Source organism: Amblyraja radiata, chromosome 22 (assembly GCF_010909765.2).
Source record: "Amblyraja radiata isolate CabotCenter1 chromosome 22, sAmbRad1.1.pri, whole genome shotgun sequence".
NCBI classification, from domain to species: Eukaryota; Metazoa; Chordata; class Chondrichthyes; order Rajiformes; family Rajidae; genus Amblyraja; species Amblyraja radiata.
Window position 1 is genome coordinate 39,184,042 of NC_045977.1, and position 72,089 is coordinate 39,256,130.

The following is a 72,089-nucleotide window of genomic DNA, read 5'->3' on the forward strand; positions in this document are numbered from 1 at the left end:
TATTGTGAGGTCAGAGCACAAACACGAATTGCTGTAGGAACTCAGCAGGCCAGGCAACATCAGTAGAGGGTAGGTGACCCTCTAGGTCACAGGTCACGTTTTGGGTCGGGACCTTTCTCAATGATTGGGGATGATCACCCATGATCACATTGAATGACGGTGCTAGCTCGAAGGGCCGAATAGCCTACTCCTGCACCTATTGTCAAGTCCCAACCCGAAACTTCGTCTTCAACAAAACTCCTTTGAGTTACTGAAGCGTACATTCAAACTCCGGGGGAAAAAGACACAAAGTGGCAGAGTAGATCAGTGGAGCCAGGCAGCATCTCTGGATAGGTGACTTTTCGGGTCATGTTCCCAAAACGTTCCCAAAACATCACCTTTCCATGTACTTTGGAGAAGCTGCCTGACCCGCTGGGTTACTCATATCAACTAAAAATTGCAAGTTAATTTCAATAAAAGATAATCAGATAAACAATTGAAAGGAAAACGATGGGATTACCCCCCCCCCCCCCAAGCTACACGTGAGAATAAAGAAGCATCGAACCATTGAACTAACGATGGGAATGGTTCGTGATGGGCTGAAGGGCCTCTCGAGGCAAATTGCTGCCAGGTACCGTTCCTACCAGCAGGTGGCAACACTGGCGTGAGGCTGCGGCTCGGCAGCTCCTTGGTTCGAGGGTTGCCGTCAACACTCGGGGGGGGGGGGGGGGGAAGGCGGCCGCTCGGCTCTTTCCGGGAACAGGTGGAGCGGACGGCAGAGGGCGAGTGTCGGCGCTCGGCTCGGCTCTTTCCGTGAGCGTGAGCGCCCCCCCCGCCGGGAACAGGTGGAGCGGGGAGGAGGAGGTGGAGGTGGACGAAGGCCCGCTCGGCTCTTTCCGTGAGCGCTCGGGGGCGGGATGATCACTCGGCCACCTGGACAGCGAGGAGATAGAGAGGTGAATGAAGCGAGGGCGATGGCACGTCTCCACACATATCCTGGAGGAGAAGGAGCAAGAGGCAAATAATGAGGTGAGTGAATGGCTTTGTGAAGAAGGCACAGTGTGGCTGTGTGTGTAGGGGGGGGAGAGAGCGCTTGTGTGTTTGAATGAATGGGGTATAATAATAATAATAATAATAATAATAAATGCACTGCAGTCAGCCTATAGTTTATTTATTTTAGTTGGAGGAGATTCCCCCAATGCAACAAATAGAGATGCAAAAATAATTTTAAAAGCGACAAACGTGAGGGAAGAAAAAATAAAACTAGGTCGGGTCAGAGTGAAGTCTGGTCAATAAATAATGCCCCAGATATAGAACAGTTGTGGTTCTCCTGGCAGCAGCGCCGCAGCACGTGTAAAGTAACACGGTGCTCTGTAAACTACATAACAAACCAGAAAAAAGGGCGAGTTGACAGTGAGATGAATCACACACACACACACACCATGAAGGGGGAATAACAAAGGGGAGAGAGGGGTGTGTGTGAGGCCCGGGAGAGGCCCGGCTTGGGCCCGTTGCTATGGGAGACGGTGCGCGCTCCCGACCCGCGGGCACGCGCGCCACCACTCTCTGCAGACAGACAGACAGACACACACACGCACACCAAATCGAAGGTAGACAAAAGCAAAGATCCTACAGCGGAGCTCTGCTATAAGATCTTTGGACAAAAGTGCTGGAGAAACTCCGCGGGTGCAGCAGCATCTATGGAGCGAAGGAAATAGGCAACGTTTCGGGACGAAACGTTGCCTATTTCCTTCGCTCCATAGATGCTGCCGCACCCGCTGAGTTTCTCCAGCACTTTTGTCCACCTTCGATTTTTCCAGCATCTGCAGTTCCTTCTTAAACACAAGATGCTGGAGTCATTCAGTGGAGCAGACAGGTACAAAATGCTGGAGCAATTCAGCGGGACGGGCAGCATATCTGGATGCATCCCGCTCCATCTCTCCAGAGATGCTGCCTGGCCCACTGAGTTACTCCAGCACTCAGTGTGTTTTGCTTTTTGCGTTAAAATAAGCTTGAGCAGAGAGTGGAGGAAGTCTGTAGGAAGGAACTGCAGATGCTGGTTTACACCGAAGACAGACACAAAGTGCTGAAGTAACTCAGCCCTCCTCAGCAGGACAGGCAGCATCTCTGCAGACAGACATAAAATGCTGGCGTAACTCAACGGGACAGGCAGCATCTCTGCAGATAGACACAAAGTGCTGGAGTAACTCAGTGGGTCAGGCAGCATCTCTGGAGAGAAGGAATAATAATAATAATAAATTTTATTTATGGGCGCCTTTCAAGAGTCTCAAGGACACCTTACAAAAATTGAGCATGTAGAGCAAAAACATGTAAGGGGAATGATATAAATAGTAGAGACATGACTAGTACACAAAGTAAAGACAGAATTCAATACAAAACACAGTATGAGGCAATTAATGCACAGATGAAAAGGGACGGGAACGTGGGGCTAAGGATAGGTAGAGGTGAAGAGATGGGTCTTGAGGCGGGACTGGAAGATGGTGAGGGACACGGAATTGCGGATCAATTGGGGGAGGGAGTTCCAGAGCCTGGGAGCTGCCCTGGAGAAGGCTCTGTCCCCAAAACTGTGGAGGTTGGACTTGTGGATGGAGAGGAGACCGGCTGATGTGGATCTGAGGGACCGTGAGGGTTGGTAGGGGGAGAGGAGGTCAATGAGATATGGGGGGGCCAGATGGTGGAGGGCTTTGTAGGTGAGGATCAGGATTTTGTAGGTGATCCGGTGGGAGATGGGAAGCCAGTGAAGTTGTTTGAGGACTGGAGTGATGTAATGCCAGGATTTGGTATGGGTGATGAGTCGGGCGGCTGCGTTCTGGACCAGTTGGAGTCGGTTGATGTAGGTGGAGCTGATGCCAAGGAGAAGTGAGTTGCAATAGTCCAGTCGGGAGGAGATGAAGGCATGGATGAGTCTTTCAGCAGCGGGCGGTGTGAGAGAGGGTCTGAGTTTGGCGATGTTGCGGAGATGAAAGAAGGAGGTTTTAATGACATGGCGGATGTGAGGCTCAAGGGAGAGGGTGGAATCAAAGATCACGCCAAGGTTGCGGGCTTGGGGAGATGGGGAGACAGTGGTGCCGTCGATGGTGAGAGTGGGGTTATTGATTTTGCTGAGTGTGGCTTTGGAGCCTATGAGGAGGAATTCTGTCTTATCGCTGTTGAGTTTGAGGAAATTATGTTGCATCCAGGTTTTTATAGCTGACAAACAGGAGTTGATATGGGAGAGGGGGGGGGGGGGGGTTGTGGGGGGATTTGGTGCCAAGGTAAATCTGGGTGTCATCAGCGTAACAGTGGAAGTCCAGATTGAAGTGGCGGAGTATCTGACCAAGGGGGAGGATGTAGATGATGAAGAGGAGGGGGCCGAGTACGGAGCCTTGGGGAACGCCTTGAGTGACTGCGGCTGTAGCAGAGGTGTGGTTGTGGAGAGAGATGAAGTGGGATCTGTTGGAAAGGTAGGAACTGAGCCAGCTGAGTGCAGAGCCTTCAATGCCAAGGTCTTTGAGTCTGGTGAGCAGGATGTTATGGTTCACTGTATCGAAGGCTGCGCTCAGGTCGAGGAGGATGAGGATGTTGAGGGAACCAGTGTCAGCAGAGGTGAGGAGGTCGTTGAGGACTTTGAGGAGAGCAGTTTCTGTGCTATGGAGGGGGCGAAAGCCAGATTGGAGGGGTTCAAGTAGGTTATACGCAAGGAGGTGGGAATGAAGTTGCGACGCAACGATATGCTCCAGTTTACTCCAGCATTTTGTGCCTTTTATATAAACCAGCTTCTTCCCTACAGCCATCAGGCTATTAATGAATGAATACGTTTATTGGCCAAGTATTCACATACAAGGAATTTGCCTTGGTGCTCTGCCCGAAAGTGACAACGACATACAGTGACAGTTAGGTTAAACATTCCAATCACCAAATAAGCTCTGAACAACAGACTTGGTTTTGTCTTTTTACACTTAGTGTCTGTTTGTTTTATGCGTATGTATATATGTATGAATATATAAGTGTGTATATGTATGCATATACCGTGCCCCCCATAATGTTTGGGCCAAAGACACATCATTTATTTATTTGCCTCTGTACGCCATAATTTGAGATTTATAAACAGAAAAAAAAATCACATGTGGTTAAAGTGCACATTGTCAGATTTTATTAAAGGCCATTTTTATGCATTTTGGTTTCACCATGTATAAATTACAGTGTTTATACATAGTCCCCCCCATTTCAGGGCACCATAATGTTTGGGACACATGGCTTCACAGGCATTTGTAATTGCTACGGTGTGTTTAATTGCCTTCTTAATGCAAAAATAAGAAAGCTCTCGGCACCTAGTCTTTCCACCAATCTTTCCACCACATTTGGGAACTTTTATTACTGTTTATCAACATGAGGACCAAAGTTGTGCCAATGAAAGTCAAAGAAGCCATTATGAGACTGAGAAACAAGAATAAAACTGTTAGAGACATCAGCCAAACCTTAGGCTTACCAAAATTAACTATTTAGAACATCATTAGGAAAGGAAGAGCACTGGTGAGCTTATTAATCGCAAAGGGACAGACAGGCCAAGGAAGACCTCCACAGCTGATGACAGAAGTATTCTCTCCATAATAAAGAAAAATCCCCAAACACCTGTCTGACAGATTAGAAACACTCTTCGGGTGTAGATTTGTCAATGACCACTATCCGCAGAAGACTTCATGAACAGAAATACAGAGGCTACACTGCAAGATGTAAACCACTGGTTAGCAGCAAAAATAAGATGGCCGGGTTACAGTTTGCCAAGAAGTACTTAAGAGCAACAACAGTTCTGGGAAAAGGTCTTGTGGACAGATGAGACTTGCACTTTACACATTTCACTTGCACTTATGTGCAATGTGACAAATAAACCGTATTGTATTGTATTGTATTGTATTGATTAACTTAAATCAGAGTGATGGCAAGAGCAAAGTATGGTGGAGAGAAGGAACTGCCCAAGATCCAAAGCATACCACCTCATCTGTGAAACACGGTGGTGGGGGTGTTATGGCCTGGCATGTATGGCTGTTGAAGGTACTGGCACACTTATCTTCATTGATGATACAACTGCTGATGGCAGTAGCATAATGAATTCTGAAGTGTATAGACACGTCCTATCTGCTAAAGTTCAAACAAATGCCTCAAAACTCATTGGTCGGCGGGTTCATTCTACAGCAAGACAATGATTCCAAACATACTGCTAAAACAACAAAGGAGTTTTTCAAAGCTAAAAATGGTCAATTCTTCAGTGGCCAAGTCAATCACCCGATCTGAACCCAATTGAGCATGCTTTTTATATGCTGGAGAGAAAACGGAAGGAGACTAGCCCCCAAGCACGGGTTATTGATAGGGGACGATCAGCTATGATCACAATGAATGGCGGTGCTGGCTCGAAGGGCCTCCTCCTGCACCTATTTTCTATGTTTCTAAAACAAGCATAAGCTAAAGATGGCTGCAATCCAGGCCTGGTCGAGCATCACCAGAGAAGACAACCAGCAACTGGTGATGTCCATGAATCGCTGACTTCAAGCAGTCATTGCATGCAAAGGATATGCAACAAAATACTAAACATGACTACTTTAATTTACATGACATTGCTGTGTCCCAAACAATGTGGTGCCCTGAAATGGGGGGACTATGTATAAACACAGCTGTAATTTCTACATGGTGAAACCAAAATGTATAAAAATGGCCTTTATTAAAACCTGCAATGTGCACTTTAACCACATGTGTTTTTTTTTCTATTACAAATTTCAAATTGTGGAGTGCAGAGGCAAATAAATAAATGATGGGTCTTTGTCCCAAACATTATGGAAGGCACTGTACATATAATGAAATCCTTACTTTCAGCAACACAACATATATGTAAACATAGTACTCTGTAAACAATATAATAAATGAAAAATAATCAGTATATATTGTGTGTGCGCGCCCGTGTATACACACACACACACACTGAGGTTTTTAATTTTGTACCCATATATGCAAGGGAAGGGGGAAGCAAATTTGACTTCAAGGCGCATTCTCTACAATGCTAATTTTAAATTACATCAGGGCAAAAATTATCCAGAAAAATGTGACAATGAAGATGGTACAACAGGAGAATTTAGAGCTGAAAAAAGTACAAGAAAGAACCCTCCCGAGAGTGAGCCACTACCTAACGGAAGCCTCTACACTTTCAAAATTAAGTGACCTAAATTTCTATTCTTGTGAATACTGCTCCAATTTTATTTCAAGTTGTGGCTTAGTTTTCTGATGGTTTGCACAAATACAGTGTTTTAATTTCTTTATCAACTACATTTTTGTTTGGAAGATGGCAGCTTTTGCTTGGGTTAGGATTGTTAATCACACAGTTTAGTTTAGTCCGAGTCCGTGCCGACCAGCAATCCCTGCACATTAACACTATCCTACACACACAAGGGACAATTTACACATACACCAAGCCAATTAACCTACATACCTGTATGTCTTTGGAGTGGAGTTGTTTTATTGTATCAAAGATGGGCTGATGTTTACTGAAACCTTAAGAGTCAAGAGGGTTTTATTGTCATGTGTCCCAGATAGGACAATTAAATTCTTACTTGCTGCAGCACAACAGAATATTGTAAGCATAATACAGAACGGGAGATAAAAGTTCAGTGTGTCTATATATCATGTTATCATCTTGGTCATAAATTATTTGCAAAAGATTTTGAAGTGCTTTTGTTAACAACATAGTTACATTGGCAGTGACTGGTAGACAAAAATGCTGGAGAAACTCAGCGGGTGAGGCAGCATCTATGGAGCGAAGGAAATAGGCGACGTTTCGGGTCGAGACCCTTCTTCAGACTGACTGGGATTTAGGCAGTGACTGGGATCAGTGCTGGATTGGCCATGCAATCTGAAATTTGCTGTAATGTTGAAATGGGTAGGAAGAAACTGCAGATGCTGGTTTACACTGAAGATAGACACAAAATGCTGGAGTAACTCAGCAGGAGAGGCAGCATCTCTAGAGAAAAGGAATGGGTGACGTTTTAGGTCGAGATCTTTCTTCAGATTGAGAGTCAGAGGAGATGGAGACTTAGAGATATGGAAGGGTTAGGTGCAAAAAAAGGACAGATCAAAGCCTACGATGATAAGGAAATGTATAATGGTTCATTGTTAGCTGAGGAGAAGGTGACGCGTATGTCTAATCAGGAGGACAGTAGAACTAATCGGAGAACTAGGAATGGGCCGGGACAGAGTGAGAGGGAAAGCAAGGGTTACTTGAAGTTAGATAAATCAATATACCACTGTAATGTCTGTAGGTATTACGGGAAATTGCCTAAGGTAGTATTATTATTAGTAATGAATTGATTTTTAAATATGGTAGAAGTGTTGGGGAAAAGGGGTGAGATTTAATAAGTTATTCTTCTTCTCACTCCTTTTCGAGCTTGTACAGACACACGGTTGGACATTGGAACTTTGATTTTGTTCTTCTCATTGCTTTGTAAATATTGATTGTAATGTCCAATTGTTTGATAATTTCGATTTTGTTAATATTAATGTCGTTAATGTCTTTACTTGTTCGGAATAAATAAATAAATAAATAAATAAATAATATTGGTGCCAACTACAGCAGATGTGCATGTCACATCTGGAGTGCAAGTGTTGCTTTTGCACCTCTGAACAACCTCCTGTGGAAAGCTGGGAATAACTGCTCCAAACTCTTGGCCATCTGTCTAACAGGCTGTGCTATGTTAAATGGCTCTACTCTGGTGCACTTCCTTGGAGGGCTGCGGCCAGCGTGCATGCAGATAAACTGAGACGGAGCATCCATTTCAAGAAGAGAGAGCAGGCTGATGGGAGGCTGTAAGATCATTGTGTAGCAGGTAAATTCATGGCCACCTCTGTGATTTCTTGGGTTTTGAGTTCAGCTGCCCCAGGGCACATAAGGAGAAATATTACCTTCAGCTTGCCATGTTAGACTGTGAACCTAAGGTGGAACCCCAACTATCTGCTGTCTAGCTCATGGTTAAGGGCAATCTATGCCTGAAAGACAATAATAATGCTTTTATTTAATATGAAAGGAACACTGCAATTGCCTCTGTACATGTCTGTGTGGCAGTATTTAAGTGTGGCAGTATGTGTGTGGACATGATCGGATGTGGGACAATTATTTATTCCTTCTCCCCTAAAGCACTATTTAAGATGAACACTCTCTAACTGTATTGGTTTAATCTTTAGAGATATAGTGCAGAAGCAGGCCCTTCAGCCCACCAAGTCTGGCCAACCAGCGATCACCCCATACACTAGCACTATCCTACACACACAGACAATTTACAATTTTACCAAAGCCAATTAAACTACAAGCCTGTAGGTCTTTGGCATGTGGGAGGCAACCGGAGCACCTTGAGAAAACCCGTGTGGTCACATAGGGGAGGGAGAAAGTACAAACTCCGTACAGACAGCACCTGTGGTCAGGATTGAACCTGGGTCTCACGCGCTGTGAGACAACTCAACTGCTGCACCACTGTGCTCTAATCACATTTTGGACAGCTCACTTACTGTATTTTTTTAAGTTAATCATCCTTGCATATTATTTGACCACTGGCTCTTAGTTCCTAACATTCAGGCCACGTTGAAGGACATGTCTTTGAGCATCTTGTCAATAAGCACATTATTAGACCCCCCCCCCTTGGCCTATGCCTTTTATAGATTGTAAACTGTTTTTAACTGATTGTAAAAGAGGAGCCAAAAGTTGTAGATGAGCTTCAAATTTAATCTCTACATTTTGGGGAAATGAAGGTGTAGGAAAATATGTAAAGTATTTAGGCGCGGTTTAAATAAAGCGATTAGGAACAGATTTTAAAAAAAAACTAATTTGCTACCGGTAAGGTTGCTGTGCCAGCTTATCAATTAATTCTTTTTTTCCAAGTTTCAGATCACATTTATCTGACAACATGTTTAATGAATTGACAACAAATATGTCCCAGCCATCAAAGGGCAAACTGAAAAGGCAGCGGCGATCCTTCACACAGGTTCTATCCCGGAAGCTAAGTTATCGTGAACGAAGGTCGACAGCCGACATCCCGGTTGACATTTTAGATGATCCTTCTGAGCTCTCAATCCAGCTTTCTGCGCCGGGCATACTTAAGATATTTGGCAACGATATCTGCAATGGCGCGAACTACAAAAGTGTCCTTGCCACACCACGCTCTAGTGCCCAGGAGTTGGTCAAAGAAGCCCTGGAGCGGTACTCTGTGAGTAAGACGTCTGCCAGAGAGTACCTGCTCTGTGATGTCATTGGGAGGTTTGAGGGGCTGGACAAACGCTGGCGAACGGAGTGCCTCCGACCACTGGGGGACAATGAGAAACCACTTCTCCTTCAGGATCTTTGGAAGCCTAAGGAGGGGTTTGCCAGAAGATTTGAGCTCCGCAGGCAGTCTGAGGTGGAGGAAATGGCTTCCAAGGAGAAAGACACAACAACTGCAGGTACAGCATAGAACAGATAACAGTACAGTACAGCACCGGAATTGACCCTTCAGCCCACAATGTTTGCGGCAAATAATAATGCCAAGTTAAACTAATCTCATCTTCCTGTTCATGATCTGGTGTGTCGCCATGAAGAGGAAGTTGAGTTTATTGTCCGAGGTACAGTGAAAAACTTTTTGTTGCATGCTGTCCAGTCAGCAGAAAGACTGTACATGGTTACAATCAAGCCGTCCACAGTGTATTGGTACAGGATAAAGGGAATAATGTTTCGTGCAAGGTAAAGTCTGATTAAAGATGGTCTTCAATTAGATAAATGGCAGCTCAGGACTACTCTCTAATTGATAATAGGACGCTAACAGCTGGGAATAAACTGTCCCTGAATCTGGAGGTGTGCGTTAACACACTTCTGTACCTCTTGCCTGATTGGAGAGGGGAGAATAGGGAGTGACTGGGATGAGACTGGTCCTTGATTATGCTGGTGTCCTTGCCGAGGCAGCGTGAAGTGTAGATGAAGTCAATGGAAGGGAGGTTGGTTTGGGGAAGTTGGTCTTAGGGATGTGTAGGGATTAACTGCTTGTGCTGGTTTACACTGAGGATAGAGACAAAATGCTGGAGTAACTCAGTGGGACACGCAGCATTTCTGGAGAGAAGGAATGGGTGACATATCAGACTGAGACCCTACTTCCGACTGAGAGTCAGGGGAGAGGGAAACTAGAGATATGAAAATTTCTCTCCCCATTTCCTTCACTCCTGAGATACTGTCTATCTTTGGTCTAGGGGTGGTTTGCATGATAAGTGGGGAAGGGAATTCCTCCCCTTGCCTGCAGTTACTGTCGTTGCTCTGGTGTGTTGCTATAGAACAGGGGTTCCCAATTGTTTTTTGTCCCTTTTACCCCTGGCAATTTTAATAGCACATAACAAAGTTATTTCACTTATTTATGAACAACTAATGCCAGAACCAAACACAGTCAATCAATGAGAAAAAAAAATGTACAAAAATCCAGAATCAGCACTTTTACCCCCTGGATAGGTGGTAAATTTACCCCAGGTTGGGAACCCTTGCGATAGTAGAAGATGTCTTTTAATGCTGTGAATGGACAGCTGGGTGAAATTAAAACAGAAAACATTGGCACCCAATCTGCTTCCCTAATAATGGAAGCATTGCTGAGTAAAATCAAACCTTCCCTGCGCCATTACAGAGGAATTACAAAGTAAAACTGCAATCTCAGTTGAATTGGGCGAACAATACCATGATCTCTTCACGTGCCAAAAAAAGAGCCAGGATTTCTACGCAAACCTATCCCTTTAGTGTTTCAGCTGCCCTTTCTTTGCCCACGAGTCTCCCTGTGCTGCTCCACTGCTCTCTGACTCCATCTCTATTTTCCCAATATCCGAAGGGTTGTGCTTCAGAAATCCTACATCTTTTGTTCTATGCGGACAAATATATCCCTCGGGGAAATAAAGGAATGCAAGTGGATGAAAATCCCACACAGTTGGTTTATAAATATAATTTCTGCTGCTGCTTCTGAACCAACAGTCCTGCAACAAGTATAGCTCATCAACATTACAATAACCATAGGATAATATTGTAAAGCTCAATGAGCCATGAATTGAAAGCAATGTTAAAAATTATGTGCTTAAAAAATAATGCATGAGTAACTTTAATATGTTATTGGTCCCTTGGTGTCTTGTACATGTATGGAATATCTGTTTTCATTGGAAAATCTGCATAAACAGAAGGGAGTTCTGGGTTGTGAATTCCAGGCACTTATTAAATGAACCGAGACAGTCCCTGAGACTTCGAAAGGATATAAAACCTTCCACATGAAACCAGCAAACCGCTGGTAAACGATGAGACCAATTTCAAACTGTTCCCGGTATCATGTCGTGCTAAAGGTTTTGTTCAGACCTTTGTGAATATTTTACTGGAAGAACTGTGCCATTTCCTGAAGCGTGGAACAAGCTTTGGTTAGTAAAGGTTACTTGTCATTTTGTTTCTTAAATGTACAGAATTACGCATGGAGAAAGAAAATAGATCTTGGGGACATCTGTGACAACGATGTTTTTTCAGCTGCAATTTACTGTTTAGTTCCATTTTTGTATGTGTTTTAGTTGCTGAAATACTGCCAGTTTTGGTAAAGTTGGTATGTGAGATATTTGCCGCTCATGATTTTAACTTATCATATTTCCGTCAGTATCGTATTTATTAACCTTAACAAATTGTCATTTACACCAATCGTGACCAAAGCTAAGTATTCGTATATTATCTGTAGATACAGAGCAGTGCTTGCCGAGCGGAGGAAGGATATGTGTTGGTGTTTATGCAAAAAGGAACATGTAGGTCTCTGTGTAATGGATTATTGGCCAGGAGATATTCTGATGGGGCACATTCTGTAAACTTGATATTCTCCACGATGGTGGTCTGACGCCACATTACAGGAAGGATGTCGAGGCTTTGGACAAGGTACTGAGTAGGTCCATTGTGATGTTGCCTAGATTGAAGAGAATTAGCTATCAGAAGAGGTTAGACAAACTTAGATTGTTTTCTCTGGAACGTCAGAGGCGGTGGGATGAAGTTTATAAGATTACGAGAGACATAAGGTAGAAAGTCTTTTTCATAGGGTGTGAAATGTAGAGTATCAGATGACATGGCTTCCAGGTGAGAGGAGGAAAGTTTAAAGGAGTTTTTTACTCATTAAGTGGTAGATACCTGCAACATGCTGCTGGGTAAGTGGTGGAAGCAGATATAGTTGCAATGTTCAAGAGGAATTTCAACAGACATGAGCAGGCAGGGAATTGAGGGATATGGAACATGTCCAGGAAGATTGCAGTTTATTTGGTATAATTGTCGGCTGAAGGGCCAGTTCTTGCGCTGTTCTGTGTTCTTTAGAATTGTGGGTTGCATTTAATGAACCGATGCATTTAAAAATAAAGACTTGTCATTTAATTAAGATAAAGTGCTTTACAAGTATATCATGTAGTCAGCAGTTTTGCAAATTTTACAATTTGCAATTGGCTATATAACCAGTCTATAACCAGTAGTTGAATCATTTTGTGCTAGTGTTCTCAGCAAAATTTATTCCAGTAATGATGCAAGTCAGAGTAAACCAGGTTAGTAATTATTCGTGAGTTTGAAATCTTGACCGGTACCAATTTGGAGTGTGTATTACTGATCAGGAGCCACACAGCCAGAACTAACACTTTTCCAGTGTATGGATATTGAAAATCAGATGATGGAAATCTGAAATTAAAAACATAAATGCCAGAAACATTCAACACTGGGTAGCAAATGTGGAAGGAGAAACAGATTAAAGTTTTGAGTCATAGACCTTCATCAGAACTGTGAAAGTGAACAAACAAGTTACAGAAAGAGTGGGGGAGGGATGGATGAGAAGAATAAAGGGAATATCTCTGCGGTTAGTTGTCTAGGTGATTCTGCTGTTTACAGAGCTGTCTTGAGGATAGATTAATGAGATCGGTCAGAGGGGGGGGGGGAGAGAGAGAAAGAACACTCCAGTAAAGGGGTGAAATGATAGAAAAGGCTGTAGCCTAAGACCTGTCGGACCTGTCGGAGAATGTTAGAAATGCCCAGCAGATTTATGAATGTCTGTGGAGGGAGACAAACTGTGTTAATATTGCAGCTAGAAAACCTCAAAGCAGAAGGGGTCAGTTCCAATATTAACAGAAGAAGCAGGTTATTTGAAATTTTGATTTGATTTTGAGTCCTCGAGGCTGTAACTTGCCCAGCCAGACAAGATGAGTTGCTGTCCTTCAAGCACATTGGGGCTTGTGGAAGCAACTACAGAGAGATGGCTAGCAGTAGGAGTGAGATGGAAAATTAAATGGAAAGGCTCAGGATCTTGCATTCTGAACAGACTGTATCAGTACACTGTGGGTGGCCTGATTGTAATCATGTACAGTCTTTTTGCTGACTGGATAGCACGCAACAAAAACGTTTTTCACTGTACCTCGGGGCACGTGACAATAAACTAAACTAACTAATCTGCATTGTCCAAAGTAATGAAGTCATTTGTCCTGCAAGCTGCATTTGAAGTCTCTCTTGTACATGTTGGTGCCACCAGATTCAGAGGAGGCTTATCATTTGGCAGTCGGTGTAAATGAAGGGCACAGTCAGTTAAGTTCCACTTTAGACATTGTTTAAAGGGCCACTCATTTTACAAAAAGGCATTATTAGACATGAAAGATCCAACACCCATTGGAAACTATTCACACACTGCACGCATAATCTGCGCTTCGAGTTTTTTAGTACTGAGAAATTGATTTACAGTGTGAGTTGCCTCAACTCCCTCTGCCTAGTAGGAAGGAAACCTTCTCCTCCTAGTGACAAGTCATAGCACCGGAGATCCCCCTCTCCATCCTGTTCATTGGCCTTCCTCCATTCCTGACAGTTTCTACTCTTTATGAAGCACAAGTAACAATTGAAATGACTTTTGCAGAGGACATTTTGGGGCAATGGTTTCTGGGAGATACAGGAAACAGGACGAGGACTGTAAGTATGTGTGGGCATGTACACGCGTTTGTGTTTGTAGATCGAAGTGTTCCTCCAGCAGCAGTGTGTTTTGTCCGGACTCCAGCACAAGCAGTCTCTTGTGTCTCCACAAACTGGTTATTGTTCCACAAGGTGTTTAATCGATCAGCATAGAAGTGCTTCACTTTGCATTGTTAACTTGCTGAGTTCATTCCAGACCCAAAACCTCACCTATCCATGTCCTCCATAGGTGCTGCTTCACCTGTTGACTTACTCCAGTACTTGGTCCTTTTTTTGTAAACTGGCACCTGCAATTTCTGTGTCTTTATTAAACCTCTTACTGCATTGATTGATTGAATAATACAGCATGGAAGCTGCATGCCCCCACCAAGTCTACTGGTTCTATGTTATCCCACTTTCACATCCACTCCCTACACATTAGCAGCAATTTACAAAGGCCAGTTAGCCTACAAACCTGCACGTCTTTAGGATGTGGGAGGAAACCAGAGCACCCGGAGGAATTCCTTGCAGTCACAGGGAGGAGTTGTAAACTCCTCCCAGACAGACAGCACCCGAGGTTAGGATCGAACACGGGTCTCCTGCGCTCTACCTGCTGCACCACTGTGTGCCACCTTGTTAATAGTTTTCCTGCGCTCTACCTGCTGCACCACTGTGTGCCACCTTGTTGATAGTTTTTGATTTCCTCATCATCAGACTTTCCTTCAAGTGAAGTTTGTAATCTCACTCAACAAGTATTTATCCCTGCTCCCTCCTCTGCTGCAGCATAAGTGATGCAGATGCTGGCAGTGCACCCTGAAGATGATGCAATGCAGTGAGAGGCAGTAATACTCTTTTCTACTGCTCCCTGCACCAGAGATTGAGTGCTCTTTAATCAATTACAGCAGAACTCCACTTCTTTCATTCCACCGGTGGCAGGCCAGGCACAAACAGTTTGGCATTCTCATCCAACCTCTCCCTCTTCTTAAAGAGAATTGCGCCCTTTACAATCAGTCGCAGAGTTGCCCTGAAGCTAATCCACCAGCAGGAAGAAAACCTAAACCTCAATGTTTACAAAATGCCTTTTTTCTTCCTCATCCTGTGTCAACATTTTCTTGTCGTTGTATATTTAACCCTCATTGTTATTCCAAATCATTGTCCTGATCGATCACACGCCCCCCTGTAAAGTAACCAATGAGCAAAACAAATCTACAGCCCATGCCAATGTGACACTCGACCAGTGATGCATTTAGATTAAAGAAAGAAGAGCTGACAAAAAATAAATAAAAAAATACTATCAATTTTGGAAATCTGGAATAAAAACAGAAAATGCTTTAAGATAGAACAGCCCAGCACAGGATCAGGCCCTTCAGTCCACAATGTCTGTACCGAACATGATGCCAAGACCAACACATTTCATCTGCCTGCATGTGATCCATATTCTTCCATTCCCTGATTATCTATGTATTTAACAAGCCAAGTTGCATCCATAGAAAAAAAAATTAGACAATGTTTCAGGTCAGACTTTCAATAATATTATTCTGATGAAAGCTCTTTATTGTCAAACATGAAGACTGTTTCTGTCTCCACACATACGACCTGCTAAATGTATATTTCCAACATTTTTGACTGATTATCCTAATTTACAGTTGCACAGTCAATAAACGTGTTCAACTATGCACCAGATGTATCCAAAAGTGTAAATTACTCTAAAGACGTACAGGTTTGTAGGTTAATTGGTTTGGGAGAAATGTAAACAAAGTCCCTAGTGTAGGATAGTGTTAATGTGCGAGGATCACCGGTTGGTGTGGACTCGGTGGGCCAAAGGCCCTGTGTCCATACTGTATCTCTAAACTAAACATTGAGCAGCAGCAAGATTTATGATGTGTTTCTTCACAAATTCTAGTTGCACAGCTTTTGATTGCTTTTTGTATCAGCTCCAACTTTTCTTAAAAGTTAAACACAATGCTCTGTTCTTTTTCTCTATTTTGTCTGTAGCGTGCAAAACGGGGACCTGACAGAGGTGGGAGTTGACGAGGGAAAGAGTGCAGCAGTGTTACTGAAGCTGCTTTGTTCTGTGCCGAGCCAAATGGTGGACTTTCCCCAGAATATTTGATTGTTTCTTTGCTCGTTTCCAGGCAAATATGCCTGGAATTATGGCATTAAAAACAGTAACATACAAAACAGCTCCCTGATGCCTGAACTATAGATTCCTCAATTCTAGAAAGAATGAAGGAATAATATTTTACGAGATTCTTTGATTGTTCAACACAATTACTGAGTGGGTATCTGGACTCGCACATCAGAATATCATGTTTATTACTTGAACTCAAGTGAGAAGTTAAGTTGGTAAAATTGCTTCATGCCCTATCACTTTTCATGATATTGAATGTTAAGTGTGTAGCTTGAATGTTTCACCATTCATCTGAACTCGTCTCCATGCGCTACTTGACACCTTTGTTCTGAATCAATATGCCAATTAACCTCCTGTTATATTGCAATGCCCAAAATAATAATGACCATATAAATGTAACTCAATATTGAAAGAAAAAGGTCGGGTAATTAATAATTATGCACGTAGACCGACAAATCTCATTGCATACAAATATTTCATTATTATTTATTTTCTTTAAAAATAGTCATACAGCGTGGAAACAGTCCTTTGGTCCAACTTGTCCACACCGATCAGCATGTCCCATCCAACTAGTCCCACCGGCCTGCATTTGGCCCAGATCCCTCTAAACCTCTACATCTCTACATGGGAGTTCTTTATCAAAGTGATATTTCTTATTTGTTCTTATTTATTTTATTTAAGCCCCTACCGACAACCCCCAGCACAAACACTGTAGGCCATGCATTCTTCTCCTGGAACTAAACCTGATTGAGATGAGAATTCATCACATTGGCACTGAGCAAGAACAGACAAGGTTGTTTTTTTTCCCTCCTTCTCTGTGGGAAACATTTTCACTTCGTTTCCCCAATGAAAATGTTGAGATTGAAATTCACTTTGATAAAGAACTCCCATGTCGTAACAATGTCATTGTGCCATTTAGTGGACACAATCACATCGCAAATGTTATTAAATAATTTTAATGGACATCAGGTATTGTCGGCATTATAATTGTGGTGCAAATCCCATTCAGAAATTGTCTAATAATGTGAACAACTGTCAATATCATTAAATTCAGCCATGCCTGCATCTGTTAGATTGTAAATAGCTGTACACGTCATAGTGATGGATGAGGATCAGGTCAAAAATAAATGTAGGTTCTCATGGAATGCACATTTTAAAATTAAATCGACCCTGCTAAAAATATGCAGTCTTGTGTGAATACATATTTTGTCCTTATTGGGTTATGGTAAAAAAGGAGTTTGCTTGAAAACTTGGCCTTGAGGCTATTTCTCTAATATATTTTGAGCAATAGTCAGTGAAGCTGTTAGCAGCTATGTATTATTCTTTTACACGATCATTTCACCTGAAGGATAAGCCATGGTCTAGATATGTAGTAAGAAACTGCAGATGCTGGTATACACCGAAGATAGACACAAAGTGCTGGAGTAACACAGCAGGTCAAAAGGAATAGGTGACGTTTCAGGTCAAGACCCTTCTTCAGACTGGAGTCCGAAGAAGCGTCTCGACCTGAAACGTCACCTATTCCTTTTCTCCAGAGATGCTGCCTGACCTGCTGAGGTACTCCAGCTTTTTGTGCCTATATACTAAGTCCTTGTTACCTGCGAGGAGTTCACTGTGATAACAAGAATCACAGATACCTCTGAGTTATCTGCCACAATGCTATGGCTGATAAATTAGTGAAGCTGACTATGAACAATTTCTCTGCAACTTTCAGCTTGTCAAAACAAGTGCAGTGTCCACCAACACCTCCAGCAATACACCGCTGACTTCATGAGTATGTGAATCCATGGATAGCAAGTCGGCAGATAATGATAATAATATTATTAATAATAATAATAATTGGTGTAATTAAAAGAAACACTAGGACAGAATCTGCAGAAATGGAATGTGTACAATTGAAAAAAGATTGTGTTTTAAAGAATATATATACTTTGCAGATATTAACGCTCAAGCACGGAAACTTCAGCGACACCGTGCAAAAGGCAAAGACTTAACCATGTCTGACTACAGGCACAAATTACCACCTCTCCGGCAAAGTGTGAGTGAGACGAGCATCGCTGCCATTGGGAACCAAGAGGAGGAGCAGCAGAGACTTTACTTCACATTGCCCGGGCAGTCTGGAAAGAAGAAGAATAGTCAATGCAAAAGCGGGAAACTGTACAGCAGAAGCAGCAAAGAGAAGCAAGAAACCAGCCTTCATGACGGTTACTCTAACGCAGGCTACCAGGCCCCTCATCTTCTGCTTCTGCAGGGGTATAACCAACAAAGTGTAAGAGCAAAAAAACTTCCGTGCAATGTCATTTAAAGAATATTTTTACATTTGCACTCGAAAAATAGCTTTATTAGTTTGAGCGAATAAAAGTACAGAGGATGGAGATCTAAGACAAAAACTGAGACTGTTGGAATTGCTCAGCAGGTCAGGCAGCATAAGTGGGGGGATGGTCAGGGCCAATGTAGACATGGGGAACTGCAACTGCTGGTTTACAAAAAAAAAAGAGACAAAGTGCTGCAGTAATTCAGTGGAACTCAGTGGCATCTCTGGAGAACAGCTGTTTCTCCCTTTCCCATTCCCTCTTTGTCCCTTTCCACTGCATTCCTTCTGCTCGCTTCACGTTTCATGTCTCTCCTCTCCTTGTCTCACTAGCTTTTGTCTTTTAATCTCTGGCCTTTGTTCAACCACCTGCCAATCAAACCCTCCACTTCACCCCCCCCCCCCCCCCACCACACCTCTATACCCCCCCGCCCCTCACCTCTTACCAGGCTTTGCCCCACCCCCACATCTCTTCCAGCTCCCCCCCTCCCCCCACCCAACTACAATCATTCTGAAGAGGAGTCCCAACTCGAAACATTGTCTATTCATGTTCTTCAGAGATGCTGCCTGACCCGCAAAGTAACTCCTGCATTTTGTGTCTTTTTTTTTAGTAGAGTCAATGTTTTGGGCCAAGGACCTTTATCAGAATAGAAAAAGTGACAAGGGTGTTTTAAATTGCATAAAAGACCTGCTAACCCCAATACTCATAAATAACATAATAAATAAACAAAATCAATAAAATAATAACCCCGATGTTAGTGCGGATAAGTTTGAAGTTCATAGTTTCAACCGAGACAGTTCATAGTTTAGTTAGTGTTTAAGAAGAAACTGCAGATGCTGGAAAATCGAATGTAGACAAAAGTGCTGGAGAAACTTAGCGGGTGCAGCAGCATCTATGGAGCGAAGGAAATAGGCAACGTTTCGGGACGAAACGTTGCCTATTTCCTTCGCTCCATAGATGCTGCTGCACCCGCTGAGTTTCTCCAGCACTTTTGTCTACCTTATAGTTTAGATAGTGTTGTGTTGTGTTCAAGAGCCTGATGGTTGTTGGGAGGAAGCTGTTCTTGAACCTGCAGGTCACGGTTTTCAGACTCCTGTACCCTGTACCTTGTCACTGCACTAGAGTGCTCTGGTTTCAGGAGTGAATAAAACATAGAACATAGAGTGAATAGAATTTAGAAGATTGAGGGGGGGGATCTTATAGAAACTTACAAAGTTCTTAAGGGGTTGGACAGGCTAGATGCAGGAAGATTGTTCCCGATGTTGGGGAAGTCCAGAACAAGGGGTCACAGTTTAAGGATAAGGGCAAAATCTTTTAGGACCGAGATGAGAAAAACATTTTTCACACAGAGAGTGGTGAATCTGTGGAATTCTCTGCCACAGAAGGTAGTTGAGGCCAGTTCATTGGCTATATTTAAGAGGGAGTTAGATGTGGCCCTTGTGGCTAAAGGGATCAGGGGGTATGGAGAGAAGGCAGGTTCAGGATACTGAGTTGGATGATCAGCCATGATCATATTGAATGGCGGTGCAGGCTCGAAGGGCCGAATGGCCTACTCCTGCACCTATTTTCTATGTTTCTATTCTTGACTCAAAGCTAGAGTCACCATCTGAATCACAGAAAACACTAAAACTGTTAAGCGACAAGATGTTTAACTTTAGTGCAATCATGATAAATCAGCAAGAATAAATTGTTAAAAGTCTGCACACTTTATTCAACATTTGGATCCATCAACTATTCCTTTTAAAATTTCATAAAGCTGGCTTAAATGGAAAATTAGGTATTGAATTACAGTTATAGGCAGGATGGACTTAAGTCATGTATTTTAGATCATTAGATCAGCTGATGTCCTTGTGACAATGATTGGATAGTTAGTTGGAAGAGTTTTCTATGCCTCGGGTCATTAAACATATTTTGCAGCAATTCAATTGGCAGTCTTGTTCTTAACAGTAGCACTCGTCTTTTAAACTGAACAGTTAAACATGTAGATAGACACAAAAAGCTGGAGAAACTCAGCGAGTTAGGCAGCATCTCTGGAGAAAAGGAATAGGTAACGTTTCGGGTCAAGACCCTTCTTCAGACTGAGAATCATGGGAAAGGGAAACGAGAGATATCGACGGTGATAAAGAGAGATATGGAACAAAGGAATGAAAGATATGCAAAAAAGTAACGATGATCAAGGGAACGGTCCGTCTCTCATCTCCCTCTCCCCTGAGTCGCAGTCTGAAGAGGGGTCTCGACCTGAAACGTCACCTATTCCTTCTCTCCAGAGATGCTGCCTGGCTCGCTGAGTTACTCCGGTATTTCGGTTTAAACCAGTATCTGCAGTTCCTCCCTACACATCTAACCTGTAGATGCTGTTTTTACAGGATTGTTTGGTGTATCCTCTGGAGCGTGAGAAGCAAATAGTAGGACAAGAAACTGCGTTGACAAAGCCCAACATTTGCTTATCGTCGCCCGACATCCTTTCTCTGCACTGCAAAATCAAAAGGTTTAAACAATCAAAAAAGCAAAGTTGCCACCTTGAAGAAAAGACCATCGTGGAGTCATTTCCAAATGCCTTCACGATCGTAAACTGTGTACCAGTGGATGGACCAGCGGAACTGAGGCATGGCGATCTGATTGGTTTTGGACAACATTATATTTTTCTCTTCAAAGATCCTTTAGCTGCTAAACAGCTGCCAGCTCAAACCTTTTCAATGCTGAGACATTTGCAGTGTTTTGCTGGCCACAGAAGTAGCCGGAGAATTCCTGTTTGCAAAACATGTGGCTCCATTGTTAAAAACTGCTCGGCAAACGTGCAAAGAAATGCCATCTCGGCTGCAAACATAGACACCACTGTTCAAAAAAGGAAGCTGCATCTGGAATATGAAAGGGCCTTTGAAGATGTGCTGATTGATAAAATCTTGACTCTTATCGAACCTGGTGGAGATGACCATAAGCTAACTCCAGCCTGCCTGCTCTGTCTGTGTATTCAGCATTCAGCTGCTACCTTCCAGTCAGGTGATTTCATGAGGCTCCTTCTGAAGATTGTGCATAGAATGCAAGGAATAGCATGGGTCAGTACTGAGTTCACCATTGTCTGAGTTGCAATATCTTTTTGCTTTTATAAAATGCCTTGCTAAATTAAATATTTCAATAGCAACATGCCTCTATGAGGTCACGATTTGGAATCTAGCCCCCACAGAGATGTAAGGGCAAGTGGCCTAAAGCTGGTCACAGAGACATTTAAGAAGCCTCTTAAGAAAGAGAAGAGTGGGGATCAATTTCAAGCACTTGGGAATCTATTAGCCCTTCACACTTCAAATTGTTGACAATGTAATTATTATCTCCAAGCACATTTGCACAAAAGGAGATAACTTATTAAGGGTCCCAGACCAGAGATGTTAACCTGCTCAAGACACAAGGTGTCATGGCTGAAATGTCTGTTCTTGTGATGTAGCTTTCTATACTGCTGCTGTAGTGAAAAGCGAAATATTCCCTTTGTTTACAAAACTAGGTGGCTTCAACAATGCATCACTCCTTTGTTCATTAATATAATGTCATGCCTTTACTTGGACAGGTACATGGATAGTGAAGGTTTAGAGGGGCATAGGCCAAACACGGGCAAAATGGGACTAGCTTAGATTGGGGCATGTTTGTCGGCATGGTTGAGTTGGACTGAGCGGCCTGTTTCTGTGCTGTATCACTCTATAACCTTATTACAGTGGGCTTCAGCCATGTACCAGTGGTTCTGCTCGCTGTTCACAGATGTGTGACGTGGAAGCACTTCCCACTGCAGTTATAGGTGTAGCAATTATCCCAGGAAAGCAAAATAACTGAAAATGACAAATGACTAAGTGCTTAATGTTTGACATATTCAGATCAGCTTTTTCTTGTTTAATTGGTATACATTTTTACACAGGGGAAAACCAAAGAATTGGCTGAAAAGCATTCTCAACAGTAAGTTCCATAAAACACTGGTTCACACAATGATTCTTTATTTTAGCAGTCTTTGTGAGTCTTTATGCATTTTGTGAAGTTGCATTATTTTTATTTTTATTTTATTTTTATTTGTGAAAATATCATATAATGTAAATTCTTTACAACTCGGCATCTAAGTTTATAATATTAAATGGATGAAATCTGATACTTGAGCTGCTATCAATAGCCCATTATTATTCCAATGCTGTACTAATTCTTACCAATGCCAAGTAAACTCTCTCTCAAAAATGTCATATGTGATACCCAAAAATTACTTTAAGACAATAAATACATTATGTATTTTTTCAATTTAAGTTGTAGGAAAAACCTGTTGGTTAGGTCACTCCTTCATATGAGTTGGAGACAACTTTCAGATAAAATTCCACTTTTCATTTTCTGCAGCTAAACTTTTGGGTCATTAAGCAACCCAAAAAAATTAATTACTTTTCTTAAAATATTCAGATCTAATTTTCAGTGGAATAGGAATTTCATTACTTAAACCCAATGTCTATTTATCATTCAGATCGATTTATTAAAGGTACATTTTGACTACGATTGTAATGTCGCTTTGATATAGGACCTGCCCTACCCTGCGTGTGGAATGCCAAAATGATGCCTCACAGCTCCAGGTACCCAGGTTCAATCCTGACTTTGGGCGGTGTCTGTGTGCAGTCTGGGTTACTCCTGCACAAAATGCTGGAGTAACTCAGCGGGACAGGCAGCACCACTGGAGAGAAGGAATGGGTGATGTTTCGGGTCAAGACACTTCCTCAAACTGATCAGTCTGCAGTCTGTAGATTCTCCCAGTGACAATAATAATTATGTAAATTATTTACAACACAACATTTAGGTTTAAATGGATGAAATCTGACACTTTTCCTGTCATCATTAGATTAATATTATTCAAATGTTCTTCTGATTCTTACCAATGCAAAGTGAACTTTCCCTCAAAAATGTCTTGTGCAATGCTAAAAGATGACTATGGTTTATGACAAGAATTATATACTTTTTCACGTTAAGTTTAGCAAAAACATCCTTTGATCTGAATTGGAGTGAACGTTTAATACTATTTTACTTTTAATTAGTTATTTATAGTTTACTTTTAGAGATACAGCAAGGAAATAGGCGAATCTATGCCGACCAGCGATTATCCATGCACTAATTCTATCCTACACACTAGGGACAATTTAAAGAGGCCACTTAACTTACAAATCAGCACATCTTTGGGGATGGGAAGAAAATGAAGCACCAGGAGAAAACACAGTCATGGGGAGAACGTGCAAACTCCGTATGGACAGCACCCATAGTCGGGATCGTAACTGTGTCTCTGGCGCTGTAAGGCAGTAACCCTATTGCTGCGCCACTCTGCCAATTTTCTGAAGATAAAGTCATAGGTTACCACTATCCTTTTGTCTGCCTGCACCCGAAAGTCATGCTGATAGGCTAATTGACTTGTAAATTAGCCCTGGGTGCAGTTAACTGGCAAAATGAATCAAATGGGAGTTGATGGGTAGATGAGGGAGAGTAGGTTCTGGGGCCACAGGGATAATGAAAGAGAGAATGAGATGAATGAGACTGCGTTGTTGAGAGTGGTTTAGCCAGAGTCTTTAATCTTAGCTGCTTCATTAGTTCATAAAAATAGATTCCCAATGGAGTGCCTGCATGTGATAACCTCTCGCTTATTATTGATTGTTTGTTATTTAATTAGAAATTATAATTGCTGCCAAATCTAGCGTAATCATCATCTCAGCAAACCAGGATAGACCAATTTGGGCCCTGGCTACAAAATAGTATAGATTCCCACTGTAGATTCAACACCTCCGGGCGGCACAGTGGTCGAGTTGCTGCCTCACAGCGCCAGAGACCCAGGTTTGATCCTGACTACGGGTGGGATTGCTGGTGGCCACGGCCTGTTCCCATGCTGTATCTCTAAACTAAACTCAACTAAACTAAACTAAACTAAACCACCAAATCACAGTGCATCCTGGAAGTACCCTATCAAACAATCTGCTGGAGGATCTCAGTGGGTCGAGCAGCATCCCTGGATGGAAAGGATCAGTTGGCTCTTCAGGTGCAAGGTATCCACCCTAAACATCAACCATTCCTTACCAGCCACAGATGCTGTTCGATCCACTGACTGCTTTCATTAGATTGTTTGTCACTCCAGATTCCAACATTGTGTATCTCTGGAAATACATTATGTTGATTCATGCCTTTCCAATTCTCTTGAAGGCATGAGAATAATTGTCCATTATTGTGATGAATAGGCATTGCATATTTGATCTCCTTTATCACTTGTCACCTATCTATTAGCAATGTTACAAAATTTTGAGATTTTAAAAATCAAGTCTGTAATTTATCCCATCAGATAAAGCATAAAAATAAGTTTAATTTGACACCTAATTCACTTTCATATCTCAAGTATTTAAAAAGTTATGGCCATTTTCATACTGGGAAATGAGCATCTTGTTCCCTATTGATTTTCTATGGACATAACAAAAAAGCTGTGATCGTGAACAGTCAAAAGCCCATAACTTTCTTAAAAATTAAGAGAACTGAATGAAATTTTCAGTTATCATAGATTGAAGCATTCTGAAACAAATATAAAATAATCTTACTTGGATGACCTGAAATTAAAGCATATAATTAGTTAGTTACCTAATTGTAGCTAATTTCAGACTTCAATTACTAGATCTAAACATCTATCCATTTCTTAATAAATGATTAACATTTTTAAATAGCCTAAATGTCCAAATAATATTCACAAATAATTCACAATAAAACATGATTTTTAAATCTCATTTACATTAATTTATAGGCCAAATGGAAGGAATTTAGTGTTTAATTGCTGTAAATAAATGCCCATTTAAATCAGCTTTCCAGTGGGTCCCTGTGGAACGCGCTGGTTTAGAACGTTCACATTGCGGTAGATTTGTGCCCCAAATGCCGAGAAAAATACTGCGCGATATAATGGGCCCAAATTGAGCTACTCGCAATATTAAACTTTGTATAAAGGGATCTTTAGAAGCCCTTTTTAATGTAAAAATATACAACCTAACTTCTGCTATTTGCTTTATGAGACCCTGCGGTTGCTGGCGGTCGCGGGTTTAGAGATTGATTTTTAAACTACTATAACTATTATTCAAGGCCTTTAAACCTAATAATAGCTTTTGCGACGGGGTCTTTCAGCGATTTTTCGTTAATAATTAACTAGGCTGAACATTTTCGATTGGAACAGCTTAGAGAAAATCGCGTTTTAAACCCGCCCCCTCTAAACGGCGCCAAAATCGCGCACACCCTCAGCAGCAGATCTTCAACGACGCTTCAGGTAGGCTTTGCAACATACCTATATCTATGGTCTTTGTGTCTCTTATTTGTGAACCAGCATCTGCAGTTCCTTCTTTCTCCATTCTGCCACTTGCAGTATCTTGGTCTCATCTGCTTTGTCTTTCATATGTTGGGATCAAAATGACCTATTAATTATTTTTCCAGCATCTGCAGTTCTTTCTTCAATATTAATTATTGTTGCACTGTTGTTTCTACAACCTGCTCCCACCAAACTCCAGACAGGATACATTTTCGCAACCTCTGGTCAGAATTACAGACCTGGTTCCAGACCTGCAACATATTTTCTTCTGGATGTCCAATTCCATTGAGCTGCTTTACTTCATCCAGCAGAAGGTTCCAGGATATATACAGGGATTTGAGGATCTGAAAGCACAAGGTACTTTTTCTGCAAATAGCAATGAGAAGTTAAGCTAATAGCAGTGATATGCAGAGATGTATGAAAGCTAGGATCTAAAGTGAGCATTTATACATCAAATGGTTGAGGTCAGCAATATTTAATTGACATGCATTTCAGCACCTTATATCTACAAAAAGAGCATTGTGTTAATGGTGAACTGTGTCTTATTATGAAAAGCAATCACATGAGATTTTTACTAGCATTGCATTGTTTTGTTAAAAGTAGGGATGAACAATTGTTGAGCTTTGAACAGGCAGAATTGGCTGTAATGAACATATAACATAAAACATTGGTTGAATGCAGAAGACAAGAATCGGCAAATCCATTTATATTTCCAATTGCCTTTGCAGTGTTTCTTAAATGAAAGATATAGGTTTTTATTGTAGATTTGGTTGTTGATAATTACTGGGGCTAACGCATCGAGAAAAATATGATGAAGTGTTTCCTGCACTTGGAAACATTGAAATGTTGGATGGCACTTTAACGCGTATGATAGAAATATTTTGAAAGGTTTGGGGATATACGAACATTAACAGACAGCAAAAAGCCGGGTTCATCCAGTTTCTCTATATGAGTTTGTTTGTATGCATTGTCTCTAAAAAAGATGGTTTAGTTACAATTTGACTGTAGCAAAATATCCGAAGGTGCATTCGGAGAAAGAAGGTATTGAACTAAAAAAAGGTATTCAGAAAGGTGGCCAAGAGTTTTGTCAAAGATGGGAATCGAGTATGGTGCAAGACAGACAAGAAGTAAATTGGAGGAACAACATATCATATTTCGCTTGGGCAGCTTACAACACAGTGGTATGAATATTGATTTCTCTCACTTCAGGTAGCCCCGGCATTCCCTCTCTCTCTATCCCTCCCCTACCCAAATCGCACAAGCTTCTCTTTTTCACCCTACGAGCTAACAATGGCCTGTTTTCCTTAGCATCATTACTTTTTTGCATATCAAACATTTTTGCATTCAAATATTCATTGTTCTTTATCTCTCCACATCATCGTCTATATCTCTTGTTTCCCTTATCCCTAACCAGTCTGAAGAAGGGTCTCGACCCAAAACGTCACCCATTCCTTCTCCAGAGATGCTGCTGGTCCTGCTGAGTTACTGCAGCTTTTTGTGTCTATCTAAGAAGTAACTATAAATGTTTCTGGAATGTTCTCCCTCTATTCAACATGGTGAAGCCTGCCGTCCACAGGTAACATGGGCTTGCAGTGTATAATCTTAGCAAGACACTTTGAGCTAAGACTCTGATAATGAGGTCAGTACCAATGAATACTTAGTACATTAATTAAGTGATGATATTATTTGCGACGGGTTTTAAACAAAGCCCTTTTATATAACAGATTAGTAAGAGTTTGCCAAGTATACATTTCTCCTGCTTGATTATCGCAACATTCAACAAAAACGAAGAATTGCTTCTCCCTGGTAGGCTCCAGTACAAGCTGCTCTAAGAATCTATCTCAGAGGCACTCCACAATCAAACTAATATGAAAGAAGCAATGATATCGGAAACAGCTACTCATCTTAAAGATTGGGGCATTAATTTTCTCAGGTTACGATTGAGTGCTTCTACAGAGAAATTTACTGAGACCTCTGCTGTTCCATTGCAATAAATTCAGTGTATATGCTGTTGATATGAGGAAATATGTGCTACGTTGAAGAACTATGAGCAACATAAAGTTAGTTCACTGGGTTGTGTTTTCTTTTAGTTAATTAAGAATCAAAATATAGTACAATGCTCTGGGATTTTAGAACGTAGAACATTTTAATGATATCTGAATTTTGGTTGTTCAGAATGATATCTACAGTCCAAGTAACTATGTCCATTTATGTTTACTGATTTTAGGAATTTAAAAGGCTTTCATTTAAAAAATTGATTGTCAAAACTAGGAGAATTGAGAACCAGAAGACATAGGTTTAAAATGAGGGGGGGGGAATTTAATAGGAACCTTTTTACGCTAAGGGTGGTGGATGTATGAAATGAGCTGCCGGATTGAGGCAGGTACTATCACTATGTTTACCAAACATTTAGACAGGTACATGGATAGGTTAGGTTTAGAGGGATATAGGCCAAACATAGGCAGGTAAGATTAGTGTAGATGGGACTGGTTGGTTGGTATGACTTTACTCTTCTTCTTCTTCTTGCGTATGGCGTGCACAGCCTAAAGTTGTAGGACAACTTGTTCTATTTGATCTTATTTGATTGTGCACGCCAGGTTGATTGCATTCGTTGAAACAGGGTGGACCACGTGAAGGTTGCAATCTCCCACCCCACTGTACTCTATGACTAAACAAAGCATTGGATGTGACAAACCTTTTGTATATCCATTCTTTAGAAATGCTGCGATTCTTGAATTTATCGTAGATTTAATTAACTCATCAATAAATGGTCTTGTGATTTTTGTTTTCAGATTTAGATTGAATTAAAATGTCAGTGAAATGAGATGGGTTAGATTTGATGCAATTAGCACTACAAATGAATAGTACTAATAAATAATCATGTGCACAAAATATCCTCCACTGACCTGAGATGTCGTACTCAGTAACAGAGAAACACTGTTGACATTTATGCTTCCCATTTCATTCATGCATAAAGAGAGATTTACGGCATGAGTGGTATTTATGGGCAATTTTGTAAATTGAAATGGATTGCGATTCAGGTCCCTTTACACTTACAAGCCAAACAGACAGAGAAGCAAATAAAAAGGCTAATGCTAATGAATTGTAAGATGCGACAGGCTTCAAGTAAACTGACTTTAAATGTATTTTGCTTTGACAGTATTTCAGTTCTTACCATTCAAACATCTGATGTTATATAGTATGTCAAAAATGTATGATCAGCGTAGTTAAAATATTGGAATGATCTAATACTGCAACGGCAAATCAGTACCCATTCAACCAGGATCTCATTTATATAATCAGCAGAAGATGCCAGCTATTTTCACAAAAAGCTTACGGTAAAGATTGACAGATTCTTGATTAGTCGGGGTGTCAGGGGCTATGGGGCAAAGGCAGAAGAATGGGGTTGAGGGAGAGATAGATCAGCTATGATTGAATGGAGGAGTAGACTTGATGGGCCGAATGGCCTAATTCTGCTCCGAGAACTTATGAACATAAAAAATGTTCGCATCATAATTGCTGTTTTATACTTTGATGTGCATTGATGTGCATTTAATGTCTGGTTTCCTAGAAAGTTTTGTTTGAAGAAGGTAACTGGTTTGGTTTCCCAACTGGAGTTTCCAGCCTGCTATTTCTAGAAACTCTTCATTTGCCAGGGAAAGCTGCAAAAAAAACATCATATTGACCATCAAAACAAAATCAATGGAAACTTTTTTTTTTTCACTCTGTGACATCGTTTTACTGTGAAAACATTTTTTGTTTCCCTGTAAAGCTCGGAACTGTTGTTAAATATCCGTGTATCCAAATGTCTCCAAAAATACCTACAGCGACACGTGGTAGCATTTGGGATGGGAAAAGACAAGTTGGAGAGATTCATAAGGAATTCAGAGAAATGGCAATGGTTGGACCGGATGGACAAAGCTCTATTAACCCATTTGATCTTCCAGAACATCAACTCTACATTCTTAATGGGAATAGTTTAGATTATTATCTCACTGTACCAAGATAAAGTGAAAAGCTTTTTGTGTAAGAAGGAACTGCAAATGCTGGTGTATACCAAAGATAAACACAAGAAGCTGGAGTTACTCAGCGGGTCAGGCAGCATCTCTGGAAAGAAGGAATGGGTGACGTTTCTGAAGAAGGGTCTCGACCCGAAACGTCACTCATTCCTTCTCTCCAGAGATCCTGCCTGTCCCGCTGAGGTACTCCAGCTATTTGTGAAAAACTTTTTGTTGTATGTTATCCAGTCAGTGAACATACTATACATGATTACAATCGTCCACAGTGTACACATACAGGATAAAGGGAATAATGTTTAGTGGAAGATAAAGTCCAGTAAAATCTGATTGATGTTTGTCCAAGGGTCTCCGATAAGGTAGATGGTAGGTCAAGAACGCTCTCTAGTTGGTGATAGGACGGTTCAGTTGCCTGTTACCAGTTGGGAAGAAATTGTCCCTGAATCTGACAGGAGAGGGGAGAAGAGAGAGTGACGGGGATGTGACTCGTCCTTGATTATGCTAGTGCATCGTAACAACACCTGGGGTTTATCTGTGACGGCTGTTGAAGGGAGATCCTAGAGTCTATGCTGGCTGTGGAAAGGAATGGGGAGAAGGAGCTGATTGGACAATCATGAATAATCTTGAAGAAGATGGAAAAGTCTAACTCCTTATTCCCAGACCCAGACTCACGGGCTGTTATTTAATGCTGACGTCATCCGTAATATTTTAGTTGTGACCTGCCGCTATATTTGAGGCCTGCTTCATTTGTGTATTTGATACGTGTGGACATACAAGTCCTATCAGTTGAGCTCATGGATATAGGGATATACAAAGTAATTGAACACAAGATATCAAATTTAGTGGAATAAATACTTTCCAGTTACTACTGAATCTTAATCAATTGTTTTTTTTTAATTTTAGGTTCCAAAGAATCATTGCTCTCATCCACAATTTCACTCAATGAAGAAGTTATGACTATTTTGGAAGAATTGATCATGCATTCATTCCAGCAATGTGTGTACTACATCACAAAGGTTAGTTTAGATGATAAATGCACCTTTTATCAATTAACAGGTAGAGATATTGGTTACAAAATTGGCCTCTGTAGAACTTGCGTTTAGACTGAAATTTGATGTACGATGCACTTCTAGTCAGTTTTGGTACATCTCAAGCAAACCGTTTTGGGAAGTCAGACAGTGCAGTCTGTTGGAAACCATGCAGGGTAGGCAGATGAGTGTGAGGTTCATCATGAGCTGCTTATACGAGTCATCTCATGCCATATGTTTAAATATAACATAAAATAGAACATGCTGTAGATACTTGACAGATCATATGGCATCTATGGAGAACAAGTAAACACTTCAGGTCTGATGAAAGGTCTTCAATCTGGAACACAAACTCAGTTTCTTTCTCTGTAGAAACATACTGACCTACTGAATATTTACAATATTTTCTGTCTTTATTTCAATCTCTGGGTAAAGACATTCTCCAGAACGACTGACTGGGTTTATTAGATTTTGCCCTTAGTTTTGGCTTCTTTCACAAATGGAAATATAATTTCATCATCAAACCTTCAAAAAAAAAAAATAGGCATATGGTGATCACAATAGAAAAGTTAACAGAATAGGAAGGGTTTTGGCCTATTTCCTTCGCTCCATAGATGCTGATGCACCCGCTGAGTTTCTCCAGCACTTTTGTCTACCCAGGACAACCTAATAGCGATTTCAAAATGGGTTGCCCCTTTGCTGTGTGCTGACACTCATAAGAGATAAATTCAGCATCAAATTTCTGTGCAGAAGTGGAACTACTCCTTTTATCCTTCAGGTAGATCTATTCACCATGGCTCTGACATTGTGCAGGCCAGGGTAATATGTAGCGTTAATCTACGCTTGGCCAGATTATTCTGCAATTGGACACTGAAGGTTGGAAGACATCTGTTCATTTTAGTGTGTAAACTAAAAAAAACCCACAGATTTTCTGTTTTACAGTGATAACTGGAGCAATATTTTGTGGTTAATTTTCTTTTTGAACATTAGATATATTGTATGGTAATAGGTATTGAAATACATGGTAAATCATTCTGATAAATATTGCCTATAAAATAAAATATGCATCTGTTCTGAAATGAGTGCTCTAATATACAAGAGTTTTATGACTATAGGACAAATGATATGGAGCCCATAATTTAGAAATTGTTATTGGCATTAATAGTGGACAAATGTTCAAAATGTTTCCTCTGCTAGACTCTCTAATACAGGCATTATCCTTTAAATGGGTTGATGTCCTCACCTGCGAATATTGTCTACAGTGTCTAGCACTGAGATTAAGGGTGATAGGGTAACGATAGGTTGTGCTAACTAGACGTGCCAGTTGAGAGTCTGGTTTTAGCATCCAACTTTGGTCTCAATAGGGCTAGATAGGGCTCTTAAAGATAGCAGAGTCAGGGGATATGGGAAGATGGCAGGAACGGGATACTGATTGTGGATGATCAGCCATGATCACATTGAATGGCGGTGCTGGCTCGAAGGGCCGAATGGCCTACTCCTGCACCTATTGTCTATTGTCATTTGCTGCTTACCATATAAAAGTGCTTTATACAGTCACGGCTGCAGGTTACCACTCGAGTATTGATGAGACATCATTTGTACTCAGAAAACGACACAAAGTGCTGGAGTAACTCAGCGGATCAGGCAACATCTCTGGAGAGCATGGATGGGAGATGTTTCCGGTTGGGTCTTAAAAATTGGGAGAATGGTCCCGATCCAAAACTTCATCTATCCATGTTCCCCAGAGATGTTGCCTGACCTGCTGTGTTACTCCAGCACCGTGACCTTGCATCTTTTTTGTTGTACACCAGATTTCCTGTGTGTATATTTTGCACCCAGCAGCTTATGTTGGGCTTCAACAAAACTGATATCATTACTTTTTGCTTTACAGTCGCTGTACGTTGCACTTCCTGCCTTCTTGGACTGCAATCCCTTCCAGACGGAGAGGGGACATTCCTGGATGAATGTGTCTCCTGTCCCAGAGGCAGTTCGTAACATCATGCAGATATACAAGACCACCCTGGACCTCCTCCACCAGTATGAGATTCACCCAGAAATCACAACACAAATGTTTGCTTACCTTTTCTTTTTCTCCAATGCCTCCCTCTTCAATCTGCTGATGGATAGGGGTAAGTTTAACATCATGCAAGGATACTTTCAAAACAAATTACATGGACCTTCACAGAAACATACCTTACGGCAACAAAAGTATGTGTTGGCATCCATAGTCTCAGTAGATTCCTGTCATCTTATTCCATCTCAATGCACCTCATCATCCTATTATTCATTTCCCTCTTGTACGTATGCCTGGCTTCACCTGAACCGTTCCATGTGATGGCAAACTTCATGTTTTCATTATTGAATTTCTTGTCAAGTCAAGTCACTTTTATTTCTTTTACATTGGTGGAGGTACTAACGTTATACAGCATCGGTTCATAGATTAATTACATACATAAATACATACATATAGCCCTCCCTCAGAGGACGTCAAGAAAGGCTTGAGAGTAAAGATGAGTTTTAAGTCTCGACTTAAAAGAGTCGATGGAGGGGGCAGTTCTGATGGGAAGAGGGATGCTGTTCCACAGTCTAGGAGCTGCAACCGCAAAGGTACGGTCGCCCTGAGCTTATGCCTAGACCGCGGGATGTTCAGTAACCGTTCAAGTCCAAGTTCAAGTTCAAGTTGGCCGATCTGAGGGACCTGGAGGTGGTGTGGTGGGTAAGCAGACTTTTGATGTAGGTGGGGGCAAGCCCATTAATGGCTTTGTAGACATGATATCATAAGGTCATAAGTGATAGGAGCAAAATTGGGCCATTCGCCCCATCAAGTCTACTCTGCCATGGCTGATCTATCTCTCCCTCCTAACCCCATTCTCCTGCCTTCTCCCCATAACCCCTGACACCCTAACTAATCAAGAATCTATCTATCCCTGCCTTACAAAATATCCATTTTAGTGACTACTTTAAATTGATGACCCCTGAATTATTGCACAAGTGGAAATAGCTCCTTATCTACCAGTTTGAACACATTCATAATTTTAATGACCTGTCACAGGTCACTTATTAGTCATTCATTTCTAGAGAAAAGAGCTTCAGAATGTTTCGTCTCTCCTGATAATGTTGTTGGTGAGATGTTTTTTATTTAAACCTATGAAACATATGATTTAGTACCTGTGGGTCTCCTCCAGTTTACCCCCACCGCCCAAACTCACGCAGGTACGTTAATTTGCCGACTGTAAATTACCCCAGGTGTAGCTGGGTGTCAGCATTGGGACAGCATGTGATGGAGGTTAGATTTCGGGGAAATAAGTCTGAGACCTGAAAGTTGGCCTCGACTTGATGGGCTTAATGGCTTCCTGTGACATAAGGCAATATGAGGAATTTGGGACCGAAAAGAATAAAATGTTCACAGCTTTTAACTTGTATCTGATAATTTATCTGCAATATTAATTTCAGTTGCCCTGGGGATTTAGCTGATAAATTGGGCTGTACAATGTAGACTAAGCCACACCAACTAGGAAAGTCTTGGGTTGGATATTCACCCTGCATTGGTTCAGCAGTTACTAATTAATCATTTGGATCATTGTGCTAATGTTAGCTTCAGCATTTCCTGGGGGGAAGAGGAGAGGAAAACATATTGCCGGAGATTATGACTGTACTTCGTGACACCTGCTGAGAAATACGTGCAAAGCTGTTGGTGAGGACGGAATTGGAATCGATTTGTGATGGTTTATATAATCCAAATCCCCTCCTGCAATGGGCTTACTTTAATAAGTAGTGTCGTCGTGCGTTTGCACCATCGCATCAATGTGTTGAGACTAGTCCACAGAGGAGAGGGGGGGGACAATCCTCTGGGCTGTGGGAATTTATATAGGAAAAGAAAATAGTGACAAATCCCTACTGTAGTTTTATACTATGCATGGACATTATAAACAGCTGCCTATGGAAAAATATGTCAAAATCAAAAAAGATGTGAGCAATGGTATTGGAACATTAAACGTTTATTTCAACTTGTATGTGCATGTTATATGGTGAGCAGAATAGGAATTTGAAGCAATGTGAAGAAATGCACTGGTCTGGTTTTAAGCTCTGGTTAGAGGTGATGGAACATTATCTCTGATTTTGGCTGAAGTTGGTCAATTGGCCAAGCTTCCAGTGGCAATGACCCTAAAAGCCGTGTCCCACGGTACGAGTTCATTCCAAGAGCTCTCCCCAGTTTGCCCTGATTTGAACTCGGAGATTTACGGTAATGGCCGCTCATCGGTACTCGGGGCTCTCGTGGACATTTTTCAACATGTTGAAAAATCTTCACGAGTCTTCCCGTGCTTACCTGCCTTTAGCGAGTCTTCCCGAGTACCTGCCATTAGCGTTACGAGCCGCTAAGAGACGTCCCCGAGCTCCGACGTACCCGCTACGCTCATTCCACGAGTTTGATTTTTTTTTTAAACTCGGGAGAGCTTTTGGAATGAACTCGTACCGTGGTACAGGGCTTTAAGACTATTTTCAGCTAATTCTTCACTTAAATGCTGACCTGAAAATACCCATTTCCCCACCCTGAATAATCTTCAATATCTTCTTATAAATGGCTACAGAACTAAAACAGCTAATTAGTTCAATCTGAGAACTGCACCAAACTAAACCTTGTTGAAAACTGGCAGCTGAACTACCTTACGTTAATTACATCTGCCGTTCAATGATTTGGCTTCTCGCACACTTGAGATATAATCATTTGGTAAAGGGATATAATTTTAAAAAAATCAAAACTTGCCTGTAGGTTATTGAGGTATCTGTGAATTTTTGGATGGGTTTCAGAACTGCTGGGACTGATGATGCAATATGCAAAAGTGTAGTTGGCCAAATGAGTTCAGTGAAAGGGAATTCATGACATCTCATATCATTTTCTCTTTAGCTTTTCCTTGGTTAAATAGAAGCATTGTTGATTTGTGTTGTTGTATTTTGCTGCAGATAATTGAGAATGACTTTATTACTTTCAGACATTGATGTGTATACCTCTATTAGGATATACCGTATAATTATGAAAACATGTTATCAAAAATGTTCACACCCCTTTACTAAATAGAAAATACTTTTTTGAGTCTTCCCTCAATTCTTCCTCCATGTCAGATTAGCAATTTTAAAGCCACACCACGTATTACTGGTGGGTAAAATTCTCTTCATTCTCTCAATATTTTTCAGGCTAGTTTTAAAATTAACAGTGTGGAAAATTGAAATTCTCTTGTATGTATCAGAAGGTTGCCCCATGAGATTGTAGAAGATCGGCATGAGTGAGATAATGTAATTCTGCAAGTCTTTCCAGGTGATTTCTGCCATAATGTTGTCACTGGAGGCTTAGTAGACAAACGTTCCATTTCACTGTACTTATGCGCGGAATAGACAGTTAAAGTGCGAGGCTCCAGAGGTAACAGTCGATTATCTATCTTTGTTTCTTCATTGCACAGGTTCAAGGCACCGTTTTTTCCACTGGTCAAAAGGGGAACAGATGCAAGGCAGTCTCCGCCTGTTGTTGGACTGGATACAAAATGAAGGAATAGGGAACATCGCAGATGAATTTTTTTTCAAATTCAGCAGTGCTATAAAGCTTCTGGCTATACCGGCCTCTATTCTCATGCAGGTAATGGAATCAATCAGCGGACTTACTCTTGTAAAACACCGAGTGCTGGAGTAACTCAGCGGGTAGGGCAGTATCTAGAGGACATGAATTGGTGACGTTTCTGTCAGGACCATTTTTCAGATAGATTGTTGGGGGGGGGGGGGGGGGCGGGGTGGGGAGAGCACTGGATTACTCTCCAAAGACAAAGCACAGGTTTGATGCACCAAATTACCTTAATCGAGAACAATTCTGTAACTTTCGGAAGGGAGTTTGCTTATTCTTACATTAGTATCAGTTTCCCATTGAATAAACATATGTTTTGGTTTGGACTTTTTGTTAAATATGACTTTTACAAGCTCGTATTCCGATGTACATCCAGGCCTCCAAAGATTTTTTTAGATATTCCCAGGCGGAAATAAAGTTAATGCAACAATGCAGAGCTATCAGGAGAGATTATTATAATGACTATCGGTAATACTAGGATAGTAACCACTATCCCAAGCGCCCTCTCTCTGTGTTGAGCAACAGCCTCTGTGTGTTCATTTATTCTTTGCCACATCTTGTTACAGTGCAGCTTGAGTAGTCTCCAGAGAGAGTTCCATGCCTTAACCCCATCGCAACTCCTTCACATATTAACACACCACCAAGTGGCACCTGGTGTGGACCCTGTAGCAGCATTGCAACCAAGTGCTGAAGAGGGGGAAACATTGCACAAAACAGGTAAGATTCAAGTTTTTGTAAAGAAGCATAAACTGTGCTGCTAATTAGAAAAAGTCACATTTCAGAGATTTGTAGATCACAATTGGCACCCACCAGTCTGTAATGATGATATTTGTTATGGGGCATTCCAGGTTCAGATGGTGCCAGGTCAAGTTGCAATGGGGAACAGTCTGGTTTATATTTGTTCCCAGAAGTAATGTGAATCTCACTACTGTAAGAAGCATTTTATAGCACAGTTGTATGACTGTATCACTGTCTGCTATCTCTTTCTCCTTTAACCCCGACCTTGTTACCAAACATGTTTGTTGATAATGATTTTTAGAATTACAGTACTGATTGAATAGAATTAAATTGAATAATTGTTTTTTTTTTATTAGCCAAGTATGTATACATTGGTGCATTAGTGGTAAATATCACTTTAAAATCACCTCATAGTTCTTAGGGTTTGTTTCATAGATTTTTTCCAAATGAAATTTCTGTTCAAATTCATTTTATTGAAATAGATCAGTACTTGCACAATCTCAGATCAACAGGAGGAGTATTCAACCCATGATTGTGCTGGATTTGTTTAAGTGCAGTCTAGCTAGCTATCCAAGACTTTAAACACACGTTGAATGAAACACTTTTATTGTTTTTGTTCTTTTGTCAAATTCCTTCATTCAGTGTCCATAAATTCTGGACCCTCTGTCATTTTCCATCAGCTTGGCCAAGACACATTGGGCCATTTCCCAAACACTGTAAGAGGAGGTTAAAAGGAAAATAGATCCCTCGCTCTTTAACCTCATTCAAATGGGCGGAGGAAGGATTTCGCTACCTCGGCGTTTTTATCACAATACCTATATTTGATATGTTCCGCACAAACTTCCAGCCTCTGGTTGAGAAAGCTGAAAGAGACTTTGACCGCTGGTCAGTCTTACCGTTATCCCTCGTGGCCCGGATAAATCTGGTCAAGATGGTCGTCCTACCCAAATTCCTGTACCTTTTCCAGCATGTTCCTATATTTATCACTAAATCTTTTTTTGATAAATTAGAAAGGAGAATATCTAAATTTTTATGGGGTAGCAAACCGGCCAGAATTCGAAAGACGCTACTACAGTCTCCTAAGAGTGACGGCGGTTTGGCACTTCCTGACTTTAGGCGATACTACTGGGCTGCTAACTTGCAAAAAATCCTGTACTGGATGAATGATGATTGCGACCACCTACCGACCTGGGTACACATGGAAAAGGCGAGTTCACATCTCCCGTTGCGGTCTGTCCTATGCTCTCAACTCCCCCTTTCTATAACATCTGCGGGTGCAGGCCCAATTGCGTCCCTCTCGCTCAAGATATGGAGTCAATTTAGGAAAAACTTTGGTTTACAAGGCCCTTCCATCTTGACCCCACTGCTTAAAAATCACATCTTTAATCCTTCAAGTACAGACTCCGCATTCAAAACCTGGCATAGTAATGGCATCAGTAGTATCAAAAACCTATACAAGGATGGTATTTTTTCGTCTTTTGCAGAGCTTTCGCACAACTATAGCCTCCCAAACTCCCACCTTTTTCGTTTTTTCCAGATTAGGAATTTTGTGAAGAAGATATTCCCCCATTTCCCAAATCGTCCCCCTGAAACCCTGACCGATTCCATCCTAGCTCTAGATCCCAACCGGAAGAAATGCATCTCTTTTTTGTACAACTTATTAGGGTCGGTTATATTGAAACCTCATACCTCATTAAAAGCTGCGTGGGAGGGCGAGCTGAATATGAAACTAACAGACCAGCAATGGGACTCTGCCTTGGATTTGATCCATTCTTCCTCCATATGTGCCCGTCATGGCCTAATCCAATGCAAAGTCCTTCACAAAGTCCACTACACAAACGCAAGATTATCTAGAATATACCCCGCTGTTAAAGACACCTGCAACAGATGCAATCAATCCCCTGCCAACCATAGTCATATGTTTTGGTCTTGCCCTAAGCTAGCAACCTTTTGGAGGAGTGCTTTCGACGTGCTAAGCAGAGCCTATGGCCAGACTATTCCTCCAAACCCACTGTCAGCTATTTTTGGTATTCCCCCCAACACCAACCTCTCTGTTGCGTTGAAGCGGGTCCTGGCTTTTACAACCCTGTTAGCCCGGAGACTGATTTTGCTTAACTGGAGACTTACCTGTCCCCCGACACACGCCCGCTGGATCAAGGAGGTGCTCTACAACTTAAAGCTTGAAAAACTTAGGTTCTCTCTCAAAGGCTCTACCAAGACATTCCTAGATACATGGAACCCTTTCCTGGAACTTGTTAACTCTCTTAACTTGTTTCCGGACTCGGAAGAGGACTGAGTGTCCTCTATCACAGCTCTGTCTTATTGCAGCTGCTATCCCCTCAACCCCCCCCCCCCCCCCCCTCCCTCCCCACAATCTATTTATTTATCTATTTATTTATTTATTTATTTTTTCCTCCTTTTTTTTTTTTTTTTTTTTAAATTTTTTTTTTTTTTTTTTTTTTAATTTTTTTTTTTTTTATTATCGTATTTGTGTGGATGTGTACGTATGTGAGTGTTGTTTGTTCCCGGGTGGCGAGGGTGGGTAAGGGTAAGGGTAAGGGTTTTGAGGGTCGTTTACATACTGTTGTACAATTATGTCCTGATTATCACTGTCTGTTATCATTGTATGTATGCAAATTGCTGTTAAATTCAAAATTCAAATAAAAAGATTTAAACTAAAAGGAAAATAGATCAAGTCTCTGGAAGAAATTGTGTATATCATGCACAAACGTCTATAGGGATAAACACCAGCCTGGCTGAGATGTCCATATCTTGAAAACCAATATAGAGATTATGTTCACGCCCACCCCTCTTCATAGATTCATACAGCATGGAAACAGGCCCTTTGGCCTACTGCCCACACTGACCAACATGCCCCACCTACACAAGCCCCACCTACCTGCGTTTGTCCCATATCCCTCCAAACCTACCCTATCCATGTACCTGTCTAAATGTATCTTAAACATTGCAATAGTACCTGCCTCAGCTACCTCCTCCGGCAGCTTGTTCCTTACACCCACCACCATTTGTGTGTAAAAAGCTCCCCGCAGGTTACCGTTAAATCTCCGCCCCCTCCCCCTCACTTTAAACCTATGTCTTCTGGTTCTCGATTCCCCTACTCTGGGCTTGTGTGTTTACCCGTTCCTTATTCCTCTCACCTCTATAATCACACCTGTATGTACACCTTGTACACCTCAATAAGATCAGATTTGTGACAAGCTCCCATATATTTTCTTCTCCACAGAGGACATTCTGCTGAGTTTTCATAGGTATCCTCCTCTGGTGCTGCCCACCAGTAATTTTAAGGTGGATCTGGATGCAGAGACTGTGGAGGACAACTTGTACAGGCACCTGTTGTATATACGCCACTTTCTTTGGAGTCTGCGCACCAAGTTCCAGTCAAACAATGGATGTTCTATAAGCAAGGAACTACAGGTAGAGTGTTGCCCAAAGGACAAACGTGTAGCTATCATCTACAATGATTACACTGTATGATACTCTCTTGTATTCACACACATTGCCCAACTGTGAGGAAGATAGTATGGGATTGCAAGGAAACATAGGCCAGCTAAATGGATAAACAAGCGACAGATGGAATTTAGGACAGTGAAAGATTAAGTGATACACATCAGCACAAAGACTACCATGTGACAATGCAGGCACCGGTCCCATGCCACCAGAGCTCAGAGCAGAGTGCCTGGCTCAGGAGTTTGGTGTCAGGCATTTGTACTTGGGACAATCTCTATAGCTCCACAACCTGACGTTGACTAGCTGGTCTTGTTCTGCTTTCCCTCGTGCTTGGTTACTGCTCTGCTGCTTCCTCAGCAACAGTATCCCAAACTCAATACCAATGTACCATCCTTGTGTTCCTTTCCATATTGCTGTTTAACTGGGTAAGTAAACCAGGCGGTGTTTATAGCCACCTATTTTTTTTTAACAATGGACAACACTCATCAAATTGCGGCGCTTGATACAATTTATCCAGTGATTTTTTTGCCCTAGAAACAAGGAAGATAATTCGCCTGCTCATAAGATGTTTTACTCCTACACAGATCAGCACTAAATATGAACATGACCATAAGACATAGGAGCAGAATTAGACCATTCTGCCCATCAAGTCTACTCCAGCATTCAATCATGGCTGATCTATTTTCCCTCTCAACCCCATTCTCCTGCCTTCTCCCCATAATCTGTGACAGCCTTACTAATCATTCTCTGCTTTAAATATACCCAATGTCTTGGCCTCCACAGCCATCTGTGGCAATGAATTCCACAGATTCACCACCCTCTGGCTAAAGAAACTCCTCCTCATCTCTATTCTGGATAACAGGAAATGAAATACTGCTTTGTGTTTTGAACCAAACCTATGTAATTTAATGAACCTAATTGACCTTATAAAGTGCCTAATCATATTTGTAACCAAAGTAAGAGATAAAAAAAAGCTGAGAAAATCAGAACTGGTCATGCATAGAGTAGCTCTTGGATAAACGATTCTCATTTTGAATGACCATAACAATCTTTTTTGTCAAATAGTGGGTTACACATAACTGGAATAATTGCCTTTTGTACTTAGCTCTCCAGTTGTTTGGACTGCTTTTGAAATGAGCTAAAAACACCAATACTTTTCTTCATCTGTTTGGATTAGAGCTATCAAGATGGTTGCATTCTTGTGTCCTTTCAGGAATTTGTGTGGATTACTCTAACTATGGGTTTATTTCTTCCACTTTGTGTGTTTTCCAGGCTGAATCTCCAGTTTACTACAATTGTCATGAGATTTCATCGGACAACTTAGCCACATTTTCCAATCTCAAGATATTAGATCAACAATCAGGCCAAAACAATCACCTCAGTAATAATCTTGATGCAGAAATAGATGGAACTAGGTTGAGCACTGCTTGGGTCGGTGGATCGAATGGTGATTTCAGTACCTGCCACAAACAGCACAACCTGCATCCACGGACTGCCCAGGGGAGGCACAGAGGCCCTGGGCAAAATGTGCAACCATCTAACCCTTCCTGCCTCTTAACTCCTCCAAATACACCATTGAATGTTGACCATGTACAGACAAATGGAGATAGTAGGCTTGCATCAAACTCACAGAGAAACGGCCACCACAGAAGCAGAGCCAACGAGGGAGAAGGTAACTAAGAATGCTCAACAATATCCAATATTGCAGAGGGAATGAAGCACCGCCTGGGAAATGGAAGTTCTAAATATCCCGTGTGGTGGTTTGGTCTACGGTTTAGTCAAAATTAAACTGAGCATATCGTGAAAATACCAATAAGCATTTAAAAAAAACATTGCCTTAGATTATGTTGGACTCATGCACAGTAAGAATGAGTAGATGTTATGGTTTTGTTGTACCACACAGTGCTGTTGTGCACAAGGTTGAATGAGATAGAATTGGCCTTGTACCCTAGAATGCTCACCCTTGTCTTTAGATCTGATCTATCCGCCATTGAGGAAGTGATGGAGAAAATCAGTTGGGCACTAGAGTGGTAAGTGTGAGTTGGGTGGATGTTGTATAAGTTGAATGGATCAGGAAAATATTATTGGAGAGACTGTCACAATGGGGATTGTTTGGGGATGTGGGAGATGATTTAAATCTCGTTGATGAGATAGGTTGAGAAAATTCGAATTCAGAATATTTTCTCCAGATTCAAAGAAAGCCACTGCCCACTGGATATAAACATGGCCTGTAGTTGTTGAGAGCACCAAGTGAATGTCTGCATTTGTGTTTTTGCCAGGAAGAGTAACAGCAACATATGATCTACCGACTCCAACGTCTTCGAGCCTGAGCTCTGGAGATGATGATCTCTGTTGCGTATATGTTGTGGAGCTGCCGCGGGGACCTGTTGGTTTAGGGATGGGACTGATCGATGGACTGGTGAGTTAGATGAATGACTCTTTCTCCAGCAATAGTATCAGCAGTCGCTCAGCTAACAGCGTTCTCACTTTGGAATGAGAGTTCAAATCGCACTCCAGAAACTTAAATGCAGAACTTTAGACTGACACTCCAGTGCAGTACTGAGGAAATGTTGCCCATCAGAGATACAGTCTTCAGGATAAGATGTTAAAGCCCATTTGCTCTTTCTGATGGAGGTAAAGATCCCATGCCACTGTGAGCTGGTAGAGTGTAAATTGGTCGCTGACAGTCAGTCTTAGCCATTTCCAGCTTCCTCCACCACAGTGACAACTGTAAAAAGAACTTCAATGTCAAAAGACCACTTTGGGATCAAATGGAAAGCCACCTTGTATCAGAAAATGTTTGAAATATGTCAGACAGTGGAGAAATAAAGCAGCTAATGAATCAAGTCAACATCCGTTCTAAAGAACCAGCTGTTTTGTTATAGTCACAAAATCACTCTATAATCAATGGTGCAATGATCTGGAGAAACTCAGCGGGTGAGGCAGCATCTATGGAGCGAAGGAAATATGCAACGAAATAGGAAATAGGCAATGTTTCAGGCCGAAACCTTGCCTATTTCCTTCACTCCATAATAATAATAATAATACATTTTATTTTCGGGCGCCTTTCAAATCTCAAGGACACCTTACAAAGATTAACAGAATAGAAAAAAACATATATTCGGAGAAAAATAAATAACAAGGACATCATCAATATACAAATTAAAGATAGAAATCGCTCCAAAGACACAAAATCAAAAAAAATCAAAAAACACAATGTGAAGAGTGAGCAGCGGCAGCTAAAGCGCGCCAGCGTCCACTCTCTCTTCCGACAGCCATCTTGGACACAGACTAACATAGTAACTACACACAGAAAAATCATCCCCCCACAATGGTTACCACTGTGGGGGAAGGCACAAAGTCCAGTCCCCAACCCCAGTTCTCCCAGAAGTCAGGCCTATTTGAGGCCACCGCTGTTGCCTCTACGGAGGCCCGATGTTCCTGGCCGTTCTGGCCGGGTGGAGTTGCCCCGGCGTCGGGAGAGTCCTCACAGCGGCTGGGCCACCTGGAACGGCCGCTTCGTAGCAGGGGATTGTCGGCTTCCAAAGCCGACAGGGACGCACCGGGTTGGAGCTCCCAGGCTCCCGATGTTAAAGACGGCGCCGCCCGCTCCGCTCCGCAGACCCGCAGCCCGGAGGTGTTGATCTCGGCGGTCACATCTCACCGGAGCTCCAGCGCGTCAATCCAGGCAAGGCATCGCCCGCTCCGCACCACGATAGCGCTTCAGCGCTGTGCCGCCACCGAAGCCGAGGTGCTGGGCGGTCCCCGCCAGGAAACGGCGCTCCAAGCCCGCTGGTAGGCCACGAGGACGGATCGACGGGCAGCCCGGAGAAAAAGCTGCCTCACCGACCAGGTAGGGACCTAGAAGTAAGGTTACCTCCTTCCCCCCACATTAAGAAGTCCATTTCTCCTACAAGCAAAAGACAAGACTTACTAAAAACTGTTAAAAAAATGGATTAAACGGACAGCTGCTGGTTAGCAGCCGTTCCCCAAGATGGCTCCTCCTCCAAAAAAGTATATCCATAGATGCTGCCTCACCCGCTGAATTTCTCCAGCATTTTTGTCTACCTTCGATTTTCCAGCATCTGCAGTTCCTTCTTGAACATGGTGCAATGATCTATCGGTTTGTATGGCAGATATGTTTGAAATTTAATTGAATATATTGACAAAAAACTCTATAATCAGTTTATTTTACTTAATCGTTAGATGAATTTTGCTTACCATATAAAATATTTAAAAAATTCTTTCGTGATGAGACTACCTGCGACATTAGCAATTAAGATTCTTATTTTATGCACTCCCAATCTTGAGTTTGAGCGAGTGCTATGAACTACGTGCGATGCAACTCTTTGTGGATACAATGGAACTGCAGATGCTGGTTGACAAAAAAAGGCAAAATGCTGGAGTAACTCAGCAGGTGAGGCAGCTTGAGAACATGGATAGGCAACCTTTAGGGTCAGGACCCTTCTTCAATTATAGACAATAGGTGCAGGAGTAGGCCATTTGGCCCTTCGAGCCAGCACCGCCATTCAATGTCATCATGGCTGATCATCCCCAATCAGTACCCCGTTCCTGCCTTCTCCCCATATCCCCTGACTCCGCTATTTTTAGGAGCCCAATCTAGCTCTTTGTGTTGAATAAGAACATCTATGTGTATTTTGACCTTGTATTCTCATCTATCTGCAGCATACAACCTTAAAATCGCCCGGCATTTACATCAGAACCCTTCTGCCTGACAGCCCGGCAGCCTCTGATGGGAGACTGGGAATCGGGGACAGGATCCTGGCAGTAAATGGAACCAGCTTAATTGGGGCAGATTATGACAGGTAATCACTGACAACCATCTGAACAAATAAAACTTTATGATACTTGCATTGACAGAGTCAAACAGCATGGAAACAGGCCCTTCGGCCCAACTTTCCCATGCCGACCAAGACGCCCCATCTATGATAGTCCTATCTGCCCATATCCCTCTAAATCTTTCCTGTTCAAAGGTCTTTTAAATGTTGTTATAGTACCTCCCTCAACTACCTCCTCTAGCAGCTCATTCCATATACCCACCTGTGTATTAAAAAATTGTCCCTCGGGTTCCTATTAAATCTTTCCCCTCTCACCTAAATCTATGTCTTCTGGTTGTTGATTCCCTTACACCGAGTAAGAGACACTGTGCATCTACCCTTTTCTCTCTTGGTCTTGTGCAACCTCTGTAAGGTCACTTCTCACCACCCTCCATTCCAAGGTAGGAGTAAAGTCCTAGCCTGAGATGTAATATTTAAACACGTTGGAGCCTAGGAATCCTTGACTGTGGGGCTATTTTCTTGTTTCTGATTGCAGTGCAGTGAGCCTGATTCGCTCAGCAGGCGAGAGACCACGATTCCTCATTGCCAAGTCAGACTTCCTCATTGCTGAGAAGATCAGTGCTTCGTCCTGTTAGTTCTCAGGTATTGGACATTACCTCATCATCCTTTCATGTTTCAGTGATACGTGGTTGACAAATGGCAGTGAATTGTATTGTAGCTGTTCCCCTGCTTTCCCTCCTAGGATGTTACGTTTATACAAAGTAATTTTTGTCCAAATATGATTTAAAAACCAGCAACCACAAAAGGCTCAAAATCACCTCAAATCATGAAGAGATTATTTTTTTAAATACCACATATGAAAATTTAAGTGGTGTCCTAATTATACCAATGCTCTCCATCTGATAATTGTAAAATGGAGGTTAGTAAAGGCCAAGCAAATGTCACACGTGTGATCAGAGATTCCATTTAGTTTTAATGTTACTCGAGATCTAACTGGATGCAGTTTAAACTTTGATTCCCGAGTTCTGCCGAAGAGAAATTAAGATTTAAACTAATAAAGGTCATGTGATTGGAGCAGAAGTGGGCCATTCGGCCCATCAAATCTCCACCATTCAATCATGGCTCTTCTACCTCTCGCTCCTAACCCTATTCTCCTGGCTTCTCCCCATAACCCCTGACACCCGCGCTAATCAAGAATTTATCTATCTGCTGTAAAAATATCCATTCACTTGGCCTCGACAGCCTTCTGTGGCAAGAAACGAAGGAAAAATTAACTCTGACAATAAGAGTTGTAGACCATGCCCCTTAAGGCTACACTAGTATCAGCTGGGCTCGGGAATGCATTCTGATTTCAATCAGAGGGTTGTGGATTTCTGCCCATTGTTGGATTTGCATAGACGAGGCTGATAGCTGGGTCCATTAAATATAGCACATCATTCAGCAAAGTGTCTTTCAGTTAGCTACCCATTCTACACTGCTGCACTAATTTAATATTCCCCAAGGACCTCGAACAATTACTGTTTTAAAAATCTAGGAACCAGTTCAAGAAAGTATTTTCCTACATTTGTAAATGTCGGTCAATTTTAGTACAAGTATCCTGACAAAATCCAAAGTTGAATAAAGTTGGGACTGACTGGAATCTGGTTTCACCAGGAACTTTCTCCATCATAGCAATTGGTTCAGGTGCCCAATCCATGCTGTGCTGATCAATGAAACCAAATCTTCAATTATTATGTAAATTAATATGTTAGACCAAAGATATATTTAAAAATTGCTGCTTTAAGAACCTCTTAAATATTAGGCAAATGAGCCTGGCTGCTTGGGTTATATCTTTGATTGGTGTAATATTTGCATGTAATCTATAGGGTTTTACTGATGTAGGAGCAAATCCCTATCAATACTCTAACGGAGCAAGTCTATACCACATTTAATGGTTGCTCCAACATTAGACTACATGTTTTGTAAAAAATAAAGTCAATTGTACATTTAAGGGCCTGTCCCACTTTCACGACCTCTGACGGGTTTGCCCTTGACTCGTACTCGCAGCATGGTCGTCACAAGGTCGTAGGAAGTCATAGTTAGGTCGTAGCAGGCCGTGATTCTAGTTGTAGGTACTCGTGGCATCAAGTAGGTCGGGGCTTTTTTTCTAGCCTGATGAAAAATGTCCATGCGTAAAAAAGGTCGTGAAAGTGGGACAGGCCCTTTACTGGTATACGATAGAATTAAAATTCTTATAAATTAACATAATGCCAATTTATGGCACCTGACAATAGTAATTTTAAAATGCATTTTACTTAAATAAATGTAGATAATTACAAGATTTATGTTACTGTTTTAAATCAAATTCAATCTCTCTTCCCTCAGCCCTAAATCTGTTAGTGTGGGGCTTCAACTAGAATAAACCCTACTGCCACAACAGTTGAAGTAGGATAGATGTGTTAAGAAACCTATATAAAGTGATACTTTACCATATGTAAGATGTGCAGAGGTAACACATGCATTCATTTTAAAGAGTACTTGCAATGTTTCTCCCTGTCAAAACAAAATATCAGCAGTGTTAAAGAGAAGATGCTGAAAATATCCAGCAGACCAGGCTGCATCGATGGACTGAGAGTTTACTTCTCAGGTCAATGGCTTTTCTATGTAAATTTCAGCAGGTACAATTGAGATTTGGCAGCACAAGTTTTGAGGGACACTGTTAGAGACTCTTTGCTTCTGGAATTCAAACCTTTGCCCTTCATTTGATGAGATTGTTCTGACAGCTGGCACCTACTGGATGGGCCAAATGGTCAACATCTATGTCTGTCTAAAGCAAATAAGAGAAATTAGAAGACTGAGATTAATTCTCAGGACATGAGTGCAGTCAGAGAGGTGCTGTGTGCTGGAGCTGAGTAAACATAGAAACATGGAAAAATAGGTGCAGCAGTCCGCCATTCAATATGATCGTGGCTGATCATCTAAAAATCAGTATCCCGTTCCTGCTTTTCCCCCATATCCCTTGATTCCTTTAGCCCTAAGAGCAACTCTCTCTTGATCGCTCTTGTTGCCAAATCATCAGGTCAGCCCACCTTTAACAGAATCAAAACAATTAGATGGCTATTCAGTTCACTGATATTAGTTGGCTCTAGGTGTGTTAGTTTACAGATACAACATGGAAACAGGCCCTTCAGCCCACACTGACCAACAAACATAATTCTATGTAATGCCACTTTCTCATCTACTCCCAATACACGAGGGGCAATTTACAGAAGCCAATTAACCTACAAACCCACACATCTTTGGGATATGGGGAGAAACCAGAGGAAACCCACGCAGTTACTGGGAGAACATGCAAACTCTGCACAGACAGGTGTTGAGTCAAGATAGAACCTTGTCTCTGGTGCTGTGAGGCAGTAGTTCTATCTACTGTGCCATTGTGTTGCCCCTATGACAATGTTCGTCAGTTTGCCCACAAAGTACCAGTAGTTGTACTGCAATTCATTTTACATGAGGTTTGAGAGATATCTTGCAGTTTGGTAACTCTCTGCACATCTGTTCTTGGATAAGCTCTGTCCAAGAAACTGCTTCTTAAAATATTGCCAGAAATTTGAGAATTGCATAAGATGTTGGGGGCTTTGGCCAAACAGAAACATTAGGTGACCCACATCCCATTGGGAATATGACTTTTGTGGGCAGGAACACAGACCATGTTAAACAATCATCTTGTCTTATTCTTAAAGATCTTTTTTAACTTTTGACTTCAACTTTTAATGTTTTGTACTTAGTTTAGAACTATTATGCTGACGCGGTGGTGATCTAGGCTTTGAATATTCTTATAAATAAATTCCACACCCATTGCTCTGTGTTCAGATGGTCAAACACAAGACAAAGCTGCTTAAAGTTAACGAACACAAGACAGATAGCTGCTTAAAGTTAATACAGGAAGCAGAGATTTAATTTAGAGTTATTTTTAGAACATTGCCCCGTAGACACTGTCACTTAAAATAAAATATGCAATTACCCTCTTTCCTCTCAAAAAAAAATTAAAGATGTTTCAATCAGATAATGAGCCTGAAGTAGACTCAAAATGCTGGAGTAACTCAGCAGGTTAGGCAGCATCTCTGGAGGAATAGGCTAGGTGGTGTTTTGGGTCAGGACCCTTCTTCAAATGGTTGCTGACCAGAAACGTCATCTATACTTTTCCTCCAGGGATGCTGCCCGACCCGCTGAGTTACTCCAGCAGTTTGTGTCTATCTTTGATATATATCAGCGTCTGCAGTTTTTTGTGTCAACATTGAAGTTAGACAGCAGGTGTCGATGACAGCTAAATGTAAAAGAACAAAGGGACATTAGTGTTAATGTGAATATATAACTGTAATTCTACAGAATTAGTTTTAAATCACATTACTATTTTATATTTAATCTCACGAACAATTCATCCAAAGACGGCATGTTCTGCAGAAAATCAAGTGCTATAAGTTAAATTCAACAAGGATGCAATTTACATTTTTGATCACCAATCTCATTCCAAAGCTGGATAGTTGACAGACTGATAACTTATCAAAATTAAAACTCTCAGGCAATGAGTAGGTTGTTAACAAGACTGATCTCATTGAGTTTTGAATTTGTGAAGAGCTTATCAAAACTGTTTTAAAACACACCCACTACACTTTCAATAGCTTTTTGCATTTCAAGGTTTGTCAGTATTATGATACTAATTATACCTCCATTATTAAATGTTAATATATGTATTGTTCAAATAATATATTTTGTAACTTAATGACATAGGAATGTTCAGAATATATTTCAAATATAAGCTATAAATGTATACATTTCTGAAAAATTATATGCAAAATAAAAACTACTTTTCATGGATTCATCAGCATCTTTTATTCATAATAAGTATTACTTTTATTCAGTGTGATCATCGCTATGTAGTTACCCACAGAGCTATTGCAGGATGAAAAAGATCAGAGGACTCTAGTCAGTACTCAGTTACCATTCATGACCAAGATCTGGGAGTGCAGAGGCAATGCAGTAGGTCTCAGCTCCCCTTAAGGATGTAAAGTAGAAATCAATATTCCTACTCTTGTAAACATTATACTGACCTTGGCTGGTAAGAGTGCAATCAGTACAGGATGGTATGCACGTTCTTCCGCCTGTTCCTGCTGACAAGTTGACCATTGAAACTTCATCAGAATTCAGACCTAAACATACAGGTGAGGTTCCCAAGGAAACGTATGCACTTGTAACCAAAGGCATGACAAATGGGTTTGGTGGGGGTGGCAGTGTTGATAGAAAAGAGAAAATCAACCTTGTGAGAAGACTCTGCACAAACCTGCAGGTCAGAAGCCCTCTAATGACTGTAGAGTGAAAGCATTTCAAACAAGGAAACAAATTGTAATTTGGCTGTTAAGTATAATTCCCTTCCATAAAGCAACAAGACCAAGATATGGAATGTACGTGGTCTTGATACTGATGTGATTTTTGATGCCTGATTTTGCAGGTTGACTCAAATGATATCCTTCATAAGCACTTCACATTTAGCCTGTGAATTAAAGTGATCATGTTTAAGGAGTAATCATTTATAATAAAGGAACAGGTGTATGGTACAAATTAACAATATGTAACCTCACTGAAAAATACAAACGGTATAAAAGTGGATGGCCATGCATCAATAATCTGCACTTACAGGAGCAACACTAGTGCCCTTTTTAAATGCTGGGTCTAATTGCAGAGAAGAAAAAGTAACCTTGTTAGAGCAGACTTCATGAGTTCACCAAGAATACAGCCATCTGAAGGGTTCACTGACACTAACTCAAATTATGAAAGTCTAACAGAAATTGTTTATTTCTCAATTATCTTGCAATTCTCTCAGGCTGTAATAGTAATTAACCATTGATTGCACAGAAATATATAATTAAATTCTCATTTTGTACGCACAGACAAATTGCATCAATCACATGCTTATGTGTATAATGTTTCTTGAATACACACCAACTAATTGAGGGTGATTAAACTGAGACTGCAAATGGCAGCAATTTCCAGTGTTCCTTCGAGATGTGGGATGTGTTCATCTAGCTATTTTTGGCTCTCTTATATTTAATAAAAGAAACTGCAGGATGAATAGATTTGAAAACATAAATGGGTGACCTAAATCTATATTTATGATACGTGCTTTTTAAATTCGGAACATCCAATTACGATTCTGACACAATTTAAAAAATATATATTTTAAATGTCAAATGGAAATCTTTCACAATTTAAAAAGAACAATTGTGAACCAGACAGAAACAAAGGGCAGGTCAACTTGTTTAACACACACACAGCCTTTCACTCCACAACTTTGAAAAGTTGGCATCCCTGTTACTAGACTTTTTGAAGAACTCAAAGACCATGTAAACAATTGACTTACTTGGAAAGGAAACACACACACACACGTTAATAATGGCCAAAGATAGACACAAATTGCTGGAGTAACTGAGTGGGACAGGCAGCATCTTTGGATAGAAGGAATGGGTGATGTTTCGGGTCAAGACTCTTCTTCAGACTGTCGCACTGAGTTAATCCAGCATTTTGTGTTTATCTTCGGTATAAATGTCCAAATGTCCTATGCAGGGAATCCGGGTCCTGGACTTCTCTGCAGCACCTTGCTAATAGTCTGCATGGTAAGGGGCAGTGAAGCGTTTGTATCTTTGTACCACCGTGGGCTGGCAATGTCTGCAGAGGGTCCCAGTATGAGCTGTGCTACATTTGGAGCTTTCAGCAGGTTGTTGAGTTCATTGGCACGGGCCAGGATTTCCTGAATATCATCCTCGCTGTACAAGGAGGAAATCAAAGCGCTCCGGACAAATGGACGCATCTTGGACAGGAACAGGGAGACCCTGGAGAGAAAGTAAACCCCTGGGTGAGTGAAGATTTTTTTCCCTCAGCTTATTGAACAAAAACAAATGGTTTCATCACAAAATCGTCACAAACCAACATTTTCCTTCCCAGCTCACCCATCCCTCCTTCCCCATCCCAGCTCTCCCACAGCCGACTGTCTCCGCCTCTTCCTTTCTTCCCCCCACCCCCGAACATCATTCTGAAGAAGGGTCTCAACCCAAAACGTCACCTATTCCTTCACTCCATAGATGCTGCCTGTCCCGCTGAGTTTCTCCAGCTTTTTTTGTCTACCTTTTCCTTCAAAAAAAAACTTTAAGTGCATCTCTGTGACGAACTGGTAAAGACATCCATCAACTCCAAAACAAGATGTGTATCAGCAAATTAAACCTTCCTTCAATAAATCCATTATGAAGTTATGTTACTGAAGTTATTTTCATGCCTTTGTTTGTTTGTGTTATGGTAAATTGTAATGGGGAATAACCAATTAAAATGAACTGTGGCCAGTTAGTTGAGGCATTACTGGACATGGCCATACAGAAACATAATTCATTTATAACATTCAAAAGGGATGAAATGGATATGTTTACATTTATAAATCTAAAGAAAGGTTCAGAATATGACTCCACTTGAGATATCTGAGCTATTAACCTAAAATTGACATCAGGGGTTTGCTACTGAAATGGCATCTGTCCATTCCTTCCACAGATGCTGCCTGAGGTGCTGAGTTCCTCCAGCACTTTGTGTTTTTCCCCATGATTCCAGCATCTGTAGTTTCTTGTGTTCTGTTTCTCTGCTTATTTTCCCAGAATCTGGAACATTTTCCCTTCAAGTATTATTCTGATCCATTTTTGAAAATCACTGCTCCACACCGCTCACCTGCAGCATATTCCACATCATAACAACCTGTTGCACAAATAAATCTCATCCCCCCTCCCCCCCCTCTAGATGAGACACAAAGCTGGAGTAACTCAGTGGGGCAGGCAGCATCTCTGGAGAGACGGAATGGGTGACGTTTCGGGTCGAGACCCTTCACCTCCCCTCTATTTGTTTACGTCTGCAGCCTTTACCAGGAGATACAAGGAACTGCAGCTGCTGTCTTATACAGTCGGAAGAAGGGTCCCGACCCGAAACAACCCCATGTTCCCTAGAGATGCTGCCCGACCCACCGAGTAACTCCAGGACTTTCTCTCTCTCTTTGGTTATTGCTTCAGCTGCCAGTGCAAACACTTTCTTCTTATTTAAAACATAATGTAACCATCAAAATAGCTGTGCATTGCTGAATAAATCATTCTAACTTGGAGAATAACTCCCACCACCCCATTCTTTCTGCTCTCGACAAGAACCGGAGAGTGTACCTGGGGATCAGGTCTTGGCTTCGAGATGCTAATTTTGCCAGCGTTGTCATGAGAACAGTGATAACCCGAGGTGAGAACTTGAAGATGCCCGTGGAGGATCGCAGCTGAATCATCTCAAACAGCACGGCTTCCAGGGCTTCAAAGAACTTGGTGATCTGTTCAACCGTGCAGCGCCTGTCATAAGACAAGGACAGGTACTCTCCTATGGCCCAGACCTAAAAGTACAAAACCAAGAGAGATCTCAGGGGAAACATATTCACTCAGAGGGTAGTCTGTACCGGGAATGAGCTGCTAGAGAAAGCTATAGGAGTAGACAATAGACAATAGGTGCAGGAGTAGACCATTCGGCCCTTCAAGCCAGCTTAATCACTGTGATCATGGTTGATCATTCAGTGCCCAGTTCCTGCCTTCTCCCCATATCCCCTGACTCCGCTATCTTTAAGAGCCCTAACTAACTCTCTCTTGAAAGCATCCAGAGAATTGGCCTCCACCACCTTCGGCAGAGAATTCCACAGATTCACAACTCTCTGGGTAAAAAATTAACCTTGTGAACCTACGCTGCAATCCCTCAATAGCAAGAATGTCCATCAAATTTGGAGACCAAAACTGCACACAATACTCCAGATGTGGTCTCACTAGTGCCCTGTACAACTGCAGAAGGACCTCTTTGCTCCTATACTCAACTCCTCTTGTTATGAAGGCCAACATGCCATTAGCTTTCTTCACTGCCTGCTGTACCTGCATGCTTACTTTCAGTGAGTGATACAATTATGGATTTAAGGAAAACATTTGGACAGATATCTAGGTATGACGGGTTGAGGGCTAGGAGTCAAATTTAGGCAAAATTTGGACAGCACAGCGGTGCAGCGGTAGAGTTGCTGTCTTACAGCGGCAGGAACCGGGTTTAATCCCGGCTACGACGCTGTCCGTATGGAGTTTGTGATTGTGTGGGTTTTCTCCAGGTGCTCCGGTTTCCTCCCACACATTAAAGACAGGCAAGTAGGTTAATTGGCTTTGGTAAAATTATCCCTGGAGTGTAGGATAGAACTACAGTGCAGAGAAGGTTGGGAGTGCAGAGAAGGTTCACCAGACTGATTCCTGGGATGTCAGGACTGTCTTATGAAGAAAGACTGGATAGACTTGGTTTATACTCTCTAGAATTTAGGAGATTGAGAGGGGATCTTATAGAAACTTACAAAATTCTTAAGGGGTTGGACAGGCTAGATGCAGGAAGATTGCTCCCGATGTTGGGGAAGTCCAGGACAAGGGGTCACAGCTTAAGGATAAGGGGGAAATCCTTTAAAACCGAGATGAGAAGAACTTTTTTCACACAGAGAGTGGTGAATCTCTGGAACTCTCTGCCACAGAGGGTAGTCGAGGCCAGTTCATTGGCTATATTTAAGAGGGAGTTAGATGTGGCCCTTGTGGCTAAGGGGATCAGGGGGTATGGAGAGAAGGCAGGTACGGGATACTGAGTTGGATGATCAGCCATGATCATATTGAATGGCGGTGCAGGCTCGAAGGGCCGAATGGCCTACTCCTGCACCTAATTTCTATGTTTCTAACTAGTGTACGGGGTGATCACTGGTTGGCACGAACTCGGTGGGCCGAATGGTCTGTTTCTGCACTCTGTTCTGTATCTCTAAAGTCTAAAGTAAAGTAGGACTAGCCCCGTATTCCAACTTAGTCGGCACAAACAAGGTGGGCTGAAGGGCCTGTTTCCATGCTGTACAGCTCTGTGAATCTATGTTGAGCTTACTCAATTGGCACCAACACAGCTGCTTGTTGGGAAGTCACTGACGTGAATATTTAGCTCTGCTCTTCCCTCACCTGTCCATGTTCTACAGCCTGACCTGCTGAGTTACTCCAGCACTTTGTGTGTTTGTTCTAGTTTGTGAAGATCAGCTGTAGACTGGGAGGATGTGCTGAGGAGACATTGCAGCCCAGAGGACATTAAAGGCACTGCTCATCCTAACATGCTCTAGTTTTACATTATGACATGCTCTGGTCAGATGTGCAGGAAGGAACTGCAGATGCTGGTTAAAACCAAAGATAGACACAAAAAGCTGGAGTAATAGCCCTGTCCCACGGTACAAGTCCATTCCAAGAGCTCTCCCGAGTTTAAAATAAATCAAACTCGTGGTAAGCATGGAGAATGAACGTAGCGGGTACGTCGGAGCTCGGGGACGTCTCTTAGCGGCTCGTAACGCTAACAGCAGGTACTCGGCAAGACTCGCTAACGGCAGGTAAACACGGGAAGACTCGTGAAGATTTTTCAACATGTTGCAAAATGTCCACGAGAGCCCCGAGTACTGACGAGTGGCCATTACCGTAAATCTCCGAGTTCGAATCAGGGCAAACTCGGGAGAGCTCTTGGAATGAACTCGTACCGTGGGACAGGGCTTTTACTCAGCCAGCCAGATAGCATCTCTGGGGAAAAGGAATAGGTGACGTTTCAGGTCGACTCTGAAGAAGGGCCATGACCCTAAACGTCACCTAGTCCTTTTCTCCAGAGATGCTCTCCGACCTGCTGAGTTACTCCAGCTTTTTGTGTCTATGCTCTGGTCAGAACTGGTCAATGAGTGATTTTGCCCCCTGTAGTTCCTTACCACATGAATGAAGAAGCCCTCTTTATTTTTGATATTGCTGACTGTTCCACAGAAGTCCAGCAGCTCTTTGGACTGTTCCACAATGAGAGCTGGGTGCCGTTTACAAAGCACCATCAACTGGGAACTGAATACCCTGTGGAAAAGGAGAGAGAGAGAGAGAAAAATAAACAATAGCCCAGTTATACCTGTAGACGTGATAATGAATCACGATGTAATGAAACCTTACCTGACGGATCATGACACTCCCAAATGTCACACTTGCTAAGTCACATGTTTATTGTGCAGTATTTTAATGCAAGTCATTTGAGAACCCAAATACTTAACGCCTGCTCATTATTTAGTCATACAGTCACAGGAAAACACAGTAAGGGAACAGACCACGCTGACCATCGATCACCCATTCACACAAGTTCTATGTTATCCCACTTTCTCATCCACTCCCTACACATTAGGAGCAATTTACAGAAGCCAATTAACCTGCAAACCCACAGGTCAAAATCCTGGAACTCTACGTAAAGGGATCACGGAGGGGGCTTTCAGCACACAGGCTCCAGCTGTTCACAAAGGTGAACTGCTGGCTTTTTACTGCCATTTTATGCCTTTGTTTTAGATATCCACCATCGGTAGTTTTATTTTATTTTGAAGCATTCTAAATCCCAACCACCACACAGACCAGCGTCAGCCCGCGGTCCTGCTCACCGTTGAACTTCAGCCTTGAAGTCAGGGATGTCGTACAGAAGGCTGCTTCGCTCCAGAATGACCAGAGCCAGCTGGCTAATCAGTGGTCCGTCTGCAAACTGAGAGCAGGGAGAAAGTTCACTAAATGCCCGGCCATTACAATGTATTAATGAGAAAGCAGGAACATGGGCGAGGCATTGATGACAACAGTTTGATTCTGTCTCTCAATTTTGTTTGCCCAGAACACAAAATAACATCAATAAATTATCGGCATGAGTCAAAAATGTTCCTAATCAGGGGAAATAGAATCGAGGAGCTGCAGATGCTGGTTTATATCACAGATAGACACAAAGTGTTGGAGTAACTCAGTGGGTCAGGCTGCATCTCTGGAGAAAAGGGATGGATGATGTTTTGGGTTGGGACCCTTCTCCAGACTTCCTAACCATATCTTGAAGACCAAACTTTTCCGGAACTCCATAGCAATGGTTAATTATGTTGTTGGAAAGTGGAGAGAAACCTCTCTGTTGCCGGAAGCAACAGGTAGGGTTAACATAGAGCAAGTGACAAGAGGAAGGGTAATAGACAACAGGAGTAGGCCATTCGGCCCTTCGAGCCAGCACCACCATTCAATGTGATCATGGCTGATCATCCCCAATCAGTACCCCGTTCCTGCCTTCTCCCCATATCCCCTGACTCCACTATCTTTAAGAACCCTATCTAGCTCTCTCTTGAACGTATCCAGAGAACCGGCCTCCACCGCCCTCTGAGGCAGAGAATTCCACACACTCACAACTCTCTGTGAGAAAAAGTGTTTCCTCGTCTCCGTTCTAAATGGCTTACCCCTTATTCTTAAATAATACTCATAATATTATGAGTATTAAACAATAATACTCATAATAATCTTATATGTTTCAATAAGATACCCTCTCATCCTTCTAAACTCCAGAGTATACAAGCCAAGCTGCTCCATTCTCTCAGCATATGACAGTCCCGCCATCCCGGGAATTAACCTTGTAAACCTACGCTGCACTCCCTCAATAGCAAGAATGTCCTTCCACAAATTAGGGGACCAAAACTGCACACAATACTCCAGGTGTCGTCTCATGCATCTGGCTGCCAGGTTACACTAAAGCTGACAAGCCGGAGGCTTAATGAAAACCAAGCAGGGAACATAAACAGATGCTTAGCCCAGGTTAACTCAGTTCTTCAGTAGAAAACAATTAGGAGAGGAGGAAATGCTGTGGATTATAACATTAAGATTGAAGAAAGGTCAGCTCACTGTCCAGCTGCTTATGTACGTCAGAGGTTTATGCCTTGCAGTGTTAAATCAAAGTTTAGCTGAATATGCAACTTAAATTTGAGCATCCTTTCTCAACAACCATCTGGGGAGAACGCTGAGCGTTTATGCCAAGATCCATCGCTATAACGAGCGCACGTTTGTACATCAAATTGTGGTGTTAGCCTGGTGCTTATTAATTAGTTTTGAGGTGAATGGATTTGGTTTGAGGCAAGAACACTGACTCACTGCCATTACAGGATTTGTTTTCATTCATTGCCTCTACATGCCCTGACAAGGCTGGTATTTATTAGCCACGTTCCTGCAACACAAGTTTGATAAACCTATTTGAGAGGTGAGTTAAAGTCAGCTGTGATGGAAAGGGACTGGTGTGTTGGAGAAGGATGTGTTGGATGCAGAGACTGATGGGCTGAAGGGTCTGTGTCCGTGCTGCATGATGCTGTGACTCTGTGACTGAGACGGGTGGGGACCTGGGGAACTCTGTTCTATTTGGGGAGGGAGGCAAGAACTGAAATGCGGGAAACGGAGGAGATACGGGTGAAGGTTTTCCCACAAGGTTCTACATTATTCTCCAACATTTCCGCCACCTTCAATGTGATCCCACCACTGTAATAACATTAGTTACATGTTCTGCTCCTCACCCCCTTTTGCTTTAAGCAGGGACCTTTCTCTCAGTACCTCCTTGGGTCACCCTCCGCCTCCCCATCCAACTCTTCCCCCTGCCCAAGCACAGGAGACGTAACACATGTCCCTTCACCTCCTCCCTCACATCCGCCCAGCCGTCATTCCAGGCGAGAAAAAAAGATTCCCACATCTTTTCAAACCTCATCTATTGCTTCCGATGTGGCCTCTGTTTCACTGAAATAACTTTCTCAATTGGAGTTAGTGCAGCGGGGTGAACTGAGCAATAACAATAGATAATAGGTGCAGGAATAAGCCATTCGGCCCTTCGAGCCAGCACTGCTGTGTCGAAGGCAATGGATGAAACGATGTTTTGGTACCTGAGTGACGACTTTGAAGTAAACCTGCAACAGGATGGGAACCGTCTGAGCACACTGTACGACTCTCGGCCGCCTCGCCATGTCCGAGAGAACCTCGTGAAGCTGGCTCAATCTGTGTAGGGAAAAGTATCCAAGAGACACGAGTGTTTTATGTCCATGTGTCCCAAAACATTCTTACTTGCAACAATGCAACAGTTTTGTAAAGATAGTACTCTGTAATAAACAACAAAAGAAAGTTTGTTCACAGATAGATGGTGGATGGATAGAAACAAATAAACAAACAATCAGTACAGAGGAAACATAGAAACATAGAAATTAGGTGCAGGAGTAGGCCATTCGGCCCTTCGAGCCTGCACCGCCATTCAATATGATCATGGCTGATCATCCAACTCAGTATCCCGTACCTGCCTTCTCTCCATACCCTCTGATCCCCTTAGCCACAAGGGCCACATCTAACTCCCTCTTAAATATAGCCAATGAACTGGCCTCAACTACCCTCTGTGGCAGAGAGTTCCAGAGATTCACCACTCTCTGTGTGAAAAGTTTTTCTCATCTCGGTTTTAAAGGATTTCCCCCTTATCCTTAAGCTGTGACCCCTGGAAGGAACAGCTCCTCAGAGTCACAGGGTCATACAGCACGGACACAGACCCTTCAGCCCACCATGTCCATGCTGATCCTCATGTCACTAATCCCATGTACCAACACTTGGTCTTTATCCTGCTCCATCTCAGCTGTTCAAGTGCTCGTGCAGATATGTTTTCCGTGCAGTGGGAATGCCTGCAGTTCCCCAGCAGTGTTCCACGCTGCAACCACTCTCGCAGTCATTCAACGTGGAAACAGTCCCTCCACTCCAACTTGCCCATGCCAACAAATATACATCTGCACCAGTCCCATCTGCCCACAGTTAGCCCATATCCTTCTAAACCTTTCCTATACATGTACCTGACAAATGTCTTTTAAATGTGGTTATAGTACCAGCCTCAACTACCTCCTCTGGCAGCTTGTTCCATACACCCACCACCCTCTACGTGAAAAAGTGAGCCCTCAGGTTCCTACTACCTTTTTCTCCTCTCACCTTAAACCCATGTCTTCTGGTTCTTGAGTCCCCTACTCTGTATAAAACCCTATCTACTCCCCTCATGATTTTATACACCTCTATAAGAGGAGCTCTCAGCCTCCTGAACTCCAAGGAATAAAGTCCTAGCCTGCCCAACCTTTCCATATAGCTCAGGAGAGGTTGGACAAACTTGGATGATTTTCTCTGGAGTGTCAGGGGTTGAAGGGAGACTTGATAGAAGTATGTGAGGCATAGATAAGGTAGACAGTCAGAACCTCTCCCCGCCCCCCAAGGTGGAAATGCCAAAGATTAGTGGGTATAGCTTTGTCAGAGATTAAAATATATGCACCCCACTGTCTGTAAATGTAGAGGCACCTTAAAGGATGAAAGTGTAAAGGAGATGTGCGGGGCAAGTTATTTTTTATAGAGTAGTGAGTGCCTGGAACGTACTGCCAAGGGTGGTGGTGCAGGCAGATAAAATAATGGCATTTAAGAGGCATTTCGATAGGTATGGATATACAGGGAATGGATGGATATTGATCATGTACAGGCAGAGGAGATTAATTTAACTTGGCTTTTTTTCGGGCTGCCCGTCGACCTGTCCTCGTGGCCTCCAGCGGGCTTGGAGCGCCGTTTCTTGGCGGGAAACCACCCAGCACCTCGGCCTGGAGTGCGGCACAGCATTGGAGCGCTGGAGCGGAGCGGAGCGGGCGATGCCTTGCTGGGTCGCCGCGCTGGAGCTCTGGCGAGCGGACCGCCGTGAGCAACATCTCCGGGGCTCGGGTTTGCGGAGCGAGAGACGGCGTGCGTAGAGGCGGCAAGGCGGCAGTTGCGGAGAAGCGGGGCCGACTTTCATCACCGGGAGCCTGGGAGCTCCAACTGGCGCGGCCTTGTCGGCTCGGAAGCCGCGGGCTCCAACCAAGAAGCGGCCGTTCCAAGTGGCCCAGCCGCCGAAAGGACTCTCCCGACGCCGGGGCAAGACCACCCGGTGAGAACGGCCAGGGACATCGGGCCTCCGTAGAGGCAATTGCGTGGCCTCAATAGGCCTGACTTGGGGTGAACATGAGGTGGGACGATCTTGTTCGGCACAGACATTGTGGGCCAAAGGGCCTGGACCGTTCTCTGTACTAGTTTGCTTTGTGTACCTGTCGATGGTATCGCCTGTTCCCGACTCCACACGGAGGATGTAAAAAAACATGCTCCTGTAGTATGGATGTAGGAACGCCTCTGCCGAGCTCCACACCTTTCTGCTTTGGTCAACCATCAGCTTCTCTGTCACTGAAGAGCACACTGCCCTAGAGGATAAAAAACAAATCATCTGAACATGAACGAACATTCAAACTCAAGGTCCATAACGTGACAGACGGGGTAGACATGAATCAATAGACAATAGGAGCAGGAGGAGGCCATTCGGCCCTTCGAGCCAGTACCGCCATTCAATGTGATCATGGCTGATCATCCCCAATCAGTACCCCGTTCCTGCCATCTCCCCATATCCCCCAACTCCGCTATTTTTAAAGAGTCCTATCTAGCTCTCTCTTGAAAGCATCCAGAGAGCCTGCCTCCACCGCCCTCCGAGGCAGAGAATTCCACAGACTCACCACTCTCTGTGAGAAAAAGAGTTTCCTCGTCTCTGTTCTAAATGGCTTACTCCTTATTCTTAAACAGTGGCCCCTGGTTCTGGACTCCCCCAACACCGGGAACATGTTTCCTGCCTCTAGTCACAGAATTTGCAGAAACCATTCTGGATCTGCTCTCGGCATAGAATTCATATTTAGTATTTTCTAAAATGTTGGCACATATCAATATTAATATGATCAGTGGTTCGTCATTGGTCCACTGTCAAGGACATTACTAACTAAATTCAATATTTATATTATGGTGCCTCGTTTCATTGAGCACTTGTGCGGTCCGCCAAGGCCTGCTGGATCTCCCGGTTGCTAACCATTTTGACTCCCCTCTTCCTCTACTGACCTTTCTGTCCTGGGCCACCTCTGTTGCCAGAGTGAGGCCACACGCTATCTAGAGGAACAGTGGCGCAGCGGTAGAGTTGCTGCCTTACAGCACTTGCAGCGCCGGATCGATCCCGGCTACGGGTGCTGTCTTTAAGGAGTTTGTACGTTCTCCCTGTGACCGCGTGGGTTTTCTCCGAGACCTTCGATTTCCTCCCGCACTCCATAGACGTACAGGTTTGTAGGTTAATTGGCTTAGTGTATGTGTAAATTGTCCCTAGTGTGTGTAGGATACTGTTAACGTGCGGGGAACACTGGTCGGAGCGGACTCGGTGGGCTGAAGGGCCTGTTTCCGTGCTGTATCTCTAAACTAAACTAAAGCACCTCATATTCCACTTGGATAGTTTGCAACCAAACAGTTTAAAAATTAAATTCTCCAATTTTAGGTAACCTCTAACAATTCTTCCCTCTCTCCCACACCCCCCCCCCCCCCCCCCCGTTCCCCACCTGGACTCTCACTTATTTCTCTCCTCCTCCCCCTTCAACATTCCTTCCTCTGGCTTCACAACTCACAACAGTTCAATCCTTTTGTCTCACACCTTCTGTTTTGTCACCTTTATCCAAACATCTTCCTATCACCCCCCCCCCCCCCCCCCCCCACCTCGCCTGTGATCACATATTATCGTCAAACTTCCTGCCCCTCCTCTCATCCAGCTTTCTCCCCCTCCCCACATCAGTCAGAAGAAGGGTCTCGACTCGAAACATCACCTACCCATGCTCTCCACAGATGCTGCCTGACTTGCTGAGTTACTCCAGCGTTTTGTGTCTATTTTGTAAACCGGTCTGCAGTTCCTTGTTTTTTTTATTAGGAGAGGGGTCACCTGCAGTCGGGTCAGTACCTGAGCTGCACCTCGAGTGATGCCGTCACGCAGGGGAGATCCAGCAGAGAGTGGAGTATCTCAATTGCTGTGTCCGGATGAACCAAATCTGGCAGTAATTCGATGAAGTCGGGGAACAGGGCTGGCGTGTTCCAAGCTAGGAACTGGTTTGAAAGAGACAGACACAAGAGTTCATATGTCTATAGTGTAGCAGTACTGAGCAATAACCTCACAGTGATAAACTCCAGCACTCTGAGCTACTGTAGCTTTTACTACAGTCTAAGGCTATATAGAAAGACAAACAGGCGGACCAATGACGCAGCTGGTAGTGCTGCTGCCTCACAGCACCAGAGACCAGGGTTTGATCCTGACCTCGGGTGCTGTTTGTGTGGAGCTTGCACGTTCTCCCTGTGACCACGTGGGTTTCCTCCAGGTGCTCCAACATCCCAAAGACGTGCAGGTTTGTAGATAAATTGTCCCTGAAGCTCTATAGGACTTTAGTTACGCTGCATTTGGAGTATTGCATGCAGTTTTGATCAGCCCATTACAGGAAGGATGTGGAGGCTTCAGGGAGGGTGCAGAGGAGCTTTACCAGAATAATGTCTGGATCAGGCAGCAGTAGGGAGAGATTGGACAGACTTGGATTGTTTTCTCTGGCATGCCGATGGTTGCAGGAAGACCTGATAGAAGTATATACAATTATGAGAGGCATGGATAGGTTAGACAGATAGAACTCTTTATCCCAGGATGGAAAAATCAAATACTACCGGGCATAGCTTAAAGGTGAAAGGGGCAAGGTTTAAAGGAGATGTGCGGGGGTGGTTTATTTTACATTTGGGTGCCTGGAATACGCTGCCAGTGATGGGGGTGGATGCAGGTACAATTGTGGTATTTAAGGGACTTTTGGATAAACATTTGGATATGCAGGGAATGGAGAGATATGGGTTATGGGCAGGTAGGTAAGTGATGGTCTTGGCATCATGTTCAGGTCAAACATTGTGGGCTGAAGGGCCTGTTCTTCTGCTGTACTGTGTTATGTAGGGGATGGATGAGCCAAGGAATAATCGATAGTTGTCATGGACTTGCTAAACCAAAGGGTCTGTCCTCACACTGTATCTCTAAACTCAAAACATATCAGTTTTTCTTACAATAAAATCTCACCTTCAATAGATTTGGAAAGCTCTTGTGGAAAATAGCAACACTCTCTCTGAGTGTTTTTGCATTTTCTCTGCAGAACTGAACAAACTCAAATGCCAACATCGGGTCTTGATAGAGTTCAGAGGGAACCTTGGTGAATAATTGTCGGTAAACAGCCTCAGAATCCACAGCTGCCAGCTCACCTGAAATGTAACATTTTGCTTCAGTCTATGTTCATGAAGGGACAGCACCATTACCTTATCGGCAATGCTGCCTCCTGTGGCAAACCCTTGCAATAACAAGGACATTAGCTTGGATGTTGTAGAACTGCAAAATAGCCAAGGGCAGAAAACGCTTGTTGTTGTATACCGACCACCAAACGGCAGTAGGGAGGTTGGGGATAGCATCAAGCAGGAAATTAGGGATGCGTGTAGCAAAGGTACAGCAGTTATCATGGGTGACTTTAATCTATACGTAGATTGGGCCAACCAAATTGATAGCAGTGCTGAGGAGGAGGATTTCCTGGAACATATATGGGATGGTTTTTTAAACCAATATGTAGAGGAACCTATTAGAGGGCAGGCCATCCCATCCTAGACTGGGTATTGTGTAATGGGGAAGGTTTAGTTAGCGAACTTGTTGTGCAAAGCCCCTTGGGCAACAGTAACCATAATTTGGTGGAATTCTGCATTAGGATGGAGAGTGACATGGTTAATTCACAGACTAGGGTCCTGAACTTGAATAAAGGAGACTTTGAAGGTATGAGATAGGAATTGGCTCGAATAGATTGGCAAATTATACTTAAAGGGTTGACGGTGGAGATGCAATGGCAACGATTTAAAGACCGCATGGATGAACTCCCAAGGAAGAGGCATATAAATTGGCCAGATGAAGCAGCAAACCGGACTGGGAGAAATTTAGAACTCAACAGAGGAGGACAAAGGGGATTCATGTTGACTTACTGTGATTCAGGTAGAATTGAGCCACGGGAAGAAGCACTCTGGCAAAGCCAGAGTCTGCACTGATTCGACTGTACAGGGCTTTGACCACAGGGAAGGCTCGATACACAAAGAGAGGATCATGTCGACAGATCAGGTCCATCAAGGCCACGGCTTCAATCAAGCACTGGGAGACAAATAAAGAGCAATCAGCCGGAGACAAATGAGGCAGAAATCTAACAAGAAAATTAGGTAAAGAATGTGATTTCTTTTCTGCATTTGTCTTGTTTTCCGATGGTGACCATGGGTACATACAGGTATTCAGCTTTGGGACGGCACTTTAAACACACATTTTATGGTGGTTCCGTGGCACTGCTGGAATGCTGCTTGCCTCACTATCATAGTGCCAGAGGCCTAGGTTCGATCCCGACCTTGGACACCGTGAGTGGAATTTGCACACTCTCCCCATGGCCATGTGGGTCTCCTCCAGTTCACATCCCAAAAGCGTGCGGGTTTGTAGGTTAATTGATCTCTCTAAATTGCCCCTAGAGTGCAGGGATTGAATGCGAAAGTGGGATAACATAAAACTAGTGTTCATCGAAGGTTGGCATGGACTCAGTGGGCCGAAGGGCCTGTTTCCATGTTGTATCTTTCAATCAATCTTAGGCAGATACGCATTCTTAATTCATTTTAAGATTATTGGGGGGAGGGTGTGAAATTCTATTACTCTGCATGTAAAGTGTAAGATGGAACTGCAGATGCTGGTTTAAACCGAAGATAGACACAAAAAGCTGGAGTAACAGCAGGTCAGGCAGCATCGTTGGAGAAAATGAATAATTGACGGTTCAGGTCAAGAAGGTGCCTCGGCCTGAAACGTCACCTATTCCTTTTCTCCAGAGATGTTGCCTGACCCGCTGAGTTACTCCAGCTTTTTGTGTCTATCTACACTACAATTGTAGCTTTCAATACAAGCAGCAAAAGATTGTGAAGATGACAATGTCCTGGAATGTCCTCGAGTTGAAACACAGCAATATAAAACACTGTTTCTGTTTTTTTATTTTTGCTAGATAAAACAGATAGGGATTCTCAGATGTCTATCATTTTATCGTTTATTTTTAAACAATGTTGTTTTAACTACTTACAGCTTTCTGAAGTTCTGAATCGGATTTCTTGAGAGCTTCTGTTGCAGGAAAAGAATATAATTTTACATCACAAAGTCACATTTGCTGATGTTCATGTCATATTTGATTAGCAATGGTGTCAGGGGTTACGGTGAGAAGGCAGGAGAATGGGGTTCAGAGGGAAAGATAGATCAACTATGATTGAATGGCAGAGTAGATTTGGAGATTCCGGAGAAAACCCACACAGGTCAAGGGGAGAGCGTACGAAGTTTGTACAGGCAGCACCCGTAGTCAGGATTAAATTCGGTAAGGCAGCAATTCTACCGGTGCGCCACCGTGCCGCTTGGATTGGAAGATTGTCAAGAGCGTTGGCAGATTTATATGGATCTTAAAATGACGATGTCAAGAAGGAACAAAGGCCAATTAGAGGTAGGATGTTATAATTCTAATAAAACAGCCACACTAAAAGCCTAAAGTAATCTTGCATCGTATATTGGAAGCTCTCTACGCACTCTAGTGGCAGAAAGAAAGTGTTACAATTGTGCTTGCATACACGTTAAATATTTTCTGTAGGCATAAAGTCACTCAAATTAGCAACTAAATGAGATTATTTTATCAATACATTTTTAGTGAGAGCTAAGTTTCTTTTAGACGGGCACAATTTCAATATTCGGTACCCAATGTCTCTGCCATTAACGCGCATGTCTAGTAGTAACAATAACATGGACAATACATTACTCTCCATCAATTTGTGCCAGTGTGGTTGTTATCTTACAGCAGCGACTGCAAGTTTTAAAGATTACTTGACTGCAAACATTTAATTTAGTTCAATATCCATTTGGAATTATATGTCACACTAAATACCAATTACTACAGAGTGGAATAAAATGGAAAGATTGAATTGAATACTGTGCTAATCATAGATGTGGGCTAACAATGACTTTAATTGCTCACTATGCTTTGCAAAACTATCAACACCTCACGGGGAAAAGAACGAACCATTAAAAAAAACGATTCAGATAAAATGAAGCATCATTATTTAAGGTAGACAAAAATGCTGGAGAAACTCAGCGGGTGAGGCAACATCTATGGAGCGAAGGAATAGGTGACGTTTCGGGTCGAGACCCTTCTTCAGACTGATGTGGGGGTTATTTAAAATCAATGCCAAGAATAACAATGATAGACACAAAGTGCTGGAGTAGCCCAGCGGGTCATATTTATCTCTGGAGTAAAAGGATGGGTGATATTTCAGGTCGGAACTCTTCTTCAGATTACTACCACGAATAACAATGCCTTAATAAATTTTACAAAGTCTTTTTTTTAAAAATTTGCCACAAACTGTTCATAACAGAGATGTTTATCTGGTGTAATCTTGCACCATAACAAATTCATGATTCCAAGTGAGCTTCAGGATCTGACAAGAATTCATGTTGTGTAGGAAGGAATTGCAGATGTTAGTTTAAACTGAAGATAGACACAAAATGCTGGAGTAACTCAGCAGGACAGGCAGCATCACTGGAGAGAAGAAGGATCTCGACCCGAAACATCACCCAAGAATTCATGTTGAATACATAAGGAAAATCTAACATCCAATTGTGTTACACTATATTTTTCTTTTTGTTAATTTCATGTAGTATGGCCATATTTCTAAAGCACAGCAACTTGCTCCCCTCTTCCCCATGTAAGGTTGTTTCATGCAATCTACCGCGATGTATGGTTTTATATGAAAATCTTGCTCTGTGGTGAATTCTTGTGTGCTAATGAACATTATTCTGCATTTTACTGTCATCTATTGTATACGCTGTTCCAGGTGTCAACTCCTGTACATCGATGAAACCAAGAGCAGGCTCGGCAATAGTTTCGCAGAACACCTCCGCTCAGTCCGTCTTAACCTACCTGATCTCCCAGTGGCTCAGCACTTTAGCTCCCCCTCCCATTCCCAATCTGACCTTTCTGTCCTGGGCCTCCTCCATTGTCAGAGTGAGGCCCAGCGCAAATTGGAGGAACAGTACCTCATATTTCGCTTGGGCAGCTTACACCCCAGCGGTATGAACATTGACTTCTCTAACTTAAAATTGTCCTTGCTTTCCCTCTCTCTCCATCCCCTCCTCCTTCCTAGTTCTCCCATCAGTCTTACTCTCTCTGATTACATTCTATCTCTGTCCCGCCCCCTCCCCTGACATCAGTCTGAAGAAGGGTCTCGACCCAAAACGTCACCCATTCCTTCTCTGCAGAGATGCTGCCTGTCCCGCTGAGTTACTCCAGCTTTTTGTGTCTATCTCCATTCCCTAAAGGCACTGGCTGACCTGCTGAGTGTTATGGGCATTTTAGTTATTAAAAAGTGAAATTGTTTTTTCACTTCTGATTGCTAACCATTATGGTATTTAAGTGGAGTAATTGCCTGAGGAGAAAGAACAAGGGGAGAAGGTTTAAAATAGAGAGAAAAGTATTTTTTCCTTGATATTGGGGTGGGACAGCTGGTAGAGCTGATGCCTCACAACGCCAGAGATTCAACGTGTTCAATCCTGACTTCAGGGAGAACATGCAAACTCCACACAGACTGCACCTGTGACTCTGTGCTTCAGTTAGCTCCCACATCCCAAAGACGTGCGGGTTGTAGGTTAATTGGCCTCTGTAAATTGTCTCTAGTGTGTAGGGAGTGGATGCAAAAGTGGGATAATATGGAACTGGTGTGTATTGTTGGCGTGGACTCAGTGCGTCGAAGGGACTGTTTCCATGTTGTATATTTTAATTGATCAATCAATTGTACCTACTTCTATCACACTGTTCAATTAACCGGTTGCAATATTCAAATGTTTTCTCCCTCAGACGTTCCTTCGGAGGCAGTAGGCGACTGGATGTTGAGGAAGCTGAAACCACCGACATTATAGAGCTATCCAGCTCCGACCGTTCATCTGGAAGACAGATTACAGTGATTATTAACATCAGTGAATTATGGTGAAATAATGATGAAGGAAAATCAATAATCTTAGTGCCAGCAGGAAGGTCAAATGCAGGATGCCAGTGAATACAAGCGTAACAACTCTTTTATAAGAGCAAAAATAATTATAAAAGGACTGGCCAAGCTAGATGCAGGAAAAATGTTCCCAATGTTGGGCGAGTCCAGAACCAGGGGCCACAGTCTTAGAATAAAAGGGAGGCCATTTAAGACTGAGGTGAGAAAAAACATTTTCAACCAGAGAGTTGTGAATTTGTGGAATTCCCTGCCACAGAGGGCAGTAGAGGCCAAGTCACTGAATGGATTTAAGGGGGAGTTAGACAGAGCTCTAGGGGCTAGTGGTATCAAGCGATTATGGGGAGAAGGCAGGCACGGGTTATTGATTGGGGACGATCAGCCATGATCACAATGAATGGCGGTGCTGGCTCAGACGGCCGAATGGCCTCCTCCTGCACCTATTTTCTATGTTTCTATGAAAAAACGAATAAAATGGCTTGAAGTCCATATTTTAAAATAACTCATTATACTCTTGTTACAAAGTATTCACTTTGGATTAAACAGCATGGGGTTTCCACAAATCCACCCGCTATTGTTCATGCACACTCATATTTTCTAGCTCTTTTAAGGCCTGCCAAACATGGGTATATAGAACATAGAGCTGTGCAATAAAGATACAGGCCCTTCAAACAAGATGCCAATACCAACTCTTATCTGCTGCACATAAGCCATATCCCACCAATTCCTGCATATCCATGCGCCCTCTTAACTGCCACTATCGTACCTGCCTCCACCGCCACCTCTAGCACACGTTTCAGGCACCCACCACTCTTATGTAAAAAAACTTGCCCGCACATCTCCTTTAAACTTTACCCCTCTCACCTTAAAGCTACGCCCTTTAATATTTAAAATTTCCTTCGTGGATAAAGGTTCTTACTGTCCATCCTATCTATGCCTCTCATAATTATATACACTTCTATTAGATCTCTCCTCGACCTCTGGTGTTATAGAGAAAATTATCCAAGTTTGTCCAACTTCTCCTTGTAGCTAATACCCCCTAACCCAGGCATCTTTCTGGCGAACGTCCTCTGCATCCTTTCCAAAGCCTCCACATCATTCCCGTATTGGGCCGACCTAGCCAAAGTCCGAGGAAGCTGCATCCTGACTCACACACTCAATACCCCGACTAATGAAGGCAAACATACCCTATGCCTTCTCTACCACCCTATCTACCTGTGTTACCCATTCTCTGGGATTTATGAACTTGGACCCCAAATTTCTCTTCACGACAGAATTAAACCATAACGGCAAGATCATTTCAAAACCAAACACCATTTGATAGGATTGCAGGTGAACTTCACAGTTACAATTCAGACAGAAAAAAGTTTGAAAAACAAACTTTTCATGGGGACGTCTGAGCATCACAAGAAGAAATGGAGTTAATGAGTGCAAGGAGGCAAAGCAGAAAGGCACTTGGTAAACGTGTTAAAACTATGTTGCAGTGCTCAAGTCAAAGCTACGGGCAGTATATGTGGGTGCTGACAAGAGTTGAACTGATCTAATTACCAAAAGAGGAATCTTTCATATTGTGAATTGTCCCTTTGGGAAACTTGTCAAAGACATCTGTGAACAATCAAATAGTTATTCACTGCTGATCACTAGTCATTGTGACATTTTTTATAGGTGAGAATAGTTCCAAACGCTGTTAACATTATGAGTGGCAATTAAAGAGAAAACATTAACATCTCTATGCATAATTAAGCATCCGTGGTGCTTAATTTGGCTGCAGCCAAATAATTCTGTAATACTGCCGTGCAAACTACACAGCAGTGAGACTTGAAACATGCTTGCTTTTTTTTTAAATTTCTGGGTAAAAGCCATAGATGATGATATATAGAAACATAGAAATTATGTGCAGGAGTAGGCCATTCGGCCCTTCGAGCCTGCACCGCCATTCAATATGATCATGGCTGATCATCCAACTCAGTATCCCGTACCTGCCTTCTCTCCATACCCTCTGATCCCCTTAGCCACAAGGGCCACATCTAACTCCCTCTTAAATATAGCCAATGAACTGGCCTCGACTACCCTCTGTGGCAGAGAGTTCCAGAGATTCACCACTCTCTGTGTGAAAAAAGTTCTTCTCATCTCGGTTTTAAAGGATTTCCCCCTTATCCTTAAGCTGTGACCCCTTGTCCTGGACTTCCCCAACATCGGGAGCAATCTCCCTGCATCTAGCCTGTCCAACCCCTTAAGAATTTTATAAGTTTCTATAAGATCCCCTCTCAATCTCCTAAATTCTAGAGAGTATAAACCAAGTCTATCCAGTCTTTCTTCATAAGACAGTCCTGACATCCCAGGAATCAGTCTGGTGAACCTTCTCTGCACTCCCTCTATGGCAATAATGTCCTTCCTCAGATTTGGAGACCAAAACTGTACGCAATACTCCAGGTGTGGTCTCACCAAGACCCTGTACAACTGCAGTAGAACCTCCCTGCTCCTATACTCAAATCCTTTTGCTATGAAAGCTAACATACCATTCGCTTTCTTCACTGCCTGCTGCACCTGCATGCCTACTTTCAATGACTGGTGTACCATGACACCCAGGTCTCGCTGCATCTCCCCCTTTCTCCCCTATAGAATGTATCATATTATTCTGACCCTAACTGCAGTAACCTTCTACTACCACCAGGAGTGTCCACAACCGTCAGGACAAGACCATTCAGCCCATCTCCTCCATTCAATTAAATCACAAGGCATGTGTGCCTCACCTAAATTTTCCTGCCCTTTACTCCAAATGCAAAGACATAATATAGAAGATACTTAGAGGAGGGTGGCACAGTGGCGGAGGGGTAGAGTTGCTGCCTTACAGCTCCG

The 72,089-nt window shown here is 42.5% G+C and overlaps 2 protein-coding genes across 3 annotated transcripts in view; one reads left to right on the forward strand and one right to left on the reverse strand.

The window, feature by feature from the left end:
* Positions 1-846: 846 nt before the first annotated feature.
* On the forward strand, positions 847-47,280 carry radil (Rap associating with DIL domain). 2 transcript variants are annotated; one of them, XM_033041125.1, is made up of 15 exons: positions 847-1,008; positions 8,894-9,450; positions 18,008-18,339; positions 20,749-21,438; positions 22,284-22,321; positions 25,909-26,066; positions 30,629-30,741; positions 32,645-32,882; positions 36,210-36,382; positions 36,931-37,081; positions 40,347-40,537; positions 41,843-42,242; positions 42,850-42,989; positions 45,257-45,396; positions 45,905-47,280. In XM_033041125.1, exons 1-15 carry the CDS (start codon positions 1,004-1,006, stop codon positions 46,002-46,004), a joined length of 3,426 nt encoding a protein of 1,141 aa, XP_032897016.1. In that variant the 5' UTR covers positions 847-1,003; the 3' UTR covers positions 46,005-47,280. The 2 variants fall into 2 exon arrangements, with proteins under 2 accessions (XP_032897016.1, XP_032897017.1); XM_033041126.1 differs by having other exon boundaries at positions 8,900-9,450.
* A 2,939-nt stretch (positions 47,281-50,219) lies between these two features.
* ap5z1 (adaptor related protein complex 5 subunit zeta 1) overlaps positions 50,220-72,089 on the reverse strand; it is a 29,768-nt gene continuing 7,898 nt past the window's right edge. Inside the window, exons 7-17 of the mRNA XM_033041127.1 lie at positions 69,031-69,171; positions 66,278-66,315; positions 65,160-65,322; positions 64,222-64,400; positions 63,082-63,224; positions 61,376-61,525; positions 59,174-59,285; positions 56,897-56,994; positions 56,198-56,330; positions 53,589-53,803; positions 50,220-52,232 (exon numbers count right to left, since the gene is read on the reverse strand). Of these exons, the coding sequence (XP_032897018.1) occupies positions 51,959-52,232; positions 53,589-53,803; positions 56,198-56,330; positions 56,897-56,994; positions 59,174-59,285; positions 61,376-61,525; positions 63,082-63,224; positions 64,222-64,400; positions 65,160-65,322; positions 66,278-66,315; positions 69,031-69,171 (1,646 nt within the window). The 3' untranslated portion in view covers positions 50,220-51,958. The remainder of the gene's footprint in view (positions 52,233-53,588; positions 53,804-56,197; positions 56,331-56,896; positions 56,995-59,173; positions 59,286-61,375; positions 61,526-63,081; positions 63,225-64,221; positions 64,401-65,159; positions 65,323-66,277; positions 66,316-69,030; positions 69,172-72,089) is intronic.

Bases quoted from the DNA above. Each gene is read 5' to 3' on its own strand.
- radil (XM_033041125.1), top strand. The intron at 22,322-25,908 runs GTAAGTTCCATA...ACCAAACTCCAG, and splicing joins GCTGAAAAGCATTCTCAACA to ACAGGATACATTTTCGCAAC. The intron at 30,742-32,644 runs GTTAGTTTAGAT...TTTGCTTTACAG, and splicing joins GTGTGTACTACATCACAAAG to TCGCTGTACGTTGCACTTCC.